Source organism: Lissotriton vulgaris, chromosome 7 (genome assembly GCF_964263255.1).
Source record: "Lissotriton vulgaris chromosome 7, aLisVul1.2, whole genome shotgun sequence".
Lineage (NCBI taxonomy): Eukaryota > Metazoa > Chordata > Amphibia > Caudata > Salamandridae > Lissotriton > Lissotriton vulgaris.
In genome coordinates, this window is record NC_141695.1 from 1,393,064,991 (window position 1) to 1,393,136,915 (window position 71,925).

Genomic DNA, 71,925 nt, shown 5'->3' on the forward strand with positions numbered 1-71,925 from the left:
CTAACTCGTGTATGGTCTCTTGGACCGGACCAATTGCCCAAAGCTGCCCGGTGACAGACCTCCCTCGTGTTCAGCCCCCCAAACCCCCCACTGGACCCTAGGGGAAAACACATACCTTAACACTTATTAGTTGCGGAAAGGCTGCTTTATTAAAGCAGGTGCCCATCACAATCAAAATTATCCCAGGGCAAATGCCAAGAAAACTATGAACCTCACTATAAATCATCCATTGCCTACCACATTATGCTACTCCCCACCCCAAATTGTCCCTCCCTCCAACAATCCCAAACTACCTGACACTGTAACTCTACTTTACCCCAAACTAACTTAATTCCTAAAAACTGTAAACCTTTTAACTTTTGGCTTTCTGCAAACGTCTACTTACTCCCCCTCTCTTTCAAACTCCCTTGGCCACCCCTACAACAATCAAACAAATAGAAACCATGCAAAAACTCTTGCCCAACAGCCACTCAGAAAAACTCCCCCTAGAGGTTTTCTGCCTTCCTCCCTCTACTGGAGCACCTGAACCCCTTCCCTTTTTTCAGCCTAAGCAGCTCCAAGTATATCATCCTTCCATTCTTTTTACCACAGCTTGACTCCCAATGTCCTATTCAAAGCTTCCCTCAACTGCATCAAATACAGATCCATGCCCAAAACTGATAAATGGTCAGCATCTTCTCATAAAAACGGTGCTATTTTAAACCTCAAATCCTGGTGCACCACCAGTCCTGTACCTTCCATTCTGCAGAATATTCAAAATTTCTCTATCCCATTTCCTCTTCGCCTTGTGAATCTCGGCTGGTCTCTCTGCCCCTCTCCACTCTCTCCTATATATCAATTACATCCAGATCAGATGGGTCCCAGCCCATAAACTCTGTATCGCCCTAAAACCTGCCATCATGGTTTTTATTAGAGCCAGGCCCGTCACTCTCACTAGTTGTTTTGCCCCAAATTAATAGCCAAAATGTCAGGACAACCCTCACTCCTTATCATGCTGTTCAATTGAGGTAACAATGTTTGCCGTAGCTTTCCCCCCTTGCCTTGCCACTGCACTTGCACCCCATGTTCCCTTAGGCCCAATTGTGGCCCATGTCTTCTGCCTCTTGCTTGTCTCTCTGCCCACTTCACAAAAGAATGTCCCACAAACCAAAGATCCAACTCCTCGCTCATTGGACCCAAACAGAACCTACAAGAAGAATAGAACATTATGTATGTCAATATGCGTCACTCCCTGCCTGACCTAATGCATGAAACAGTCCGATGACCACCTACCCAATTGCATTATCCTGTGTTTATCCCAGCCCAATCTACCTGCCTCCATTGTTGCCCCGATTCTGAATGAGTGTGTGCCATACTCTTGTGCCGGTATTTTCAAACCAAGTAATGTCTTGCGCAACACTGACAGTGTCTGAAAATCTGTCATCCTGATGCCTAGAAACCTCCTCTTCTCTCTCCTGCCTTCTCCCGGAGCTCCTGATACCAAAACATGGGGCAACATCTACTGTTGGGGAACTTCTCAGTTTCACCTTACACCCTTAGCCTATTTGGTCTGTTTTCAACCATCTTAATTGTATCTCCAAACTTTCCCCTGTCACTTCTATGTTGCTCCAAACAAACTTTGCGTTCTTGCTCCCCCCCCCCCCCCACACCTCCCACCCCATCAGTTCCAACACTCAAAATGTCACTGTAGGAAGCTGGCTCTTAATATGATATAACAAAATGAGGTATATTGTGCAAAGAGTCCAGAGGTTCCCTTATGAGTGGACAGGGGCTTGCTCTAGCAATCCCAAGTTGCTCTTCTATGGGGTAGTGTGGTCGAGCAGTCTTAGCCTTATCAGAGAGGAGTGTTAGACATCTGCAAATGCCCACAATAGTCAATAAATGATGCACACAACTTAATAAGGAGACCCACACCAAATTTAAAAAATATCACAAATCTTTATATATATTTAGGCATTATCAATATGATCAGGTATGTTTTGCAAGACAAAAACTACTGGGGTTTCAAAAGTCAACAGTGCATTTGTCAGCAGCTGCAAGATTATCCAATGGGAGGAAAAACAGGTATGGCATTCAGTTAGAGTACAGCGACCTACGAGACCAATTTCTGGAACTTAAGGTGAGTGTTGGGCAAGGTCAAAGGCAGCACCAGCAAGTCACCTCCAGCGGCCGGGTGCAGAGGTCATTTAGGGCGGCCGGATGCAGTGGTGCAATACAACTTCAGGTGCCCAATGTTAGTCAATGGGGATCGGTCTTCGTGACAAGAGGCTACAGGTTTTGACTGGGAGGCCAGTCGGGTTAAACCACAAAATCAATGCTAGGGGACATGGGGACACTGTTGTCTTCTCCTCTGGCCAGCTCAGCCGCTTTCAGAGGGACTTTGAGATGTCATGTTTCTTCATCCTGGAGCACTCGCGGTTGAGGGGGCCTACAAAAAGAGGATGCAGGTGACATCACGGAGTTCACAAGGGGTCAACCCAAAGCAGACTCAGTCTCTGGAGGGCTTGGGGAGCACGCAGAAACCGGTGGCCCACTTCAACGCAGGCTGGTGGACTCTAGTGCAGTGGCGCTTGGTTGCTCTTCTTCAGTCTTTTGTTGTTGTTGCTCTTCCGTGTTGCTCTTATTCGTATGTCATCGGGATCTAATTTTCTGGAGCCAGGGGCTCCTCTAAATACTGAATTTAGGGACGCTAGGGGAGGATAGTAGTCAATGGGCTACTTACCAGTAGGGTCGCTATGCCCCCAATATGATCACTTCCTGAGGGGAGTGGGCATAACCCTGTTCCTGAGTTCCTACGGTTTCCGTTACCAAAATGGCTAAATCTGAAAAGTTGCCTCCACTTCAGGTAGCCCACCTTAGGGGTGGTACTGGCTTACGGGTGGCTACGCCTATCTGACTAGCTAATGTACCTGCCTGTCCAGGTGCCTAAAAGCCCTAGACAAGGGGGTCAGCTTCTCCTGTAAGAGAAGCCAGATTCTCATACCAAAGGCGGTGGGCTATTTGAAGCTCCCCTGCCTTGTATGTGTTATCTGCAGGTCATCCGGTGAGTACCGTCTGCCCAAGCAGGCTTGATTTCTGGCCTCCTGAGAGCAAAGGTCCCCACCCTTGAGAGTCAGAAACTTTTCTGTGGTGGAGGGTTGGCGAAAACTAGTCAGTCAGGACAACAGTAGCTGGTAGGATTTCAGGAGGCACCTCTAGGTGTGCTCTGTGTACATGTATCAATAAATCCAACACCTGCATCAGTGTGAGTTTAATAATACAAGATGTTTGCTACCAAACGTCCCTATTTTCAGTAAAGCCATATAGCCGGGGAACTCACTTTCACCAGTGTCCAGCACATGTACTTAAAATGGCTTCCCTGTTCACTTGTACTGACAGAAATATAAGTGACCAGCACAACGGCATATCTGCTTGTGCAGATAGGCCCTCACATGTAGCATTGTGCACCCTGCCGTAGGGCTGTAAGGGCTACCGTAGGGGTGACTTACCTATACTTCATGCAGTGTGTGTGGGCATGGCACACTGTGATGTGTGCCATGTCATGTTTTTACTTTTGTCTGTACCAAGATACGCAGTGTGTGGTGGCAGTCCGTTTGTGTTTGGTGAGAGGTCCGTTAGGGTGGCACAATTCGTGCTGCAGTCTTTAAGGTCCCTCTTTAGCCTCCTTGCCCTTGGTATGAGGGGCACCACTTACTAGGGACTGACAGGGAGTGCAAAAGGTTTAGCCAATTGGTGTACCATTGCACAGTTTTGGGGAAAAAGATCTGGCACTGGGGTGCTGGTTAGAAAGAACCCAGTGTATTTCCAGTCCAAATTACATTAAATATCAGGGAAAGAGTGGGGGTGACCATGTCAAAAAGGGCACTTTCCTACAGCCACAAAAATCATGCAACACATCAGGCAAGAAAACAGGGTGCACTCTGCCATGTTGCTGCTCTCTCCAACCTCAGTGGTTTCCTCAGGCACCCCCCACCCCCTTTTTTCCTGGGCCTATCCTTCCAGCAGCCATGTTTCCAGTTTACCCATGATAGACGCGCAGCCACACAGTAGCTTATCTACAAATGCAAAGCCCGAGAGTGAGTTTGTCTGCAATCGACACCTTAGACCAACCTTTTTCGATCATACCCATAATGAAATTTACCATGACCTCTCTTCTCATCAACACTTCCTCTGCACAGTGTGTCCTCCTTGCTCCTGAATACAAAAGCTTTTGCAATGCCTGTTCATATGCCCTCCTCATTGATTGAGCTAAAGACCCAGCCACCAACTGCAGCATCCTCTTGTGCCAACATGTCTCAGCTCGTTTGGCATGTGAGTCGAGTCTCTGTCTCCTCCCAAAGCTAACCCACTGGCCCCTAAACACTGAGAACGAGACACATAGTGCATGTATGAGAATTTTACAGTATTGGGATTTTAATCTGAACTCTTGTTTTCTACAAAAGACAGTTGGGCTGACCACAGTGAAAAATACCTTTTAGGTACAAGTCACTGTAAGGACATGTAGAAATGTAACATTAACGTGTCCTACTTTTACTACATATCATGCACCCAACCTTGTGGACAAGGCCAATATAAATGTGAATTATTAATATTTAAAATGGAGGTTGTAACATGCCAAAAAGATTATTTTGATAGGTAGAACTACCGTTTTCACACTGCTGCAGTTAGGCCACTCTAGTGGAGGGCACAAAAAGTGCTGCAGTCCGCTAGCAGGATTTACCTTTAAGGCTCTGGGTTTATCTTGTACCATAAACTATGGACCTATAGGTAATTTAAATATTCCAGTGAGGAATATGCCAGTTCAACCATGTTTAAGGGGGATGCATGGGCATTTCACTGCAGGTTAGCAGAGTTAAAGTGCACAGAGTTCTAAAGCCAGCTAAATGTAAGGATCCAGAAATAGGCACACAATATGGGGAGACTATGCAGATACAACAGATTTCTTATTCACAATATCACACGTTTCTGAATAATTCAGAAATAGATATTTTCACCAAAGTGGCATTGGTTCTGCTTATATGTATGTAAGATTAGCATGTATACCGCCCTCAAGGTGGCTGAACTAGTTAAGAATGGATCGTGTGTGACCTTGAAATTCATAGTACAAAACCTGGCAGGGCAAACTCAGGCTTTCATCCTTCCCTTCTGAGGTGGATAAATTGACAACTGGAACAAAGAGAATATTAATTATTTACAGAGTTTTGAACTTGTGAAGACTTGTGTTACCTCACTTAGAAGATTAAGAGGCTTAGAACTCATCACACCCATTACTTAACATTGGTTGACTTCATTGTCTCATTTGCTGGCTTTGTGCACTTTACAGTGACTCCCTGAGTGTCCCTCCCTTAGAACATGAATGCTTTCCTGTGTACTGCTAATACTCTTTCCCTGCCCTCATTAATAATAAATACTATTATTTATTATTTTTGTGTTTTATAGAGCGCAAACTTGACCTGTTAGGGTATCAGAGCGCTTTACATAGTCGAGGAGTTGTACAAAAGGCAAGGAATCACAGGAGTACAAGGGATGCAACGAACACAAGGTACAGTTAGCATTACAGTAGAAGTGGACATGGGAGGGAAGGAAGGATACAAAGTATGGTTACCATTATAGTTGCTGAAGATAGGCCCCGGGTTTCATAGTGGGGCGAAGGTCGACGGAAGGAGGCAATGGTCTCTGTTGGGGTTATGGGACAGGTTTAGATGAGGAATTTACTTATGAGAAAGGATTTGGCCTCCTTTTTGAAACGTTCAACAGAGGTGATTCTTCTGATGGTGGGTGGGAGGGAGTTCCATATTCTTGGCGCAGCCCCCGCGAACGCCCAATTATACATTTTTTTTTCAGAAAGCGTGCGGGCTGGAGTAGGAGGTCTCTGGCGGACCATGAGTTTCTGATTCCTCCAGATAACACAAGTTTCTGTGACAGATATGCAGGGGAGTTAGAGTATAAGGCCTTGTGCATGATGAATGCCAGCTTAAGCTGTATTCTGGCCTCGAGAGGAAGTCAGTTCAGCCTTTTCAGGTGTGGAGAAACGTGATCAAATTCCCTCGTGCCGGTGAGTAGTCTGGTGGCCGCATTGAGGCAGGCTTTTAAGGGTGCTAGAGAGAGCTAGAGAGAGCTTGGGTAAGCCAGAGAGGGTGGAGCATCCATATTCCAGTCTAGAATTGACTAGTGCTTGGACTGCCATTTTTAGGTCGGGAGCGTCCAGGAAGGGTTTCAGTTTCCCTAGATAGCTCAGGTGGAATCTGGCAGATTTGGCCATCGAGCTGATGTGGTCTTGCATGTTCAAGTTGCAGTCCAAGGTTATTCCCAGCGATTTGGCCGAGTTCACAATGGTCGGTGGACAGTTTAAGGCTGTGATGGCCTTAATCCAAGTCTGAGTTTTGGGGTCGGTTTTAGGAGGGGAAATGAGAAGAAATTCTGTTTTCTTTGCGTTGAGTTTGAGTTGATTGGAGGCGAGCCATTGGATGGTCTGCTTCAGGGCCTCATTCAGGGAGAGAACCTCCTCGAGAGATGAGATTTTGATGTAGATCGGAGTGTGATGCGTTCATATGGTAGGAGATATTTGCGGTGCGAAGGACTTCGGCAAGTGGTTCTAGATAAAGGTTGAAGAGGGTAGGGGACAGCGTTGAGCCTTGAGGGACTCCAACTGTGACCGAAGAGGGAGCGAACAGGTTGATTAGGAATCTCTGAGATTGGTTTTGGAGGAAGGATCTAAACCATTCAAGGACGGTACATCTAGTCCCACCCTACGTTTTAGACGTTCGAGAAATTTCCCATGGTTGACTGTGTCGAAGGCAGAGGATAGGTCTAGGAGGATTAGGAGACAGGTTTTGCCTTGGTCAAGGGCTTGGGGGGCATCATTGACAACATGGAGCATGGTGGTTTCAGTGCTGTGTCCCGGGCTGAATCCAGATTGGAAGTCATCGAGTAGGTGGAAGTTGTTGATGTGACGACTAAGCTGCAGTTACACACATTTCTCCAGCACTTTGGCTAAGAGAGGGATGTTGGAAATAGGTCTGAAATTGTCAGATGAGGCTGGATCTAGAGACAGCTTTTTCAGAATGGGGAGGACTTGGCCCACTTTCAGGGAGTTAGGAGTTGATCCCTGCCGGAGGGAGGTATTAATTATCGTAGTCCAGCTGGGAATAATGGATTGGGAGACGGTAGCTAGGCATTTAGAGGGGAGCGGGTCGTTGAAGTAGTTGTTCGGCTTTAAGGTAGATAGGATTTTGGAGACAGAGTCTTCGTCGTAGAGTGTGAAGTTGGTCCAGTGTGCTTGGTTCTTGGGTGAAGCCTGTTGGGGCAGCATGGGTGGAGGAGGCAGGTCAGGGGGGTAGAGAGAATGGGGCAGAACTAAGTTTGTTACCTAAGGTTTTAATTTTGTCCGTAAAAAACAAGGAAAATTCCTCGGATGAAATTAGAGACTTGGAGTTTTCTTTTGATGTTTTGGCCAATTTGTTGGCTTAGTGTTTGACCAGTTCGAAGAGTTTGCTGAGCCTGTTCTGAGCGTTCCCCAGTTTCGATCTGAAGAATTCTTTTTTTGAGTTGAGGATGTTCTTGTTGTATGTATTTCTGACCTGGCGGAGAAGTTTTAAGTGAGCGGCAGAGGGGTGCTGTCTACAGATTCTTTCGGCTTGTCGGAGGGATCTTCTCTCAATGTTGAGGGATCCAGTGAACCTGGGGTTTCTATCTTTAATTTGAGTTCTTTCTAGTTTTAGTGGGGCCAGGGCATCCAGAATGTTGGACATAGTAGCAGAATTGTGACCGTTGACGTCACTGACCGTTGTGTTATGCAGGGAGGGGGAGGTCAGATTTGCACGGAGCCTCGAGTTCCTTGTGGTGTAAGTTCTTCGTGTCTCTGACCCATCGTTTAGGAAGCACCGGCTGTGGGGCCCTTGTCTTGAGGAAAGTAGGAAGGCAATAGCGTGGTGGTCGGACCAGTCACAGGGGTCTATTGAGATCAGCTTGATGGTTGTTTCCTTAGCGATGATCCAGTCAAGAGTGGCTCCTTTCGAGTGGGTTGGGAGTAAACAAGATTGTGTCAGGGCTTGCTCGGTCAGGAGGTCTTTAATGGCTTTGACATGAGGATTCTTGAAGTCGTTCCAGTGTAAATTGAACTCGCCGAGGAAGATGTCTTTTGCGCTGGAGGAACTCTTTGCTGTGAGGATTTCCATGAAGAGGTCAGTGAAGAAGTCGTTCATGCCTGAGGGGTGGTAAAAGATGTGGAGGTTGCTTAGTTGGGTATAGTTATTGCAAATTGAGAGGGCAAGGTATTCGCAGGAGTCAGTGGTATCCGCCAGAATTTCCGTGACATGAAGTTTAGAATGATAGATGCAGGCGATGCCCCCTCCTTTCTTGCTATGTTGTCTGTCCAGCCTCGCAATGTTATAGTTGGGAGGGACTAAGAGGTCCAGGCATGGGGATGAGGAATCATTTAGCCATGATTCAGTTAGGATTGCTAAGTCGAACTTACTGTTCATGATGAGAGCAGCAACATCAGCAGCGTGCTTTACTGCTGATCTGCAGTTGATTAAGAGACCAGTCATGGAGCTGTCGTGGGGGGGTCAAGTGGCAGACAGGAATACAGGCGTTAGATTGCTTCTAGTTACACTTCTGTTGCAGAGGGTAGCAGATCTGCAGGGATTGATAGCGATTGTGCAGATGGGATGTTCTTCATTCACATCTGAGGGACAAGGGGTGACTGGGGCTGCATTGTGGTCCTGTAGGATGGTGAGGATTTCTTTTTCAGTGAGGTCTAGCAGATTTGGTGAGGAGAGGGGACGTTTTAAGTCGAAGCATACCATACACCACAGCAGTCTGGTTTGCTAACAGCATATTGGGGACCTTCAGAAAGCTCCCATAGGAATGCATTCTGCCTGTTTACCATTGACTTTGTGGTTTATAACTCACATTTGCTTGCTTTCTGACAGAGGTCAAATGTCAGGCTCTCTCTTCCAGGGAGCTTGGGGTTTACTTTTCTTTCTCTGACTTCAAAGTGAAAGGAGTTATGTGACAATCATGCTGTCTCTGGGGGATGGGGTTAGGGGGGGAGGGAGTGCTCTTAGGGACGGTTGTACGGTGTTATTTTATTTCTAGCACACAACTAAATTTAAATGTCTAAATGAACTGTGCAGATATTTTCGATTTACAAAAGCCCAAATAAAGCACATTTTTGGGAAATTCTGAAATGTGGTGTAAACAAATACGTTAAAACAATCAAAATAAATCAATACACTACAAGATGACATTTCCACACATTATTGTTATATACCTTTATCAGTGAAACTGTATGTAATGGTGATTTTCATTGAAAATGTGTATGTAATGGAAGTGTGCTTCCACATCAAGCATATTGCACCCTACACCACTCCATGCTTCTGCACTTTACTCTGTTCCACTCCACTTTACACCATGCCACTGCACTACTCCACTCTATGTCACTTCTCTCTGCCCCACTCTACTCTACACTTCTGTACTCTTCCCCACTCCAGTCTAGGCCAATCCCTCTCCTCTATGTCAAAAATGTTTCGCCACCCTGAACAGCAGCCACACTGGTGTACAACATGTCTAAACAACATAGGCAAAGACAATAGGTCTTGCACTGGCGAGATCTGTTGACATGGTCAGTGCTCATTTCTTTTTTGTTTAGCACTCGTCGGAAGTGCATGCTTTTCAGCTCTGCACGTTTCTATCTTACTCTTTTGAGTTGCTTTCCCCTGTGCCCCCTGTGTTTCTTAGTGCATGGTTGGTGTTGTTACGGACCCCCCACGCCCTCCATGTCGCTTATGCACCCCAAACACCCCCTTATTGATTTCACCAGGGCCGGCTTTAGAGCTGTTGGCCTTATGACCACCTCCTCGGATTCCCTCATAACCACCAGGCAAAAGTGCCCCTTATTTCTCCATAGCCCCTCTCTCACATACATTTCATTTATTTGAAAGCACTGGTAACAGCTGACTTTATTAATAAGAATGTGTATCTACCCAAACAAACACATTTCAGCAACATTAGGAATAGATTATAAAAGACTTAGGGGAGAGGGTGGGGCGGGGACAGGACGGCCTAACCAATTTTATGCTGTTTGCATATAGCTCCTTGATGATAGTTCGTAACAGTCACTGTTCTATATTGGGGGTATATCTTATGAACTGTGGTAACAAAAGGATCTCTGTGGCAAAAGCAGTAGTCTACTCGTCTATCCATATAAAATCTGCACGGTACACATTCTTTGTAGCAGGCATATTAACCCTATACGCTACTTTAGTGCAAGCCAAAACCAGAAATAGACAACATTCTGATATCTCTCTAGCATGTACACATGAATTATACAACTTTGTTCAAACGGCTCTGCTTCTACATTTCTGTCTCATGCACGCAAACCTCATAAGCCAGATGTGGACACCGGAGCGCTATATCCAGCTCCTGCAGTCCATAGAACGTAGCCACACAGCGCCTAGATGGCCATGCGTACTGTTTGGTCCATCCAGACGAGCGCAATGTTGTGACAGTCTGCTACTCCGTCTGTAATGCACCTCCACCCCCCCTCTTTTTACGTCACCTGCAGTGCTGACATGCGTCCACGTGCACACACCGCACCCTGGCTAAGAACCGTGATCTGGAAGGGAGGAAAGCCCTGTAACCTGAGTGACATTGTTTTGATGTAAATGTGCTTGAAAGCACTATGTTTCACACTGAGAACTGCCCAGTGGGTTCATACAAACGAAGCAGAGCTTTCAAGTGCCATGCCAGAAAAATGTAGCTTGACCGTGCCTGCTTCTACGCACTCATAGCTGCCTGCGGTGTTTTAGCTGATTTGAGTGTTCTAAGGGTTATTTTTAATGAGACTGAAAACCCATTCCCAAAATATAAGGCCAGGTGGACACAGAGCAAGTGTCCTGGGGAGTGGGAAGAGGGAGAGGGGGAGGGGCGGAAACAGGTCTGTGCCTAAAACATGAGATGGCAAGCCCCCCAAAAATGAACGGAAGTGGGATGACCCCCACGGCCACAGCAAGATGTCAGCCGTTCTTTCATGTACTTGCTTCCCCGAGAAATGGATCCAAGAAGCCGCGTGCACCCAGAAACTGTCAAATGCTGTTTTGGAGGCTAAATACGAACTTAGTACAGTTTTTCCGACACCCTGAGCATGTCCTCTTAAACAAGGCCTGTGTATCGAGCTGTGCGCGGAATGCCCCTGCGGGTACCTCCTGTCAAGTAGGGGTAAACCAGGCTCTATGGAAGACCTATCTGGAAGACAAGTCTCTGCTTTTACATTTCTATCTCATGCACACAGCCCTTATAAGCCAGATGTGGACACCGGAGCGCTATAACCAGCTCCTGCAGTCCATAGAACGTAGCCATACAGCGCCTAGATGGCCATGCGTACTGTTTGGTCCGTCCAGACGAGCGTAATGTTGTGACAGAGTCTGCAGCTCAGTCTGTAATGCACCCCTGCCCCCTCCCCCCTCTTTTTACATCACCTGCAGTGCTGACATGTGTCCACGTGCACACGCCGCACCCTGGCTAAGAACCATGACCTGGGATGGAGGAAAGCCCTGTAACCTGAGTGACATTGTTTTGATGTAAATGTGCTTGAAAGTACTATGTTTCACACTGAGAACTGCCCGGTGGGCTCATACACACGAAGCGGAGCTTTCAAGTGCCATGCCAGAAAAAGGTAGATTGACAGTGCCTGCTTCTAGGCACTCACAGCTGCCTGCGGTGTTTTAGCTGATTGAGTGTTCTAAAGGTCATTTTTAATGAGACTGAAAACCCATTCCCAAAATATAAGGCCAGGGGGACGCAGAGCAAGTGTCCTGGGGAGTGCGGGGAGGGAGAGGGGGAGGGGCGGAAACAGGCCTGTGCCTAAACATGAGATGGCAAGCCCCCCAAAAAGGAACGGAAGTGGGATGACCCCCAGGGTCACAGCAAGACGTCAGCCATTCTTTCATGTACTTGCTTACCCGAGAAATGGATCCAAGAAGCTGCGAGCGCCCAGAAACTGTTAAATGCTGTTTGAGGCTAAATACGAACTTAGTACATTTTTACTGACACCCCGAGCATGTCCTCTTAAACAAGGCCTGTGTATCACTGAGGCGCCCGGGGGAGCTCCGCAGCGCCCAGGAAGTGCGAGAGGCGGCGAAGGAGGCAGGAGGATGCTGCAAGCCGTCAGGAGGGCAGACGAACACCACCATGTTTCTCCGAGGCAAAGCAAGAATGCAGCGTCATTTTGGGATTCTGGCGTGTTTTTCTTTCTCTCCTCTTCCTATTGGCTGGAAGGTAAAATTCCAGCCAATGGGAAGAGGAGAAAAAAAACAAGAAAGTGAAAAAACATGCCCCCGAATCTGAAAAAGACGGGGCTTGAACGGAGTGATGTCCCTCTCCTCTAATGGCTGGCCTCCGTTTAAGAAGCCAGCCAATTGAGAAGAGGGGCGGGTTCAAGCCCCACTCTCTAAAACATCAGTTTTCTCCCAGCGACTGCGCAAGCGCAGCCTTCGCTAGGCGAAACCTAAAAATGCAAGTTTTGGAGGTGCATTGGGATGTGGAGAAGAGAAGGAAAAATGCTGACAGAGCAACGATCTGTACATGCAGACCAGGAGGCTTCTTAATCAATCATTTATTATGAGCTATAGATGAAAGCGAAACAGCAACACTCATATTTGATTAAGTCAGTGGAGTTAAGTTTAATTATCATGGAACCAGGGCAATTTGAGCCAGGTGTGAGCTATGATCCGCACTGTCTTCACCTAAAAAGAAATCTTGCGGATGCAATATCGAAGAATCTGCTTTGAGTCATATGATATGCAACTTTGATGGTCCTACACAGACAGAAGAAGAATCAGGACAACACGCCAAATGCAATCATTTATACACCAACCCAATGACTTGCTCGCCTCAATGCAACCCATCTATTGAAGCATAGAGGTGAAGGGCACTTCGGGTGCTTTTGGAACAAAAGGCGATTTGGTTGAAAGTGAATGGAAAAGAGGTTGCTTTACCGCTTCGTACTGGTTTGGGATGCAGAATGGCCACCACATTTGTTACCCAGGGGTCACATACTGGTCACGAAAGTCAAACATTGGCCATTCACTCTAGGTTAATAAATGGCTCCCCCTCCCCCATCAACTAATTATGAAACAGTGCTTCAAAGGATACATCAGAGGAAACCAACACGGTTTATAGGGGAAAACCAAAGAACTGAATTCACACATACGTTCATCTGGCACAGTATACTCACCCTTCCAAATGGCTCGCTCACTGGACCAACTAATATTTGCAACGAGTGGAACCTAATGTTTTCAGTTAATCAAATGGAAGCAATCCATTGCCAAATTTTCGATGTAGGCATTTTTTGAAGACAAGAAGAGCAATTGCATCATAATAAGTGAAACTTTGATATTAGTATAGGAACCATGATAATGCGAGTACATTCTCAAAAATATAGTTAACTTTAATATGGAAGCAATTCCAATAAAACTGAACTATAATATTCCTAGCGTTGGAGTGATCCCTCTGTGACATATTTACAAGAATAAAGTGGAATTGAATTAAAATGGGGGATTTGCTACTAAATGAACGCAAGTATGCTCTGGTAATTATTTATCACAAACCTAGTAAAGGGATAAACACAGCACTGCCGGTATATCACAATAATCAACTGGCACAGAGTAAATAATGTAGCTACCCGATAGTGGTAGGTAATACATTGAAATGAGTTGTGTTGGACTGGTTCAGCTCTGGCTACATCACAATAAAAATTACACTCAAATTATTATTAGAGCTATCATACTATGGAAACAATACAATCATATAAATATAATAATAGGGCTATTCTATTACAATAACTCATCGGCTAGCTTTAATATTGGACCTACCCTAGTTAGAACCAATTTAGAATTATAGGACTAATTCTGGTGAGGATCAGTTTAAATTCATTACATTTCATAATGGACCTATTCTATTAAGGATCAATTCGAATTAGTATTAATTACATTTACTATTTGATCAATCAATGCGCAGGTAAATTATCATTATAATCGATATATCGAATAGCATGTAAGTTGTGGTACATTGGTCAGTTCCGTGTTGGAAGTTAGATTATAAAATAAACTGGCTTCTTCCAATATTTGACAAGCAGTTTAGAAATTACAATACCTGATAGTTTAACTATTGTAGCAATGTCACTGTGAGCAAACTACAATATAAAATGCGGTTGAATTTAATATTAAAGCTATCCCACTGCAAGCATCTCTAAAAGTATATGAGATAATGTGTAAAAATCGAAATAAGTCAGAAATCCACAAGCATGAACAACATAGTATTTATTCCAAATGACTCTTACATATGTTAAATATAAAATGACAAACAGGTACTTTCATAAGATACACCTACCACATGCACTACACTCTAATAAGTGCCGGGTGTTCAGGTTATCAAATACAAACAGTCTGCCGTAACAGAACATAATCACAAAGAAATATGTACAAACACATGTGCTGCTAAATAATACGCATGCACCTCCGGGCGTGACCAGCACACATTCCGGCAGTGTCCCACACAATGTGGGACTCTCCTCCTATTAACTGCTCTCCTGGAAGAGGACTCCTCATACCACTCACATCCAACGCAGAAGCACAGACAGGCTTGATACAGAAGGCAACACCTGTTTGTAACAGCAGATTGAACTCAAACAGTGTCTCCAGTTGATCTGCCTCACAACAATCCATATAAACATCTCCTTAAAGACTGCGGTCTCCTTCCAGCCATTGTGTGCAGAATGCATGAGAGATGGGAGCACAACACATTTTCATTCGCTGCACTAGGCAGGGCACCGTCCCTTTGAACAGAGTCTCAGACGTCTTCCATCGAGGGCTCTCTCCACTATATCTAAAGCTGTGTGTTGGGCAACACAAATCCATATTTTCACCAGTGTGGTTAGATCTTTGATCAAAAGTAGTACGGTAAGGCAAGGACATTCAGCCACTTTTTGAAACAGAGGACATCTTTGGTTGTGAGGGGGCAGGTGCAATAAAATAAAGGGTGAATAATTACCCAAAACCTTTTTTCCTATTTCTGTACTTTGAAGACAAGGTCTCAAGGTTGGAAATCATGAAGGCCTCTGAAAATAAAAATCCAATCTTGTGATGAAATTCTGCTCTGCGCTCAGCTTCCATTTAAGCATTACATCTCCATCTCCCATTAAGGTCCTAATCTTGGCCTTACAAAAAAGCTCTCCAGCAAGCAAGCTTGAGCCGCAAGGCCTATATGACGTGGAAATGTGGAGTAAGAACACCACAGTCAAAGAAGCACACAACACTTGTATCCACCAACTCCAAGAACTGCTGCATAGCACAAAGGGAAGACACCCATCGCTTGTATTCCACTGCATTTCAGGATTGCTCTGGCAAGCCCTGTCGCGAAAGATGAGGACAGACAACACGGGGAGGGGAGAAAAGAGAATGCTTTTTCTCGCCATGACTCAACATGTAAACAGTTACCCCACTCCCCCACCCTCAACAACCCCCAGTCCATAATCACTATTTTTTCACACACAAAAAATCTTGTAGGAAAACAGTCCATGATGGAAGGTTCTGGAAGGTCTGCCAGCCGGCAGTGATGGTGTTGGGCATCTGGCTCCAGGGCGCAGATGGAACATCAGGGATGGAATTGAGGCATTGGTTCTCTCATTCGCATACCACGCTGGCGCCTAGTCCCAGCCATTGTCTTTGATCATGTGGTTGAGCTCAATGATGTACTTGCCCTCTTTGTACTTCTGGCTGCTCTCATATGCCTGCTCCTGCAAGAGGGAGGACACGAAAACCACATCAGGGGGAGAATGGCTCCTAGAGTGGTGGCCAAACAGCCTAGGCTGGGGAAAGTAAGAAAGAATTCACCTGTTCAGGCTATTCTTAACTGCTTGGCTAAGAACAGTATTAGGAAGCGAACAGACCAAAAGGCTCATTAACACTGAAAACAGAGACTAGGAAGGAATGGACATGGAAGTTAACCCCACTGTCGCTCACTCCAGTTGCACAGGCACATTCTGATGAGATCAGTGGAGTTAAGAACTGGCCATGGCTACAGGACCTACACCTCTCTCTCATGAGGGAGCTCCTTTTAGAACATTTTTGTCGATGCACTAGCAAGAAAGGGTAGAGACCAAGATGACACACCACAATCGACCCTGGATGCCAAAATCTGTTTGTGACCTCAGGAATACTCAATAGTTAAAGATTACACTAATAAAGAAATTAGTTGATTAGCTTTTGGGGGAAAGTGCCTCTGTTCTGGGAAAGATGGCTTTGTTTAGAAAGGATCAAGAGGTTCACAAGTTGAGGCAAACAAGGGCTTGCATTTCTCCATGTTGGAGAAATTTCCAAGACAGGTCAGATGAAACACACTAGTATAAGGACTTGAAGCAGGTATGAAACCTCTAGCGTGAGAGAGAGGAACTCGGGAACATGTTATGCTCCGTTTGTAGGGAGGGAGAAGCCACACCTGAATAAATAGAGAATGAGTTAAGGACAGAGTAGCTCTCCAAGATACATCTGGGCCTCATGAGTGGATGGGGCTCAACTTTAATGAGACAATGATCGATTCCATACAGTCTGAAGACTACCCCTACCATACTGCATTGAAGCCGGATCTACCAATTCAAAATAGCACTTACTGCTCTCGTCCCGTGTACCACAAATGTTGGTGATATTGGGGATGCTTTTAAGCGATAAAGGGATTCTGCATTCTAGGATACTTACATATTTCCAGCCCAGGGTGGTCTTGCAGTTTTCACAGTAAATATCGGCCACAGCATGAAGACCGGTCAGCAGCACTCTCTCCTCGGCAGGTCCACAACCTACATTCACCCTGCATGGGAGAGTAACGAAGGCACTTGTCGGTCAATGCAGCACAGTAGGCACCAGAATTTCTAGGGCATGTTATTGTATGCAAAATAAAAATCATGTTCCACTTTCCTCACACAAAGCTTTTTCCAAGGGAACAAGACCCAGGTGCTTCAACACCGAAGGTGTAAGTTATCCAGAACTCAAACAACAGAAGGAAGATAACAGCAAGCCTACTACTCACTAGAACTAAACAAATCCATTCAAGTGGGAACATCCAACAGTCCTGCTTTTACAATATTATTTTGTTTTAATACTACGGGACGGTACAAATGGGGGTGGTGATGGACGGAGCATCTGAATCAAACACTCACACCCAGTCAAAACATCTGGGTTTAATCCATCACCGTTCTTTAGCCCACTCTGCCACCCCAGTTCAGACATGGCTATATGCAAATCAGTCTGACCCTGTGCCTCATGGGAACAGTCCAGCCCGAACTGCCAGCCATGTCTTCCCTGTACCGGAAACAAGCTTCCGAGGACCGGTTTCTGGCATTCCAGCCGTCTTCAGCCCGGCTTGCTTGAATCCAGTTGCTCAGACGTGAGTCCCTTGCTCACTTTGCCACTGGATTCAAGCAAGCCCGGCTGAAGACGGCTGTAATGCCAGAAACCGGTCCTGGGAAACTTGATTCCGGTCCAGGGAAGACATGGCTTGGCAGTTCGGGCTGGACTGTTCCCACGAGGCACAGGGTCAGACTGATTTGCATATGGCCATGTCTGAACTGGGGTGGCGGAGTGAGCTAAAGAACGGTGATGGATTAAACCCAGATCAGTTGACTGGGGGTGAGTGTTTGTATTGTCAACGCTCCGTCCATCATCCCCTTTGGTTTTTCTTTGTTTGCCCTAAGATGGCAGGGTATGCTCAGACGTGAGTCCCTTGCTCACTTTGCCACTGGATTCAAGAAAGCCCGGCAGAAGATGGCTGTAATGCCAGAAACCGGTCCTGGGAAGCTTGATTCCGGTCCAGGGAAGACAAGGCTTGGCAGTTCGGGCTAGACTGTTCCCATGAGGCACAGGGTCAGACTGACTTGCATATGGCCATGTCTGAACTGGGGTGGCGGAGTGAGCTAAAGAACGGTGATGGATTAAACCCACATCAGTTGACTGGGGGTGAGTGTTTGTATTGTCAACGCTCCGTCCATCATCCCCTTTGGTTTTTCTTTAATACTACGGGACTTCAATACGCAATGCTGTAGAAGCCTTATTTTTCATGGTTAGCCCCTGCAATCCCATAATTGTCCGAATTTTGATTTAAACATCTATCCTTGATTTTTCTTTGCCTATTTCAAAATGATAGTCTTTGTAGCTTGTACACTCGTTTCGCTCAGACTCAGAGTTCATTACACGGGTAAACCACTGCCTGTTGGAGGCCCCCACCAGTATATACTTTGTTCAAGAAGCCTACAGAAGCGTTCATACTGAAGGCTTATCACACACGAACAAGCATTTGCAATGCAATAGGTCTCGCATTAGGAAAGTTTGAGCTATTGGTATTGTAAATGACAAATTTGGTATTAAAGTGTTGGTTTTGAAAATAGCTAAATTAATAGCTTTGTCATTTACAATGCCAATAGTTTTAACTTTCGCAAATGTGACACCTATAGCATTTGTAATGCAATATGTGTTGTATTTACATTACTTAGACGTATTGATATTACAAATAACAATGGCTTTTATTTTTTTTTTAAAATACTTAAATAAAAGTTATTGTAATTTATAATGGCAATAGCTTAAACTTTTGTGAAGATTATGTTCAGTGTATTTTATTGTGACGAAAATCCAAGAACAGAAGTGAAATGTTAACATCTTTTTGTGACATTTGTAATAAAGCTTGAAACATTGAGAGAACATATTTGAACCAGTTGTTGTTGAATGGTTGCACAGATTGATGCTGTGGTGGCGCTGAGTGATGTGGTGGCGATGAGCGTTGCTGTGGCGTTCAGTGATGCTGTTGTAGCACATAGTGATGTTGTTGTGCCCCTGAGTGATGCTGTGGTAGTGCGATAGAGTGAGTGCGATAGATAGATAGAGGGAGGGCAATAGATAGATTGATAGAGGGAAGACGATAGAGGGAGGGCAATAGATAGATAGAGGGAGGGTGATAGAGGGATGGTTATAGAGGGAGGGACGGTGATAGAAAGAGGGAGGGACGGTGATTGATAAAGGGAGGGCGGGTGATAGAGGGAGGGCGATAGATAGAGTGAGGGAGGGCGATAGATAGAGGGAAGGAGGGCGATAGATAGAGGGAAGGAGGGCGGGCGATAGAGGGAGGCCGATAGATAGAGTGAGGGAGGGCAATAGATAGAGTGAGGGAGGGTGATAGATGGAGGGAGGGCGATAGATAGAGGGAGTGAGGGCGATAGATAGAGTGAGGGCGATAGAGTGAGTGAGGGCGATAGATAGAGGGAGGGAGGGCGATTGATAGAGGGAGGGAGGGCGATTGATAGAGTGAGGGAGGGCGATTGATAGAGTGAGGGAGGGCGATAGAGGGAGGGCGATAGATAGAGTGAGGGAGGGTGATTAGAGTGAGGGAGGGCGATAGAGGGAGGGCGATAGATAGAGTGAGGGAGGGCGATAGATAGAGTGAGGGAGGGCGATAGATAGAGGGTGATAGAGTGAGTGAGGGCGATAGATAGAGGGAGGGAGGGCGATAGAGGGAGGGAGGGCGATAGAGTGAGGAAGGGCGATAGAGGGAGGGCAATAGAGTGAGGGCGATTGATAGAGTGAGTGAGGGCGATAGATAGAGGGAGGGAGGGCGATAGATAGAGTGAGGGTGATAGAGTGAGTGAGGGCGATAGATAGAGGGAGGGAGGGCGATAGAGGGAGGGAGGGCGATAGAGTGAGGAAGGGCGATAGAGGGAGGGCAATAGAGTGAGGGCGATTGATAGAGTGAGTGAGGGCGATAGATAGAGGGAGGGAGGGCGATAGAGGGAGGGAAGGCGATAGAGGGAGGGAGGGCGATAGATAGAGGGAGGGAGGGCGATAGATAGAGGGAGGGAGGGCGATAGAGGGAGGGCGATAGATGGAGGGAGGGCGATAGAGGAAGGGCGATAGAGGAAGGGTGATAGAGTGAGGGAGGGCGATAGATAGAGGGAGGGCAAAAGATAGAGGGAGGGAGGGCGATAGAGTGAGGGAGGGCGATAGAGTGAGGGAGGGCGATAGAGTGAGGGAGTGGGCGGGTGAGGGAGTGCGATAGATAAAGTGAGGGCGATAGATAGAGGGAGGGCGATAGATAGAGGGAGGGAGGGCGATAGATATAGGGAGGGCGATAGATAGAGGGAGGGAGGGCGATAGATAGAGTGAGGGAGGGCGATAGAGTGAGGGAGGGCGATAGAGTGAGGGCGATAGAGGGAGGGCGATAGAGGGAGGGAGGGCGATAGAGGAAGGGTGATAGAGTGAGGGAGGGCGATAGAGGGAGGGCAAAAGATAGAGTGAGGGAGGGCGATAGAGTGAGGGAGGGCGATAGAGTGAGGGAGTGGGCGGGTGAGGGAGTGCGATAGATAAAGTGAGGGCGATAGATAGAGGGAGGGCGATAGATAGAGGGAGGGAGGGCGATAGATAGAGGGAGGGAGGGCGATAGATAGAGGGAGGGCGATAGATAGAGGGAGGGAGGGCGATAGATAGAGTGAGGGAGGGCGATAGAGTGAGGGAGGGCGATAGAGTGAGGGCGATAGAGGGAGGGCGATAGATAGAGGGAGGGAGGCCGATAGATAGAGGGAGGGAGGGCAATAGATAGAGGGAGGGAGGGCGATAGAGTGAGTGAGGGCGATAGTGAGTGAGGGCGGTAGAGTGAGGGCGGTAGAGTGGTAGAGTGAGGGCGGTAAAGTGAAGGCGGTAGAGTGGTAGAGTGAGGGCAGTAGAGTGAGGGCATGAGGGCAGTAGAGTGAGAGCATGAGGGCGGTAGAGTGGTAGAGTGAAGGCGGTAGAGTTGTAGAGTGAGGGCGGTAGAGTGGTAGAGTGAGGGCGGTAGAGTCAGGGTTGTAGAGTTGAGGTTCCGTGACAATTGTAAGTGGTGTTTTCGACTCGCACGAATATGGTCGAGTCTGGTATCTAAGAACCGCAAATGACGAGTTTAGTAAGTGTGCGCAGTTTCGCTGTGCTAACTTAAACCGTTTGTTTGTTATGTGGGTTTTTCATCTGTACCCACGGGTTCCATCTTAGATACGGCATCCATTTTGTCTCTTGCCCTCAAAGTAGCCAGCGGACGGACGATGTCCGTTTCGCGACCCTGGGACTCCCAAGAGATTTGCGGAAGACACATGTTCTTTGTAAGTGTCAGATGGCGCCGCTCGAGGCTCATCTTGCTGCACGGACTTATTGTCTCAGCCGTGCATCTCATTAGGCACGTCCCTTTGATGCCTGTATCTCGTGTTTCCTCGATACCTCCCCTTTTACACCCTTTCCGATCTCCCCACTGTTTCCGTCTTCCTCTGCACCTGTCTTTGTTCCTATTTCGATCTGTTTTACTGCCGATTGGAATGTACTAATGTTGGGAAGATGGGTTTTTACAGTTGGGAACCGCCAAATGTTTCCGCACTTATGATCCGGACCTTGTGTGTTTCAAAGTGACCAAAGCGACCCCTCTGGGGGATGATGGTGGGAACCGGGTTGTAAACTTTTGTGTGCCATGTTGTCTTATGGGTAAAAACTGTATAAAAGGAGCGATCCACAGAACCAATTTGAAGCAGTCTCCCCGAACTACACTCGATGTACTTCCTGTGATATCTGTGTTCCCTGCAGCAAATAAACCTTGAATCTTTGACGCCGAAGGAAGTGTCCCGTGTCTCTGTCATTCGTACGCCGGAGCAGGTTACCCACGAAGGTTTCAGGTGTTGTGCCCTGGCACCGCTGGGTCCTACAGAACCCAGTCCTTCAGTTGGCGCCCAACATGGGGCCTCATCAGTGGTACCGGTCCAAGCCCGACGATCGTGAGGAACTTCGTGTGAAATCTCCGAGGGAAGGTGCACCCCGCTTCATCGATCCTGTTGTCGAAATAAGTGGCCCGAAGACTTTTCCCGCGAAGATTCCCGCCTCCTGACGGCTGCGACGGACTGCTGCCCTGACTGTAGACCTGTTTTGGCGCCTGGCGTAGACCTTGGTAGAGCGAGACGATAGACGGGCCTTCCTGGTGACGCCATTGATCTTTGAGTTAAGTATTTGTGGGTCGCTCCCAGAGTCCTTGGTTGTTGACACTTTAGCGAGTGTTTTTGTTGTTAACGCTGTGAGAGTGTTTTTGTCGGTGACATTTTTCTAGCGTTTTTTTGTTGTTGTGTTGTTTGACGACTGCAGCCGCCAAAAACCGAGGGTTTTGTTCTTTGCTGGGACTTGGTAAATCCCGTAACCCTTGAAGTTTGTGAAACTCGGCTAGTGTGCAAGATGCCTGGTCGCAGTACTTTGTTTAGTTGTTTCAGGCCTTGTGGTACGGATTCCCGACTGGAGGACTCGTGTCCGATACCTCCGGTTGGAACTCCCACGTATGAACTGTATAGTAAACATGGTCTAGGTCCGATTACTTTTAATGATTATTGGATTAAATACACGAAGAAGGACGGTGACCTTCGTTGGCCGCCTCATGGTAGCTTCGAGGCCCCGATCTTAGATAATTTAGAAATTAAATTGTTCGACAGAAAATCAAGGCCGGCCATGTTTGATGCTTTTCGGTTGTGGCGTAAAGAAGCCCGACAGAAAGAAATCAGACAGACTAAACGTAGTCAGCGAGATAATGTTGCTACTATAGTGAAGAAAGCAGAGCAATTTCAGCGTGATAAGGAGGTTAAGGATAAGGAAGTGTTTGATAGACTACAGCGTATGACCGTTGATAAATGTTATCCCGCTTTGCCTACGGAGTCGGAAAAGAAGGAAGAGCCAGTTGAGGATCCTTTAATGTCTTATCTCATGAAGTCGCCACCTCCGTACGTACAGGGTACCGCAGCTCCTGTGGTTCCCGCCGTCCCTATTCTTCCGTCTATTCTTCCCCCGCCTGTTCCTCAGCCTGCACCCGCTCTTCCGACTGTTCCTGCTCCTTTGCCTGTTTCTATCCCTACTGCTCCTCCGCTTCCACATACTCCTGCTCCCGCTGCTGCTCCTGTTTTGTTAACTCCTGCTGTTGCTACTGTTTCTACTCCTCCACTTGTTAGTCCTGTGTCCTATACTTCTCCCTCGACCCGTTCTCGTACTACTCCTCTTGCGGCTAGCTTCTTTCATTCGCTTGGACCTGTTCATGGGTCCGCTAGCTCCGATGGTCCTCAGAGACGTAGTCAGCTTCCTGGAAACAGAGAACGTGTTGCGCTATATAATATGGCGATGGGTTGGATGGTAAACCCTCTCAGAAATCCGCCCCGTGTTGTACTCGAAACGTTTTGTCAATTCAATATACCAACCCAAAGATACGTGTTTGATGAAATGTGTAAGTTCCTTCGCGATCAGATATCGGCTGATGCACCTGACGAGGTGCTGGCCGCTTTGTCTGATCTTCAGCTTCAGTTCTCAAATGGACTGATAGTGGATACTAATGTTCGACGTGCTGTTGAGCGGTTGCTATCTTTTCGCCCCGCTCCGATCCCTCATGCATTGTTTATCGAGGATATTGAAAGACTACCAGATGAGTCTGGTCAGTTTCCTATGCGTGAAGTTCCACCAGTGTGGATGCCAGGTGATGCTACAGCTAATCCTGTTATTCCGCCGCATTTCCAGAGAGTATGGATACATCTCCCATGGAAACGCTCAGAAGTGTTGCAGGTGAAGCAATCTTTGCCTGATCCTCGCAAAAATCCTACAGGGTATTACAAAGAATTATCGCAGCTTGTAGACGCTACGATAATGAATCTTGCCGATATTGATATGTTGTTTGGCAATGTCGTACCGCAACCTGTTTGGGCTAAGATTCGGCAGGAAAATCATCCGAATGAATTAGGTGGTGATTGGGCTGCCATTGTGGCGGCGGATGGGTTACAAACTGGTGGGGCTAAACCTGAGCAGATGATTACTGCTCTTCCTCAGCGAATAATAACGTTAATGAAAACTCTTATGCCAGCCATGAGGGTAAATTGGGACAAATTGTCAGCTTGTAAGCAAAAGAAGGACGAGAGTGTTTCCGACTTTTTTACGAGGTTCGAGGAAGCATTCATTGACCATAGTGGACAGGATATGGGTACCGAGGGTGGTCAGCGATTGTTTGTGGATAAATTTGTTTCAAACTTATTGCCCGATTTGAGCAATAAATTAAAGAATTCGGAAAGTGCATGGGCCGTTTCTACCTCAGCTCAGATATTGGCTACAGCACAATATTATGAGAATAGAGAGAAAGAGGAGAACAACCGTGCTGATAAGAAGACGAAAGAACTAAAAACTAAAGTGTTGCTTCAACAAGCATATCCTCCGCGTTCAAATCAGAATGCATCCCAACAGAATAGGTCGCAGTCGCAATCGAATCGATCACAGCCACGTAATGATTCCTCCTCCCAAAGATCATCGTTAGGGTACAATCAATGTGCTTATTGCAGACAGGAGGGACACATTAAATTCAATTGCCCTGTTTTGAATGAACGTAATAGTGGTAACTCATCTAGAGGAGGTCGTGGTGGTTCGCAGCAGGCATCACGTGGTAGAGGTCGTGGTGCTCAGAATGATCGTTCCGATAACTCCTCTAATTCTAATAATTGTTTCGATCAAGGTGGATCATCGCAAGGATGATCTGCGCAGTACAATGTAGACGATTATTACGTCGATCAGGGAACTGACGACAGTAATTACTAGGACAGCCAAAGACAAGGAGAGGGAGTGGTATCAGTTCCGGTTGATCAGAGAGGGCCTTACGTCGCAGTTGCTACATCGGGCGTCGTTGAGCCTTTTCTGTTGGACACTGGTGCAGCGAAAAGTTCCATCAAGTATTCGAAACTCCCTGGCGCACCTTTGTCTGGCTTAACAAATGTTTCCGTTGGATTCTCTGGCGCCCCCGTTAGCAATCCAGTTTCGTGCCCTTTGCCCCTTACAATTGGGCCACGTGAGCTTCAAGCTCCGTTAATTTTGACTACTGGCTGTGGTGAAAACCTTTTGGGCCTGGATTTGCTTAAACGTTTGTATGCAACTCTGTATTGTTCTCCTGCTGGTGTAAAGCTTACGTTAGGAGAAAGGGTTGTCTCTCCTATGTATCTGTCTCTTGATAAGCTTCCACCGGAATTGAGTTCTCTTCCTGCGTCTTTATGGGCAACGGGTCCGAATGACGTGGGCCTACTTGATATCTCCCCTTATGTTGTCCAGTTGAAGTCTAATGTGCGATTGCCGCGTATTCCCCAGTATCGTATCTCTCTTGATGGTGAACGAGCGTTGTTAGCGATCATTTATGATTTGATCGAGAAAGATGTTATTGAAGAGACTCGGGGAAACGTGTGCAACAGCCCTGTGCTGCCCATTCTTAAACGTACGGATCCTTCCAAACCGCCTGTTTATCGTTTTGTTATCGATTTACGGGAGGTGAATAAAATAGTGGTTCCTCAATTTCCTGTTGTGCCTGACATCACGGCATTATTGACTCTGATTCCAGCCTCTGCATCGTGGTTTTCGGTAATTGACTTAAAGAATGCGTTCTTTAGTATCCCGATTGCCGAAGAGAGCAGAGACCTTTTCGGTTTCTCTCTCGGTGGACGCAGCTTCCGGTTCAAACGCGCTCCTCAGGGCTACTGTGAAAGTCCATCGATTTACAGTCAAGCCTTGAAGGGTCAACTGGATGCGTTTAGGTTGCCGGTCGGTGCGGCCTTAATCCAATACGTCGACGACTTATTGGTGGCTGCCGATACTCAGGACATTTGCAAAATTGCTACGGTGTCGTTGCTGCAACATCTCTGTGAGTTGAATCATAAGGTGTCCCCTTCTAAACTCCAATATTGTTGTCAAGAAGTAACCTATCTAGGTCACTTGTTGTCAAAGGAGGGAAGGAGGTTGACCCCAGAGAGAATTGCAGCAATTGCGCGAATGGCTGTGCCAGAAACATAAAGAGATGTGCGTGCCTTTCTAGGTATCACGTCGTACTGCAGACAATGGATACCTAATTTTTCATTGCTAGCGAAACCATTGGTGGCTCTTACGTGCAAGGATGTTTCAACTCCTTTACCATGGACGGAAGAATGTCAGAAAAGTTTTTCTGAATTGCGTGATTCATTGTGTTCGGCTCCTGTGTTGGGTACTCCCGACTACAGTAAGCCGTTTACATTATATGTTCACGAGAGGGAAGGTTGTGCTTTGAGTGTCTTAACGCAACCTTTTGGTGGTAAACAGCGTCCATGTGCATATTTTTCCTCGACCTTGGACCCAGTAGCTAGAGCATTGCCGAGTTGTTTACGAGCAACAGCGGCAGCTGCGGTCTCCATCCGACAATCAGCAGGACTGGTCATGGATAATATGCTTACGGTGATGGTTCCGCATGCAGTCGATACTCTTTTGAATCGTACGAAAACTCAGCACTTGACGAGTGCGAGGTTGTCTGGGTACGAGTTGACGTTGCTGGCAAGTCATATTCAGATAAAACGTTGTAATGTTCTGAACCCGGCAACTTTGTTACCAATTAGCACAGAGTCAGATGAAGTAGCAGAACATGATTGCTACTTGAGGACTGAAGAAGAAACAAAAGGTCGAGTGGACCTTAAAAACACCCCATTGGAAGATCCGGATGGTACACTATATGTGGATGGGTCCTGTTTTAAGTTGTCGAATGGCGATGTGACTACCGCTTATGCTGTTGTAACGTTGAATACTGTTGTTGAGACTGCAAGGTTGAATCAGAATTCTGCCCAAGCGGCAGAATTGATCGCTCTCACTAGAGCGTGCGTGTTAGCCAAAGGGAAACGTGTGAATGTGTTTACCGACAGCCAATACGCATTTGGTGTCGCACATAGTTTTGGACGATTGTGGAGAGAGAGAGGTTTCTTGACGTCGCACGGTACGAAGATTCAGCATGGCCAACTTGTGAACGATCTTTTGGATGCACTGACGTTGCCTAAGCAAGTAGCGATTGTTAAATGTAGTGCGCATCGTAAGGTGACGGATGATGTTGGTCGTGGTAATGCGTTTGCAGACGAGATCGCCAAGGAGACTGCCCGGAACCTTAACACTCGGATGTATGTGACGAGTTCGGTTAGGTGGCCTACAGAATCGAGCATGTGTGAGGACACTATCGAAAGTGTGAAAGAAATTCAGAATGAGGCCACCGAGACTGAAAAGATGAAGTGGAAAGAAAGCACGGGAAAGTTGGATGCGAATGGTTGTTGGATTGATTTGTCGGATCAGAAAAGATGGTTGTTGCCCGATGCGTATGTGCTGGCCGTTGTGACAATGGCGCATGGGTTAGCACATATTAGCGCGAAAGGTATTTGTAAGTTGCTGTCCCCTGTGTGGAAGAATGATGGTATCACGAAATGTGCTGAACGTCTGGTGAAGAATTGTATGGTGTGTATGATGTACAATCCTGGCAAAGGAACCCCAACTCCTCCTGGCAGTTTTGCTCCCCCTTCATGTCCCTTTGAGGTGATCCAATTGGACTTCATCCATATGGAGCGATGCAATAACCTGAAATACGTTTTAGTTGTGGTTTGCGCATTCTCCCGATGGATCGAGGCCTATCCTCTCAAAGACAATACTGCTTTGTCTACTGCGAAAATCCTACTGAAGGAATATTTTCCTCGGTACGGAATGCCTAGAGTCGTGTGGTCAGATAACGGAAGTGAGTTCGTGGGTAGTGTGATGAAGAGTGTGTGTAAGGGCCTTGGAATTAATCAGAAATTCCATAGCGCCAATCATCCCCAGTCAGCTGGTTTGGTTGAAGGGTACAACGGCACCCTTAAACTAAAGCTAGCGAAGATTCAGGCTACGACTGGTCTTTCGTGGCCTGACGCTTTACCTTTAGCACTGCTGTCAACTAGGGCGACTGTACACTCCCGAGTAGGGCTTAGCCCCTATGAAATAGTGTTCGGCCGTCCTGCGAATGTGTGGGGGGTTCCTAGGCCAGGAATGTTCTCTGATTTTGAGTATCCAATGTTGATCGATTATCTATATGACTTGACTGCTAAACTGAGGTTAATTCACCAACAGGTTTACGACGCATTGCCAACGCAGACGGAGGGTTCCGGCCACCAGCTCCAGGCGACTGTACACTCCCGAGTAGGGCTTAGCACGGAGACTGGGTGGTGTCGAGAAATTTTTCACGCAAGAATAACCTGGACCCGAGGTTTACTGGACCCTACCAGGTGCTCCTGGCCACGAGGACTGCCGTTCGTCTTGAGGGACGCAAGAATTGGGTGCATGCCACCCATACCAAGCGAGTCCCTATCCCTTTGCCGGCAGACCCGTGGGTAAGGAAAGGCATTGCATCAACTGAAACCGAAGCATTGCCAGCGTTTGTGCCTTTTAGCGACGCACAGCCTGTTGGAGAAACCTCAGCGCAGCAGAAAGACTCTGTTGAACAATTATCATCGAAAGACTCAAGACCAGAACACTCGACTGATCAGCAGGACGCTGCCTCTTCAACGGATCCTTTGTTCGACGAGCAGACACGTCCTGGGAAAACTCGATACTTTTTCCGATCTCGCACTAAAGACTAATAAAGATCCTGCTTTGTTATATTGACAACTGCATTATCCCGTTTTCCGTGATCAGTTTTGAACATTCGTATTACTGTAATTATTCCCGTATATATATATATTAAGCTTCATTCCTTATACTTTTTGCTTCCACAGCTGAGAGACTTTGTTTTTGTATATATATATATATATACACATTGTGCATTGAAGGCCGTAGGGCCGCGCGCGTACTTCCTTCTGGATAGTAGGTCTTGACGCTAGGTTAAAGGCCGTCGGTTCCTGGGAACTCCTAGGGATTGACTATTGCTACACAGAACGAAGTGCGTCAAGAAACGTTGCGGACGGTCGTAGGGAATGGCATTCTCGAAGCTGAACGATTTGGAAGGAGCACAAGCTCATAGATTCAAGCTGCAGCAACTCAGTCGTACCAAATGTTTTATATTCCAATTGTTTGTATTGTTTTTGACTGCTTCTGCACTTTTGGCGGGGGGGGGTGTATTACATGATGTCTTACTTCTTACCTTCCGTTACACCTACTCCTACTTCTGACCCTAACCTTATCTCTACCGTTTCTCCTCATTCCTTTCATATGTTACCGGAACACGAACAGGCTAGACGTGTAGAATTCCGCAATAATTCCTTTATTCAGCTCCTTCATCAACATCAGTTAGTGGTTAACACTACTAATTGTTGGGTGTGTGGGTTGATGCCACACACTACGGATAAGGGAATTCCATATCTGGTGTTACCGTATAGTTCCCAAGGGTCTGCTCGAGCATTTCAAACAATGTTTCGAAGCGCACTGGGTTTCCACCCCATTCGAGAACCACGTTCCCCCTACTCTGGTCCTACTTCGTATCAGAAACCTTTGTCAATAGCAATAGAGGATTTAGATAGCGATATCTATGATCCCTCGCTTATTCCCGAAGAAGAGGTACAAGCCTATAGGGTCCTAAGTAGAGGTGAATATAGTGCGTTCACTAACGAAAAGCAGCTTAAAAGCTCGCCTCCAATATGGGTCGTACCCCACACTGGTAATTTTTGTCTCATGGGTCGTGGTCGAAGATCGCAAGCCCGACTTGGAGCAAGTGCTTGCATTGAAAATTACATACTGCCGATGGTCTCGTCCCCTGTGTTTCTGGCTGCCAAGGGTACATACTTTATCTGCTATGATCGTGCATATGCATGGTTGCCCGCTGACTTCATGGGCTCATGCTTCATTGCAAATCTGTTGCCTCCGACGTACACTGTAGATGCCGATTATCACAAGACTAGAGTTGTGAGAGGCGTAATTAGCGAAGAGGATACTGCCGGTCAAGAGGCAGGAGACTTTTTCAAGGGTTTCCTCCCGTTCTGGGGACCTATGGTTAATAGTAGGAACCTGAGACAGTTGACTCGAGTGGTAGAATCGACAGCTAATATTACTGCCAGTGCCCTTGGTAATATCACCACTGAACTCCAGGCGGAGAGACTTATGACGTTACAAAACCGTATGGTTTTAGATGTCATCTTAGCAGATCGAGGTGGGGTATGTAAGGTGATCCATTCGAGCTGCTGCATTTTCATTCCGGATAACGCTCCGACTGTCTATCAAGCCATCTCGAGGTTACATAAGATCTCCGAATCCATACACGTGGATGTAGGGGATTGGACGTTACTTGGATGGTTTTGGGGCCTGATGTCGACTTGGGGTTGGAAGATTCTGATGATCATCGGGGTCGTTGTGGTGTTCCTGTTCACGTGTTGCCTTTGTGTACAGTGCGGTCCTGCCTTATGTGGCCTCTGTGCTACAACGTGTATGAGACAGCCACCTGTTACCAAGGGGACTCGATTGGACAGAGCTATGCTACAGCAACATCTCGATGGTCTGATGAATATCGAATATGATTCCGACTAGTGCTTGCCTACATGAGGGCAAAAGGAGCGTCTGAGGTTCCGTGACAATTGTAAGTGGTGTTTTCGACTCGCACGAATATGGTCGAGTCTGGTATCTAAGAACCGCAAATGACGAGTTTAGTAAGTGTGCGCAGTTTCGCTGTGCTAACTTAAACCGTTCGTTTGTTATGTGGGTTTTTCATCTGTACCCACGGGTTCCATCTTAGATACGGCATCCATTTTGTCTCTTGCCCTCAAAGTAGCCAGCGGACGGACGATGTCCGTTTCGCGACCCTGGGACTCCCAAGAGATTTGCGGAAGACACATGTTCTTTGTAAGTGTCAGATGGCGCCGCTCGAGGCTCATCTTGCTGCACAGACTTATTGTCTCAGCCGTGCATCTCATTAGGCACGTCCCTTTGATGCCTGTATCTCGTGTTTCCTCGATACCTCCCCTTTTACACCCTTTCCGATCTCCCCACTGTTTCCGTCTTCCTCTGCACCTGTCTTTGTTCCTATTTCGATCTGTTTTACTGCCGATTGGAATGTACTAATGTTGGGAAGATGGGTTTTTACAGTTGGGAACCGCCAAATGTTTCCGCACTTATGATCCGGACCTTGTGTGTTTCAAAGTGACCAAAGCGACCCCTCTGGGGGATGATGGTGGGAACCGGGTTGTAAACTTTTGTGTGCCATGTTGTCTTATGGGTAAAAACTGTATAAAAGGAGCGATCCACAGAACCAATTTGAAGCAGTGTTCCCGAACTACACTCGATGTACTTCCTGTGATATCTGTGTTCCCTGCAGCAAATAAACCTTGAATCTTTGACGCCGAAGGAAGTGTCCCGTGTCTCTGTCATTCGTACGCCGGAGCAGGTTACCCACGAAGGTTTCAGGTGTTGTGCCCTGGCACCGCTGGGTCCTACAGAACCCAGTCCTTCAGAGTGGTAGAGTGAGGGCGGTAGAGTGAGGGCAGTAGGGCGGTAGAGTGGTAGAGTGAGGGCGGTAGAGTGAGGGTGATAGGGTTGTAGAGTGAGGGCGGTAGAGTGGTAGAGTGAGGCCGGTAGAGTGAGGGCAGTAGAGTGGTAGAGTGAGGACGGTAGAGCGGTAGAGTGAGGGCAGTAGCGTGAGGGCGGTAGATTCAACGATGCTGCTTATCCAGGTACATAGAGAAGACGTGTTCTTCTCAAGTCTCAGTGGGGCCAACTCACTCAACTGACGCATTGCCTGCTTGCCAAGGTACCTGCATTTTAATGCACACCACCTTCTTAGATTGAAACGAACTCCCGCACCTCCATTGTTCAATCATATTTGATGTATGGAAATCACACCCGTGCATTTTCAATATACACGTATTCAACCACGGGGCAAAAATTTAATTTTATAGAAATTGTTAATAGAGAAGCATGTTGTGAAATTGCATTTTAAGAAAAATAATCGACCCTCCTCATCTTCTTAATACCCGCGCCTGCTGGAACCTGAGACATGGGTCCTTAAAAGGGTTTGGTTGAAATGCAAAGCACATCCTCCATATAAATTCAACAAACAGGGCACTCTGATCAGTAAGAAGGTAAACAACTAAACGAACTAACTGCAGGTCATCAGAAAACTACATCTGGAACAGATATTGCTACCGCCAGGCTCTTAACTGATACATAGAATGTGTTTTCGATAAAATAGTATTTTATTTATTTTGAAATTTACAAGGGTAATTCACCGTTGGTGCTTGAAAAAAAAGAGCAGTGCAGAGCGGGTGGGGGAGAAGGACGCTGGCGACAGAGCAACATGGAAAGTAGATTGGGAGAGAGGTGCACATGAGCGATGGCTGAAAAGCAAACACTTATGAATATAAAAATAAATGAATTAATGTACGAGGCACAGAAAGTGGTATTGAAATGTGCACAGAAACGTGGGGACAATGGACTATGTAAAGACTTTCATTAGGTGAGTAGCATTGCTGTGGCGGAGCGCATTCCTTTGAAGTCTGATGGGGGGGCGGGGAAGCGTCTTCCTTTGAAGTCTGATGCCGATGCTCATAAAAATAGTGTATAGAGTGGGATGTGCGATGTGGCTGGTGATGTGCACGCGCCTGGCTCACATGAACTGTGCCTAATCCGCAGTTTGGGGAGACTTTTCGAAAGCCTTAATATAATCTCGCCGAACAATGCTTACTCATTGGTTCAGCGAGACCTAAAAATATATATCACTGCTGATGAATAGGACAGCAACAGGTGTCTTCCCTTTGGAAACATACCTACAGGGGCAGGCTGCACACATGCTGGGTTCAGACACCTGTTGAGGACAGGCTGGGTTAAATTTAGCAATATAAAACGAACCCAGATGGAAAGGTGGACACACAATTCTAGTAGGTCCACGTATGGAGCATGCCTGGGAGGGACTGAATGGAGACACAGTCACTATCTGCACAAAGCATGCCGGGAGGAATAGGCCGGATACACCAGGGTGGGTCACTACGGACTACGCCTGGAGGAGACAGGCTGTGCTTACGCTGATGCGGGTACATTTACTTTATCTGCACAGAACTTCCCAGGGAAGGACAGTCTCAATGAAACAAGTGGTTAGTCCTAGTACTGATTCTCCATCCAACCCCATACAAGCCAAGAGAGGCAAGTGGCTTATGAAGGAAAAGCGGATACCGACAGAAAGGCAATTTGATTACACTTAAAAGATGGAAGAAGAGACATTCTAGTTGCCCTTGTGTTGCTCATACTTACACAGAGTTGAAGAGATAGGCACGGCCTTGGCTACCTTGAAATGACTGTAAAGACAAACACAAGAAGCAACGCGGTCATCAGTCGGAACAAATAGAAACGTGGAATACAATGGGAAAAGATCACTGTGAACATGCATAAAAGTAATCATTCTCTTTGAGCGGGTATCCTACTGATCACCCAAAAACTCCCCAACTTACAGCAGTAATGTTAACAGACATCTGTAAATGTTACTTATTCTAACAGTCTTCCACCACTTTAGATTCCTGGGGTACTGCTGATGTATTCATTTTAAAAATACACCCACAGAAATAATGGCTTAACCATGAATCCAAGCTCTCCAGATAGAAGATTCAAATGAGTGTGTCTCAATCATTGTCACACAACACACACAGAGTAGTTCCATTTCTTCTCGATTTTAGCAAAGTGATTCGGAGTGTGACTGTCCTGTTCACAACACAAACTGATGGACCCTACTTTAGACCTTCTTGCCGCTACCAAGTCATGGCTTTCAAGAAGCCAGTAGCTGGCTCCATTCCATCTCCAACAGGTACAAAAATAAGAAAAACACAATCATATGCATAAAAATGCAAATCTAAGCCTTTTTTAAGCTTTTTCTTTTTAACGAAAGATTTTGCTGACAGCAAGTGCGCTGACTTAGGTGAAACCTAAAAATCAACTACAAACAAGAATATCTTGGTGTTTCAAACAGCATGCCTAGCCATAGGAGTCTCTGGCACTGAAAGGAACTATTTTTTGTGTGTAAATGTGCTCCTTTTGATGGCTAATTATGTTGGCATTCACAGTGAAGCTAGCCAAAGGCTAAAGTGCGGTGACCCACTGCTCCATTCTGTCTAATGGAGCATGTGGAAGACAAAGGCGAATGACAAAACAAACACCAATGGCTGAAGTGGACCAGACAAAGTTAGGACCATGTTTCCGTAGGAAAAAGCGTTTTTGACTTACCTATATTTTTCGCGTCGTTTGACGAATCTCAATTAAATCTTCCTAAAAATGTACGCCAGTGATTTTAAATGTGCATAAGTTCTGGGGCGATCCGTCAAGTGGGGGGGGGGGGTCGGGGGGGGGCAAGAAAAGGGGCGGGGTTAAAAGAACAATTGGTAATTCCCAATGGGATTTTGATTAAGACTACAGCCAGAACTGCTGGATGGAATTACACCAAATTTGACAGAAAGCTAGCTCTTGGGCTAGAAAGAGTGCTTTTTAGGTTTCGCTGGGGAACGGAGCCTTTAGGCTCCGCCTCCAGAGAAATCTCTTGATTGCAGTAGTGACTCTGGAATACGCCCCCCTGTCCCATTGGCTAGCTCCATAAATGGAGGCTAGCCATTGGAACAGAGAGGCGTCCGTCATGGCCGGACCAGACTCGGGGGCGTTCCCGAGATTCTTTGGCTTTTGCCGACGTCACGCGACGCCGGGAACGCCCCCGAATCTGGTCCGGCATTGCCGGCACCTCCCTTGCTGCTCGGGACGGGTCTCCTTATTTGTTCCTAGCTGCCCAGGTCTGGAGGTGAGTGACCTTCCCCCTCCCTCCCTTCCTCCTCCCCCCTCCCCCCTCCCTCCCTTCCTCCTCGATCCCCGCCCGGGGGTTTCTTCGGGCCTTGAGGGTGACCCGGAAGTGACTAGCCGGCCGGCCAATCCTAGCGCGGCCGGCCGGAAGTGCCCGCCCCCCGCCGCCCGGGGGAAGAAGGAAGACGGCGGCCCAGAAGAAGGATGGCGGGCCACGCGGGGCTCCCGTGGCCTGCCTGGAGGGAGCCCCGGAAGAAGCGGAGGACGTTGCCGGTCTCCCATGCTGAAGAGGGAGACCGGAGAAGTGCTCAACAGATTGCCACAGTACATGAAGAAGGTAACGGAGGAATTTGCATCCCGCTCGTTTTCACTCTTCATGCGAATCCATATTGTGAATAGTACTCTCAACTCCTGTACAAGTATCTTTAAATTATTTCCGTTCTGTTCAATGGTAATGTCCACATGTGCTTTAAAAATCAGTGTTTGTCCTGGTTATTCCCAAACGTGCGATACTCAGCCCTCCCTTAAAAAATTAATAAACTAAAAAGTTTTGAATTGTGATTTGTGAATCTCAACCTTTACCATAACCTTTGACCCTTGCCCAAGTCCTAACCATAATCTCTTAGTTTACTAAAACTTTGACCCACATTTCTAACCTTGCCCTTACCTTTAACCCTTACACAACCCTTTCTCGTGTCCCAAACCCGATCCTTCCATGACCCTAATCTATTCTTAGTAATGCTCTTAATTGCATCAGAGACACACTTCCAGCCGCGCACTACACATAACTTCCCCGAACTGCTAAAGACTTCCGATTACCCACGCCAAACACTGCAAATCACTAAAGCACACTAACAATCAAACAAACACGAAGAAAGCTTATTTAACACACTACTAATGACCCAACCCAGCAATCAGAAAACAGACAGTGACAGTCTGATGGAATGTCTGGATTTCATGGCCACACTACTGGCACGTCATGTCTGGTGGCCTTTCTGCTGGTGATTGCAGATTAAAAAAAATAGTGAAATACTGCCACAAAAAAGTTCGACATGGCACTGGACTTTTCTTGCTACAAAAATTAGCCACCTCTACCACATATTTTGAACCTCTACTGCTGCATAATTCCAGTGGGTTGCATGTATGCCAGTCTGTCTCTGGCACAAGCAGACCAGGCGGCTGAGCCCATATCCGAGCTCCTTCCGTGAACACCTGCTCCTGCCCGGCTACAGGCAAGGTGGAGGCTAGACAGGCAGGCACCAGCAACACAAGTCAAAATAACAAGTCCACCACTGACCCGGGGGCTGCAGAACAGGAATGCGGAAAGGAAGCTAATGGAAACAGAGAGCAGGAGAACACAGCCTGAAAATACACAAAAAAAAAGACTTCATGCCCCAAGCCTGCGTCTGCTGCATGTAAACATGTAGTTATTACACAGGGCTTCCGATTCGCTTGATTGTATGTGCAAGAGATATAGTGATTAGTCCAGGATCACACAATGTGGTCAATAGGGGAAGATGGGATTAAAAGTCCCTCCCGTCGATTGCACAAAAAGAAATGGAGTCTTTGCACAAATCTCTTCATGGAGTCACTCGTATCACTTTGTCCTATTTACTGTTTTTCATATCCCCATATCCCTTTTTTCTATATTAACCTTTCCACAAGCTTTCTATTTCTACTGCTCACTTTTACTTGCAATAGAGAAATATTACTGAACTAAATATGTATTTTCTGTTAATATCTCATATCAGCATAAAGGAGGGGTTAGAGAGCCTGACAGCATTTTCATTTAATGGTTTATGAGTTTACATCATCGTCTACGTAGCCTTTCAGGAGCTAATATTCACATCTATAACAATCATCTGGATTTTTTGCGCCTTAGAAGGAATCCGCAGCATCTCTGTCACACAGCTCATTTAAGAGTATAGGGTCTGGACCAGCCTTATGTCCTCAAGCAGTTTCCCATTTTCTGTTCTTCGTGCCTCACCCAAAAGCGTTTATCTACTTGGAAGGTGGTCTGGTTTGGTTGATCAGTGTTGCCAGACCAGTTGTTCATTTGCAGGCAGGTCCTTGATTTCCAAAGAGTCGAGTATGCTTCATAAGGCTTGAGGAAATATCTCTGGCTAGCTGACAGTTTTATGTATACAATATATTATTGGTCAGATGCCAGTATATTTGCTCCAGATTTCTCCAGACCCTTCTTGCATCGCTCTTTTTTCTACTTCTTGCATCGCTCTTTTTTCTACTTTGTAAAAGAAAGCATGGATAATAAATTCACTTTTTTTTTTACAAATGAAAGGAAAAAAACAAGCGGTGTCTTTGGACAAGACTCGGTGCGGTGCTTAATCTCTGTTTACCACTTTTTCTGTCTGCTTTCTCTCCATGGTGACCACTTTTCAGAGTATTAGCGCTGTAGTTGTTATCTCTTTCAACAAGAACAACTATTTTCCGAGTCGCTCCTGGGAAGAGTCCAGTTAATATTGCAGGCCTTTAGTCCTGAGGGGCCATATTTCCCGGGACAGTCTTCTATCACAGCTTGGCCTCACTACACTGGCTGATGTGCTTGGAACGTTAAAATGGCATTTGCGAGAGATTAAGCTATTGCCATTGTAAATGACAATGCCATTTATTTATCTGTTTTCAAAACCAACACATAAATAAAAAGTTTGTCATTCACAATGCCAATAGCTCAAACTTTTCCAAGGGCGAAACCGTTGCATTGTAAATGCTTGTTGTTATTTGCAGTAAATCTGTCCAGTAGTTTTAGAGTTATTAAAAAAAACCACATTTGTCTATCTAGGGATGCAAAGGTTCAGCTAACCCTCCCGACCTCGTGCTGAGATCTGATTGGCTGACAACACTTCAAGCAGGAAGTGTTGGCAGTCATCTTGGGACTCTGACTCAGCTGAGTCCCAAAAAATCATGTAAAAAAAAAAAAGAAAAGAGGACAGGATACGAATACAGTGACCAGAGCCGGACTAGGAATCAAAACTGGCCCTGGAAAACTGCTTGAGCCCCCAGGTAGGGGACGGGGGGGGGATGGGGGAGGGTGGTAGGGGGGATAACAGTGTGGCCGAAATCTTTGTTCGGGCCGGTTTCGGACGATTGCGTTACAAGGGGCCCAAATTGCTTGCTCCCAGTTACAAAGAGTGCCCGCTACAGTCAGTCCAGCCCTGACCAGGCTTGGTGCTGGGGTCCCCCAGAAACCCGGCCACGGCAAAAACACTTTTTTTTTTTAAAGAGCATTATTCTGCACTTGTTTGTATTAGAGCCCCTGACCTTCCCCTGGGCCAAATACTTATTAAACAATAGGAGTAGGGCCACAGATAGCTCCGGGGACCACCACCTCCCCTGGGCCAGCACTGAAACGTAAAGGAGGGGGCCTCCTGGAGCCTTTAATGGCCCTGGGAACCGCCACCCCATTAGGGCCAGCTCCTGATATGTCCCAGGGTGCCTACCCCCTGGGAGTTTCTTCGCTTTTGCTTGCCGGGAGCTGACAACCCCTGCCAAACAAAAGAAAACACTCTAGTTCCATGGGGCAGGAGCTGTAAAGTGCTCTTGCCCACTGAAAGCATAGGTTTCATCTCTTTTCCTCGCCGCAGACATGAGGTCAGGGAAAGAGATGAAAAAGAATATTATCTTACTGGTCGGTGTAGTTTTGCAGCTTGAAGATCTTTCAGGATTCACTATGCTGTGCATTATTCCGCGGTCTAGTGGTTGGGTCCGGAATCGTGGTCTTTTCTTTGTTTTTCTTTTTTTCTCGTAGCTCAGGTGGGCATCGACGTCCCACCTTTTGGTGTCCTTCCTGTGACGTCGGCATGCTTCCTGCGGAAGCTCCCACCCTTGGGCGCCATCTTCAGATTCTTTTTTCCGCCGTTGGGTCTGGATCGTTCCCGAGAGGGCTCCAGAGATTTGGAGAAAAGAAGAAGCAAGACTCGAGTTTTGGGAGAAAAAATATTGGAAAAGACGAAGGAAGTGCAAAACTATTGTTCTGCACACAGGGAGCTGTGTTGCCATCAGCTCCCTGTGTACAATAGCAATGCCGATTTCCGCAGAACACGGGGAGTCGACTGGGAACATAAGGGCCTTGAGGATCCCTCCGTGGTTTCCATACTGCTCACTAGGTGAGCACCAGGGCACCCAGAAGACATGGCAGGGCCCTGGGTGGGGGATGCACGGCCGCCCTCCCCTGTGCATAGAAGGGAATAACAGAGGCAGAAAAAAAAGCACAAAGGGCAAAAGGGAGGGCAGAAAATCCAGGAGAAAGAGCAAAACAGATGGCAGAAAAAAAGAGCCGAAAATGCCAAACAGAGTGCAGAAAACTAGAAGAAAAGTCAAAACAGATGGGCAGAAAAACGCGCAGGAAAGGCAAAACAGAGGACAGAAAAAGGAGTAGGAAAGAATTCTAAACCAAAAGGAAGCAACCACATGCTGCTTCCTACTCGCCTCCAATTGCCACAATCCAGGGAAAAGCCAGAAAGGTGAGTAAGGGAGAAAGAAGCAGCATTTGACTGCTTTTTTTGGTTTGGAATCTAAGTGTTTTATAAAAGACTAGCAGCCCGTCCCGACCTTGTCCGGGAGCAATCAGGCTTCTCCGACCCCTGCCCGCCCCGACATTGTGCAGCAGCCCGGCCCGCAGCCCGGCCCGCAGCCCGGCCCCCCGCCCGCCCCGACATTGTCAAGCAGCCCGGGTCCCCGCCCGCCCCGTCCCCCGCCTGCCCCGACCCCCACCGCCTTACCTCAGCCGCTGCTCCTCCCCTGCGCTCCTCATTTCACTGCTCTGCCGCTCATCGCCGCTTACCGCTCCTCCCGCCTGTCCGCCGGTCCTTACCGCCATTCCGCCGTTCGTCACCGCTCCTCCCCCACGCCATGTCAGCCGCTCCTCCTTGCGTTCCTGGACGCCGCTCCTCCCCACGCTCCTGACGTCAGTACGCAGGTCGCGGCCGGCGCTACTTCGAAGGGACTACTTTTTTTTATGTTAATTTTTTTAATAAAGCATATTTTTATACTTTATATAGCCTATGTCCATTTGCACACCCTGACGATTACAATGATGTATCGGGTGTGTGGATTGGCGCTGTGGTTCCCGAGTTTACCCGCCTCAAAGGTGCAAAGTTCTTCCTTTATAATAGTAGTATAGTAGTATAGACTATTTCTATGGGGCAGTGCGCACGTACTGAATTTTAATAAATGCATGCAGTCACTTTATTTTATATGACCAGTATCAAAAAGGAAGCATTATATATACACTTGTTGTGTCATGAAGGGAATTTAACCTGCAATTTGAAAATACTGCAAGTTAATTTCGATATTCTTCAGAGGCATGCTGGTTATTCTAGTGACACACTGCAGCTTGTATTTAAATCATGTGGTTACCCAACAACTGTAATCTGCCTCACCTGTGATCAAGGCTCATGATTGAGATGAAACGCGTAAGTACTACAGCTTGATATGGACACTGCCACCTTTGAATTTTATAATAAAAGCATTGGCTTTTAAGATTTGACTTTGACACCTTTCTTTCGCTGAATATACACATAAAAAATAAAATGTACTCACTGAAAAATTCAAAGATTAAAGTGATGCTATAGTTAGGTATGTAATAATATCTTACTTCACATTAAAAACAAAACTTAGAAATTTTAAACTAAAAAAAAAAAAAACACACACAGATTCAACAGTTGTAGTTAACCGAAGAAACAATAACTCGCGCCGCCACTATGCACAGTGTTGTTATCAACGATGCAATTGCAGACGTCATCAGTTATGTATCAATTATGTCAGTATATTTCATGAGTGAAAGAATATGTAAGGTCATAAGTAGTTCATGGCAAGGGAGAAAATTATAGTTTCTTTAGTTAAGTGTATTTGGTGAATTTCTGTGTTTTTGAGTTTCAAATGTCTCTGGATTCTTTTTGATGTAAAAGTAAGACATACATTTTTAGCATACCTAAGCATAATGTCACCTTTACCTTTTTTCAGAAAATTAAATTGTATTTTTTTAATATAAAGTATTAATAACATACATAACTATGTCAACCTCCAAGGCACACAGTCTTGGCCGAGTATGGAATTGGGTTGGCCAGAGGGCCTGGCTTGGGTCCAGGCCTTGCGCTCAACCCCCAACCCCCCCCCCCCCCCCCCCCCCCACACGGCCCCCGCATATGCACAACCATTTTTTCCATTAATGTCTCGATCCCATGGGACTCTCGGAACGCTTCCACAAGACTCTCTCTTGGGAGCAGAGTGGGAGGCACTGGCTTCTGAGAGACTCCCGCAGGATTGCAGTGCCCTAAATTTTATTTTCCAAATTTGAACCCTTCTCTCATGGACCTCCCCGCACAAGGGCTAAGGGGTCAGAGTATACCTACCATGCTTCCTTATAAATTAGTTATTACAGGTTAGTGGGACTTATTCCCCAAGTCCTGTAATGGTGGTTGCAACATTTCTCTTCGTATTATGGCCAGCCAATCAGAAAGAGCACTCTAGCGAGACTCACAGGAGCCGGTCTCTCCTGCAAGTGTGAGACGGCTGATGGGGAAAAAAGCCCCTTGCGGGCAATTAGATCGCTCCATTATTTGAAGTTGCATGGCTGCCGGAATCCTGTGAGACTCTTATATGCCCATCTGTGCTGATATCTAAAAATGTTGAACCTTGATTTCTCCCAATCATAAAAGCATGCTTTCTGGGTATAGATAAAGCTTTCGGCCAAATTTAGTGCAATTCCCTTTGACCATTTTGATTATAGCATGGTCTAAAATTCCCTAGGGAAATTGCATTTTGGGACTGCAACACCTGTCTCTTTTTCTGGGCCCTTACTTGATGGATCACCCTAAATATTCCAGGAAGTAGCCGATATAGAGGACACTTTTTGGGGAGTGTTTTGGGAAGATTCAGATGGCACCAAAATTATTAGCAAAACAAGTTGCTCCCTGTCAACTATATCGCTTTGCCTAGCCAACACTTATGGGGACCGACAGCTGGGCGCACTTTTGTTGCACTCGGATGGACACCAGAGGCAGAGCCCCCCAACGGGTGGTTTATTGGCGGCCATCTGGGCCAGGGTGGTTAAGCGAATTATCAAAGTGAAACCGTTCGCCCCGGAGGCGCATTTTCGGCTGATGCCACCTTTCGCGCGTATTGAGCGCGTCATGTCCAATCACAAGTGGAAGGCAGAAGGCTGTCTTATGCTGTCGGATCTCTACCCAGAACAGCGGTTCATTACGTACCAGGAAGCAGTGGAAGCCTTTGAGTTAGGCCCAGGGCAATTCCTACAATACGATAAAATAGCAGCAACGGCACGACAGCTATGGCCTACGTTCCCGGACGCCCCAGAGCACACACACACCCTGGTCACGATGGTAGCCATGGCGGGCGGGCGGACGGAAGCTTGTCACACACCTGTATAGGACTCTTAGGGAGGACAGGAAAGGTGCACCTCTTAGGATGGAAGGTAGATGGCAGGAAGTAAGCCAGCAGGAGAGAACGCTACGGGAATAGGACAAGATTCATGAGGGAGTCCGCAAAGTGGCGGTCTCAAATAGATTCAAACAGATTCAATACAATATGATCCACATGAAATATCCCTCGCCCAAACGCCTACACACCATTGACAGTTCGAGGGACCCAAGCTGCCCCAGATGCCACTATGGCCTGGCAGATTTCGCACACATGGTTTGGTCCTGTCCAAAGATCCAGGGATTTTGGGTAACAATCCTAGAGGACCTGCACTGGATAACGGGGTGGAGGGTGGCTCTGGAGGTATGCACTTGTATCCTGGGATTAATTCCCTGAGACCCTAAACGCAAAACCAGTAGGAAGTTCCAAATATTAGGACTGGTGACGGCCAGGGGACGAATAGCAATCCACTGGTTGACACAAAAGGGGCCATTACCAGCATGCTGGAAAGCGGACCTAAAAGAATGGGCATTGGCAGAGGAGGGGCACATGTGTAGAACTAGGAGGGATGCCAAACCCTGAACCCTGACAGTTTCCAGGTAACAGCTGAAGTGGAGGAGGCTTTTTTTAAATGCTGTGAAGATTTGTCAAAGATTTGTCAAACGGAGCCAAATTTATAAGCAAACCAAACAACATAACCCTAACTACAACTACCCAGTGTCGACTGACACTAGGTAAAATATAGATTACAAATCAACATTGACAGACTCGAGCCAGGTGTGCAGCAACATGTGGAAGGCTTCTCTGTTCCAACATTTCGTCATCAAACACTGTATGCAAAAAAACATTAGGGCCTTTGATAATATCTACAAAGCAGATCGAGAGAGAGGGATTACAGCTGGCCAAAGGGTACAGGTCTATTAGTACAGACATTGATTCATTTCAGTCTATTTGTGAACAGTTTTTTGCAGCACAACAACCTCATAACCAAGATCAGAATGCAGTGAATTAGCCCAGAGGAGTCGGAAAAATGTGAGTTAGCTAGAATCACAAGGTTGTCAGAGGAAAGTTGGGACTTTCCAATCCCCCAGTGCATTGACGAGCAATGTATTTTTCAAGAGCTCTTATGCATTCCTTGAAGCAAGTACGCCTTCTCGGTTTGTAAAATCATCAGTTCGTAGCCTTCCCATAGCGGACATATCTTTTGTTGACAGTTTCTGCAAATATGTATGCAGGGGAACTACGTTAAGTGAGTTTAGTGAACACACCTAAAAGAGTGATAGCACAGGGCTTCTCAGCACGGAGGGCTACAGTCTTCGAGCATGTGGCATTTTCCTGCTAAACTCACTGTAAAGGTTGAAACTGTCCTATTTTTAGCCGCCAGGACTGTTGTGCCAAGCCGCTCTGGACATGTTTGCTGTCAAACTGGCTTCACAGCCTGGACAATCACGCCCTTTCCACTGCCACACTAACCGAAGAGCCAGGTTTATTTATAATCCTCTCTCCTATCAGGCTGGCGCATAACTTGGCCACCACCAGTCTCCTGCACGACAGAGTGACACTATTCCTTCCCCATTTTTGTCAAATTACCAGCAGTACCCGGCCTTTTTTGCTGATCCAACCCTAAGTATTTGCAGTACCTGCATTCTTTGGTCTTAATCTTTTGTTGGTGTTAACAAGTTTCAGTCGCTCATTTATGGCGAGTCTGCATCTGGTGAATGTCTTCACTGTTAATTGCTATTTTAAAGGAGGTGCTATGGTTTGTTTCGTATACACTGGATTCTATATGCGAGACTAGCAGAGTCCTAAACCCAAACTATCCCTCTGTGACAGAGGCACGTACACAAACTCCCCAACGCCTAATCTAGCTTTTCAAGTCCCACATTCCCCTGATATTCATGACTGATGTAATGGTCCTGACTGTGAACAGCACTGTTCAGCATAACTTTGTAACGAAAAATCAAAAGTGAAGGGTATGACTAGAGATGGATGGTCACAGATTACGGATAGGTGCAAATTATGGACAAGAGAGAAATTTGAAAGCGGCTAGTTGCCACAGGCGAGCAGCTGCTGCGAGTGTGGGCTACCTAGGTGGTGAGATTCACCGAGCGGCTAGCTTCTGGGATTGCAGGTTCTTTATGGATACAGAGTTTCCACCAGCATGCAGTTGTTCCAGCTACCACAATCATATGTGGACGGATCCTGTCAAGGCTAAGTTTGGGTTACTGGCATCCATATGGCTAGTGGGTTTCTATGGGTGGGCTATATTTATGGGTAAATGATTTCTACTGTCATAGGGAATCAATACGATATAGATGCCAAGCGTCAAGGTTTAGCAGGGTGAACGGGTTCTATAATGGTATGGTTTCTGTGGGTGAAATTCAACAATTTCTAGATGGAGTTTTTTTATACAAACTTTCTACATGTGCAGTGTCTTCTATGTAGGGAGCTTTTTATGGCTTCGGGAAGTCTACAAGGTAGGAAAACAATGGACGGTTGGTTTAGCATTGCTTTGGGTGCAGACTGTCCCTTTGTGATGCAAAAGTACCTATGGTTTCTAGAAGTACTGAGTTTCCTTAGTTTCGCCATCCCAGTCTTTTAGTTTTAGGCATTCTTTTGGCCCAGATCTCGCTCCCTTAGGAAGAGCTCTACATGGTTGTTTACACCATCAGCACATTTTTGCTGAACAGGTGAATTATTCACAACAATTCTTTATTCTTTTCTCTTTCATACACCATTGTAGCGCTCAGTTTCTATCGCCCTGCAGCACGCTTGACCCGCTCTCCACCCAGTCTTCCCCTCCCTCTTCTTGCCACTTCCACCCCTTGCTCTGTCGCTTCCTCGTCCTCCACTGCTGGGATAGTTAATAAGTTACCTGCCGAAGTAGGTGTGCAGACAGCAGGCTCTGTTGACATACAAGACAGATCTGACCCCTCCCCCCTCCATCAGCCTCACCACTCTCATCATAAAGACCCCTCGTGCCCAAACAAAGTCATCTCCTCGGGGGGGGGGGGGGGGGGGGGGTGGGGCACAGCTCCGGGCCTCTCACAGCAATGCCAACCCAGGGCTAGGGTACTCCGGGAACGCAGGCTTTCTCTATTGGTGGCCTCAATAGGAGTTTATGTAGCAGTGACCCCAGAACTTCCTGTCAGTGCTAAGGGATTTCAGCAGTGTAGCCTTCCTCAGCAGCACCTCACATTAACGTCCTCCCACAGCATCCTAGGTGCGAGCTCTACAGCTGTCCCATCAACAGGAGCTCACCCCTTAAGCTCACAGGTGGAGCAATGAGACCCCAGCCACTAGAAAGTTCCTCAGCAGTACAGGCTTTTACACCAGGGTTAACACCCTCCTGCACCGCTCTCAACTTCCTCAGCAGTGTAAAAACCTTCTGCAGAGTAGCTGCTGAGCCTGAGCCTGGTACGCACTTCACATTCACTGTTCGCTATATGACTCCATCAAGATGAACTTTCATGGTATGTGAGCTCACTACAGCAGGGCCTGCTAGGAGATCCCTCAAGAAATGCCAGTCTTAACAGTTCTAGCCAGGGCTATGGACCTCGAGCAATGCTTTCTGCTGGGCAATGGAAATGTTCCTCCAGCAGTGTAAACTTGCACGAGCAGCGGGTTCAGGCATTAACAGGCTTCCAAGTGTGGTGGTAGTGATATAAGGACACTGGCCAGGGCCTCTCCCTTTCACCAATTGAACCAGCTTCCCCTCAGGGATGCATCTAGCCTTTCTGCTCACGCACAAGGCTCTGAAGTACCTGCAAGGCAAGGTGTAGCACCATCTAAAAATGTAATAAATACCTTGGAGATGAGGTCGTCGTGGTTGGCCAGGTGGGCCCTGCAGTGCACACAGCTGTATCTGCGGTGGCAGTTGTCTAGATAGGCCTGGAATGTCTTGGGCTTGGTGAGTCGGACCATCTTGCTAGAAGCAGACAGAGGTTGCAGAACTTACAGTGGGGTGAAAAATACCTGAAAAATAAAAGGATGGGTGATAACTACAAGCCTGGTGTTCCGCTATGCGTTTTTAGCAAACGGATCGGAGTTCACCGCCCAGGCCTAAGCACAGTTCGTTTTTGTTGTGTGCTAGAAAAATAACAACCCCTCAGCCTGTCCTCTCTCCATGGGTACTCAGCAGGATGGAGCAAAAGCAAAAGTCAGCAAAAGAAAAGTAAACACCAAGTTCCCTGGAATACAAAGCCTGACATTTGAACTAGGGCTATGAATGCATAGCAAATGAGACATGATAAGAACAAGATTTAAAGGCTTGTTTACAGACAGCGAGTACTCAGAAACATACAGTAAACAAATTTTGCTCATGAGAAACAAACTCAAGCTGGACAGCCTTAAACAGATAAAGCCAGCAAATAGGAAGCAAGCAACTGTGAGCTGCAAACCACAAATCCAATAGTAAGCAATGGGTGAAATGTATTCCCTGGTGAGCTTTCCGGATGCCCACAAGAAGTTGTAAGCAAAATAGACAGCTGTGCTGTCTGGTAGGCTTAGACCTAAAAAAAAAAGGGTCGCCTCACAGTCTGGGGAGGGGTCACTCCTGTGAAGTCTAAAAATACCTGAACCTGGTGACACGGGAAGGAGGGGGAGAGGGGCACAGGCGAGATGTGAGAAATTTAGCAGCAGTTAAATCTAGATGTGTTCAAGATGAGCTGGTGCGCCTCAAGGGCAAAGAGGGCACATTACCCCCAAAGGCTGGAGACTTCAGACAAAATACGCAGACACTCTTATTAGTGTTTGGTTATAGCGCAATCTACCACTGGTCTAGTGTCGCAGCGCTTTTGAATTGGAGGACCGAGGATTCCTGAGATTAAAAAAAGGGGGAGGGGGCTGTGATACCACCCAGGGGCGGCTTTAGGCTCATGGCGGCCCTGGGCAGGGAGCGTAGGTTGGGGGCCCCGGAAGAGGGGGTCCGGGCGGGGAGGAGCGCGGAGGCCAGTGAAGAGGGGTGGGGGTCAGGGTGTTTGGGAGTGGAACAGAGCCGGAGGCCGCCAAATCCCTGCCAGGGGCCGCCAAGCAAATATGTTTCCATCCTCAGAGGATTATTATATTAAGGATATTTACTGGCGTGGTGGCCCCTGGGGTTTGGTGGCCCTGTGCAGGTGCACAGCTTGCACATGCCTAAGGCCGCCCCTGTACCACCAGAAGCAGCATTAAAATGTATGGGTGCAAAACACTGCGTGGTCACAACTCTAATGTGGAGGTGCAGCGCGTAGGTTTCGTTGCGATACATGCTAAAATCAGGAGATCTGTGATAACATTTTGAGCTGACAAAGCCTACGAGGACTTCCAGGCGCTATGTCTTGCATGACAAAACCGTGACACACATTGGATCCTTGACCTGAGGCGTCGTAACTATTACCCAACCGTTGCCGCAAGGGGTTAAGTGAGGATCAAAGTGGGGGAAGCAAGAAGTCGGTTTTTCGGAAGGTGGTTGGGCTAGGACGTGAGAGCGAGGCAACAAACCCTCAAGAGGAAGCGAGAACAGACGCTCGCACTGCAGGAACCAGTTGTGAAAGCAGAGAGGCCGATGGAGGTAGAAAAGAAGGACACAGGGTGGAGGAAAACGGGGTGCAAGGACATGGGCGGTTTGTTGTGGTAAGAAAGGGACGTGGTTTAAAGACAACTGAGGGACAGAGGTAGACGGGGCAGGTTAGCCATGGTATGGGGCAGAAACCAGGCACCCATACAGTAGTGTATCCAGTAGGTGCCAGGACAGCAGACTGCCTAGGAGGTGGAGGGGACTACACGTGAACGTAGTGAACGGCCTGTGTTTAGTAACCAACAAAATGCCGCATTACAGTGCATTATTGTAGGTAAGTAGGTACTGTAGGAACTGCTTCCCGGCAGAACCATGTTGGCGTAAAGTGCCGCTGGGCGGTGCTTTTCAGTGAGTGCAGGGCAGTGCTTAGTTGTACGGTAAAGTGCTAGAGAGCATTGTTCTCTTGAGTGCAGTGTGCAAGAGGGCAGTGCTTTGTTATTGAAGTGCTTCTTCACTTTGGTGGGTGGTGCTGTACTGAACTATTCTGCTCCAGGCAGGACATTGCTTGTTATGGGTACGGTGTTGCGTGGTGTTTTAAAAAAAAATGTATTATAGGGGCTGCAGTTAAAGCATGGGTAATTTGAGTATATGTTTTTTTGCACGACAGAGCTTGGTTATTGGTAAAACCCTACAGGGCTGTATTTTGTTTCTAGCAAGGAAAAGTGCATTGTTATTTTCTCAAGGGGCGGTGCTACAGAGCAGCACCTTTCATTTTGTCGGTGCTGAAGGTCGCTCATAACATGGTGCAGGGCAGTGTCTTGTTGTGGGTTGAGTGATGCGCACTGCATATTGTGTCATTGCTGCTCACCCCAGTGGCCTCGAGAGGAGAGTGTTGACAGACCAGACAAACCCTTTCCTGCAAACAATAACTGCAGCCTCAAAACTTCCTCCTGCAATAAAGGAAGTGTCAATATTTTTAAAGAACAATTGATGGACAGAATGCAGAGCAATGTCATACATTCACCCCAGTACAGAGATCTGGGCCTATATCCATTTTTTTTTTGCTCACCATGCCATTCCAGTTTGGACCCAATGGGGGCCGGTTTAGGGGCCGTTTTTGCAGCATAGCTGGAAAATCGGCCGAAAATCGGCCCTCGGGGGCCGGCCGAGCACTCTGCCAGGGCCAGTTTTGGCTCCCAGTCCAGCCCTGGTCTTGACCCTACACCCAATAGGAACAGACCAGCCCGAACTGCCAAACCAGGTCCTCCATGGACTAGAAACAACCATCCCTGGACTGGAAACAAGCATCCGAGGACCGGTTTCAGGTTTTCAGCCCACATCAGCCACAATAGCTTGACTCCAGTGGCATGGAGAGCACAGGGCCCACGTCTGGGCATATCAGTCCCACTCGGGGTGACCATTGCAAAACAAGCATTTGCAATGCAATAGGTCTCGCATTAGGAAAATTTGAGCTATTGGTATTGTAAATGACACATTTTTTATTTATGTGTTCGTTTTGAAAATAGCGAAATTAATAGCTTTGTAATTTACAATGCCAATAGTTTTAACTTTCGCAAATGTGACACCTATAGCACTTGTAATGCAATATGTTGTATTTACGTGACTTGGATGTATTGATATTACAAAGCAATGGCTTTTTAAAAATAATTAATACTTAAATAAAAGTTATTGTAATTTATAATGGCAATAGCTTAAACGTTTGTAAGCAACTTTTGTGCAGATTATGTTCAGTGTATTTTATTGTGACGAAAATCCAAGAACAGAAGTGAAATATTAACATCTTTTTGTGACATTTGTAATAAAGCTTGAAACATTGAGAGAAAATATTTGAAACAGTTGTAGTTGAATGTTTGCACAGATTGATGCTGTGGTGGTGACGAGTGATACTGTGGTGAGGCCGATAGAGTGAGTGAGGGCGAGTCAGGGCGATAGATAGATAGTGGGGACACGGCCAGTCAGAGGATGAAGTGTGAAGGGGTTGTGAGGAAAAGGGGGACACGTCAGGGGAGGGGAGAGGCGGGGGGATGGAGGGATGAGGTGCATAAGTTTAATAGAGGCTAGAGGACAACGTAGAAACTATAAAACGCAGAAGGGAGAGGGGGCAGAAATATGAAGGAAAATAGCAAAGGGGAATGGAAAAATAGGAATGACCAGCAGGATAGAGGAGGGATAGTGAAGAGGCAAAAATGGATGAGACAGCCTGAAAGGAGAAGGAAACCAGCCTGACCTAGAAAGGGCCAGATTAAAAAAAAATGTTCAACAGCGTTCCATATTCTACAGATCCCTTCAGTATTTTGAGCCCCAGTTTAGCATCATATGAAGACTGCAACACATTTCACAGATGTACCCGTTTCCAGAAGAAACCTGACCACTAGGGGTGAGTTCTCTGTACCATGCATGCTGCAGATCAGGGCTAAACACCCAGCGCATGTGTACAAATTGACGGTTACATACTCACTATCAACATATTTATTCTTGTATTTTATTCATGACTATCAAAAAACACCCTGTCGCCTCGAACGGTAGAAGGGGTTCTGGGCACTAAAACTCCAGCAGTTGTACGAAAAAGCGTTACATTTGACCACAAATTAAAGTGCAATAAAATTATAATCAAAAGATTAGAAGCAAAATGCAATACAAAAGCCCTAAAAATATCGCTTCGAAAATGTTTGACAAATAGTTGTTACTGGTTAACAAAATTTGAGATGTTCTAGGCCGGAGATTAACAGAATAGGAGAAATACACTGCTAGAAGCCTAGGTCTGGGGATTTCTAATTTAGGCAGCGTCTGACTGCGAGCCAACCTAGACGGATCCTTTGGACAGGTAGTTTTGGGGATAAACAAGCAGGTGGTTTTTGTGGGTAAGCACCTTTATGTTATCCATGTACATTTAAACTGGGAAAGGAAGTGCAAAGGCAATGGCGAACAATAATTAAAAAAGAGTGCTGAGATTAAATCTGTGGAGAGCAACAGGGTGAAAAACGGTTTCTGAGGCTAGAGAGGGGGCACAAAAGGGCCTACAAAAATTGCATTGGCATTCTTCCAGCTAAGAAATAACTGCAGCTGAGACAGCATAAAGTTATTTGTGAAAAGAAAAGGCGCGATACTTGCAGTGTTCTGCAGTTCCCAAGTTCAGATCCCGCCAAGGGGGCCGCAGGGCTCCATCCTTCCAGGGTCGGTAAATTGAATACCATTGAAGTGAGTAAAAGTAGCACCTGTCTTAAACAGCGCATCGAAACGACCGAAGAGTCTAACAAAGCACTATCTAACAAAACAAGGATGGGATTGTTTTTACTACAGAAAAATGTGCAAGTGAAGAGGCAGGAATGTGAGAGTAGAAGCATGGGAAGAGGGTCGAGAACAGAGGCAGCAGTAAAACGGGTTGCAGCAAAAAAGAACTAGCCATGTCTTCATCTTCTTGTTCTGCATGAAATTAAAACTACAATCTCAGTACAAGTCGGGAAGGGGGGGGAGAGGGAGGGCGGGGGCAGGGGCATGGCCAGGATGGCTAAAATGGCAGACGCCATTTGAAGGAGCTCCGACTGAGCCTCATAACGCCATAAATATCCTGCTGTGAACTCAAGCCTAAAATTACTGCCTCCCCATACTGTGTTTGAGGCAAAGCTGTGGCGGGTCCCTGGGGTCCGAGGGTGGATATGAGTACGATAAGTGGCAAAAGACGGAGACTATGAAATGTGGGCCTACCTGTGTTCCTGTGCTCGAACGGCTGCCTTTCCTGAGGCGACATGGCCGGGGAAGCGACAACGGCGACTGCTGGCGGACATGCTAGGGTCCTGTTGGCGTATTTCAAAAAGTTATTGGCCAAAACATACTATGATTGCAAACTAACGGCATTGTACCGCCACCAAAACAATGGGACATTAACCGATTCATTTCTTTGGACTAAGGACACTTATATTTTTGAGCCAGTATTAGACAATCTTTATCCCTCCCCGCTCAGGAAGCTGTATTTACAATGAGAGATATGGGTCTCTCCCAGTACGAGTATTCACAAATAAGTGGAATGAACATGCAAACAGTATATGTCCTGCTTGTAAATTGGCCGATGAGACTGAGCTCCATATCATTTTATTTTGCCCTGTTTATCAGGCGTCACGTAGGAAATGGATTATTCCTCTGTGCAGAAACTTGAGATTTACTGAATGCTCAGCCGCTTTTAGAGTTCTTAAAACTGACTTGTCCAACCACATTGTATTCACAGTAGCCAAGTACCTTGGTGCTGTTTGGTCTCTTAGGAGTAAATGTATCAAGGCTGCTTAGCAAACAATTATATTGCAATGTGATGAAACTCTATGCAAAGGACTTGCCGTATCTGCTAAATTATTATATTTTAAAATGTTTTATAATGTACAAATGTCTTTTATGGTAAAACATTTTTGCAGAAATAAAGAATAATAAAGTAAAGTTGGCGTATTTCAATGGGGTTGCTGTGCTCGCCTCTTGGAGTTGCTGACGCAGGGGTATGTGGGCCCCGCCCGAGAATCCTGAAGGTGAGACATGGCGTTCCCTCATGACCCAAGGCAAGACGACGGATGACTGAGGTGGCGCTGACCGGAGACTGTGCGGAGGATCCCCTGGCGGGGGTTGTGCCTCTGATAGAACCCCCCCCACCCACTGGCGGGTGCACGACAGAGAGCTGCGGACGCCGGCTCTGCAACGCTGCTGGCCTGCAGAAAGACTCAGCGGCTGCCCTCTGGCGATAGAAGGTGGTGCACCTGGCCCAGGAGACATGAGGTGAGCGGGGAAGACCGAAAGTGCTAGACTTTACACTGGGCCCGACCGGTGTGGGTGCAGCTGGGTCACCACACTCGGGGGCACGCCGGAGAGCTGGAAAAAAAAATTGCTTTACAAAGAAGGACTGACTTTCAGGGATTTTAATCATTGATATCAATTATGAAGCTATCTTGCAATTGAGTTACAGATGGTCCGTGCCGACTCCATCCTTCTTTAAACGAGCCAGCGCTGAAGGGCGCTCAGCCAATGGCGTGCTAGCAAGGCGGAGCCCTGGAGGCGGCCGAAGGGCAGGGGCTACGAATTCTGCGCAGCCGCGTCCTGCCCTGCCCGTGCACCGCAGCTGCCGTTCCCTCAGAAAGTTACCAGGCTGCAAGTTGTCAGCCTGTCACTGGTCTGGAGCACCTGGCCGCGTCGCCCCCACCCGCCCATCCATCGGGAGCCGAGGACCCGGAGCTCCATGAATCATTGTCCCCAACAGCAGCGGTGAGGAGTGTGTGTGTGCCTGCACGCGTGAGTGTGTGTGCATGCGTGAGTGTGCCTGTTGCGCCCGTACGTGTGTGTGTGTGTGCATGCGTGAGTGTGGCTGTGTGTGTGCCCATTTACTTGCCGATAAGTACAAAAAGACAAGGGTAAGCATTTAATTTCTAATTCAGCGCGTTGAGAGAAAGCGAAAGCACGCCCACACAGCAACCAGCCAGCGCGCTTCTGAGGACAAATCTGATTCGGAAAAAGCACGCGTCTGACTCGTGTCCACATTCCCAAAACAGGGCGACTATAGTTGTCGAGCTAGACAGCAGTGCTTTGCACAGCTTTTGTCTAGGCTCGCCCTAAAGAACACTTTATGGACAGAATGCAGAAAAATGTCATATATTCACCCCAGTACAGAGATCGGGGCCTAAATCCATCGTTTTTTTGCTCACCATGCCATTCCAGTTTGGACCCAGCCATATGCAAATTAGTCTTGACCCTGCGCCCAATGGGAACAGTCCAGCCGAACTGCCAGACCAGGTCCTCCCTGGACTGGAAACAAGCATCCTAGGACCGGTTTCGGGCTTTCAGCTGTTAATTGTGTGTCTTTTACTTTCTCGCCCAAATATTTTTAAAGATGTACTCATAATTTAGGGAGGGTTCAGGACATACTAAGAGCTGCAACAGAACCGCGGGCGCCTACCAATACGGAACAACGAACCTGTTAGTAGCAGAAACAGACTTACAGGGCCCTGGAATGAATGAATAGAGCCCACCTACACTGGTGACGTAACCGCAAAAACCAAGGAGAGACCTAAAGGACTGCCTGGCTCTATGGACTCACTGAGACCACAGGAGCAACACAAAGCAGGGCGCCCTGAGGTCAGAGGTGGAACCGCACAACCCAAGGGGGCCACGACAGAACAACAGGACTCACTCTCAAAAGACAGAGCCGTAGTGCTTTGCACGCTGGCACCGTGGCACGTTGGGGCAGGTGGCAGTGAGATGCACAGGAACCAATAGGAGCAGAGGCAGAACCATAGGGCCCAACAACAACCTCAACTGGGAACAAAGGCAACCTGGTGGGCCAATAAAAAACGCAGAACCAGCTAGGACCAATGACAGACCAGCAAGGTCTACCAGAACCAATGCCAACCGTTAGCACTTTTTGGGACTGATGATACAACCACCGAACCATTGGTGGGTGGGAGCATTAGTCCAGATTAGGGGTGAAGTCAGAATTCTTAAATTTAGGTAGCTGTTAGTTTACCATTGCAATTTGGGATCGCAGCCCTATTAATCTAGATCCAGTACTACAAGTACTAGAGTTCAAAGAAAGGCTGACGTTGTGGTAAGAGACTGCCGCAAGGGGATCTAGGAAACGTGAGCATTTTAGTCGGCTGCATCGAAAGTAAATCTGATTTTATTCCTAACCCCCCTACCCAGCCCGTGGAAGAACCCTTTTAAATTGTGGTGGGGTCACCTCAACCACAGCTGCCAAATGACTCCACGTCATACGTGACACGTTTCGGAAGGTTTAGATTTTTAGCCAAAAAACAATGGAATTCTGAGATCGATTATTTTAACCTTGACTCAAAGAACAGACCACGAGCTTCAGAATGCTATGTGCCCCCCCCCCCCTTCAAAACCTGGGTGGTTTAAGGTATCAACGCTTGCACCTTTGTAAAATACGGGGCCACACGTTCATCTGCATTTAGGGGCTTGTTTTATGGATGATGGCAGTCTTAACTGGAGACCCGGGCTAAGGGCACGCACCTCCATGCCTGTAACCAGAGGGGTAGGGGTAATCGGGAGGAGGGTGTTTACTCAAATAATAAACTGCCGTCAAAATTCTTAGAAGCTCTAGAGCAGGTCTGATCTCCCACAAACCATCCAGCGCCTGACTCGTAAACAAAGAAACCGGAACCAGAGCCCGGGCCCAGAAGTGAGGGGGAGGGCACAGAGAAGCACCAGGAAGCGAGGAGGATTCGAACATAACAAAGGGGAGGCATATGTGGCAGCCTCAGAACGTGGGTTCTTTTGGTGGGGGGCGGCTTCAGAGCACTGCGGGTTTCAGAGAAGGGGAGTCAGAGATTGGGGGAGGGGGCGAACATGGACAGCTGACAGAAAACGAAGTGGAGCCCTCGTGGTAGGAGGAAAGGGACAATGGGGAGTGGGGGTATGTAATGGGGAGCAGCGAGGAGTGCAGAAGCAAGAAAAATTGAAACAGGACAAAGGCAGGTGGAGTTTGCTGTTTCGGGTTGGTGCTGAGCCTCGCTTCTATGATCCACCCTGTAGTTGAAACGAAGCTAGACCGAATACACTCGGAGTATCACGGTAAAGTTTCGCCCCCTCTAAAAACTCCGAAAGGTTTGAGCCCCCACATTTGCTAAATTGGGCCTCCCTCACCCAAGGAATAGGGGGTGGAGCTGGGGTTCTCAGCTGTCTGGCGTTTGCTTGAACGGCCCCTTTTCTGCAGACAGGGATTTTCATGATGGACAGCAAATGTTGGGGTGCAGTCACATGCTCGCGGGTGCAACGCGCACTGCCACAACAGAGAGGGAAGATACGGCTACAAGGCACGGGATGGAGCAGGAAACGGGTGGCACCCACGACAGAGGCGTGTGAGTTGGAAGGGGCGGAGGTACTCACTTGAACGGGGCTCCCCTCAATTCCACACTGTTTTGGGGGTGTTGCTCGCTCCTTTGGCCCGAACAGGACTCCCTGCCGACGGGGTGCTCCCGTTGCGTGCTGACGCGCTCCCTGCAGAATGTCTTGGCTCGGGAGCGCACCTTGTATCGTCTTCTGGGTCCCTGACTAATTTCTGGGGTGCTCGGTTCTACAAGCTACACACTAGCTCTCACTTCCCCCAGCAGCTGATTGCTCACTTGTTTACAAAAGCACCAGACGTGAGGGAGCGATGCAGGGGCGGGACGACAACGCTATCCCCCGGCTCTAGCCAATCAGCATCAGCTTTTGCAAATTCAGACGCCTGGTGGTATCCGCCCCCATCCTTCACCCCACTCGAGAGGGGAGGCTGGCACTGAGATAATCGTGGCCGACCAGGTGTGGGGCTTGGAGTTCCCGCTCGCCTTTCTCATGTTTCACTGGAAAAGAAATCACGTCACATCCCGTCCACTAAAGTACGTATAATGAATGGGTACAACACTCCTGCAGACAAGTTCAACGTGGACTGGGTCAAGAGCGCAACACACATAGGGCTGAAAGAGCTTCAGCCCCCCTCCGTCAGTGGCCGAAAGAGGGGGGCAGGTTGGGCTGCAGCAGGTGGGCCAAGGATCACTCATCCTGCTTGAAGTCTGAGAGACATTTAAACATTTTCTGGCTTCCGTTTAGTTTATTTTGTTGTTACTTCTCGTGGATTCGCTTTCATCATAATAAACAGTCACCTGGTCTACATAAGGTGTCCTGGCGTAGGTTTGAAATAGCAGTGGCCCCAAATGTGATATAAACAGCAGGTGTAGCCATCCAGGGCTCCCATTGCAACAAAAGCAGACAAGCATTAGGAATGCATTAGGGCTCGGGTTTGTTTGAGTTAGAGATAATGGCATTGTAAATGGCAATGGGTTTTAGGCATGTGTTTTGGAGTGGAAACATGTGGTGTGTGTTGGAGATATGTGTGTTGGATTGGAATGTTATCAATGGTGGCATGCTGCACTTTAACGTAATATCTTTAAAAGGTAAAGTGCAGCATAGTGCGATAGGTACAATATTAATTGGTGGATGCATTATCAATTGGTGTATGCATTGATGTGTGGTGGATGTGTGTGCCTGTAGGAATTGTGCAGTGATGGCTGTTGGTGTGTGTGTTTGGTGGAAGCGTGTAGTGGTGGCTTGAGGTGTGTATGACTGGTGGTAGCGTGCACTAAGAGCTGTTAGTGAGTGTGGCTGTCAAGAAACAGAGCTGGATGGTAATGCATGTGGTTGGTGAAAGGGTGCACTGACAGCTGTTGATGGTTGTGCCAATTGAAAGAGTGGCTGGTGCACTGTCAGCTGTTGGTGTGTGTGTTTAGTGAAAGTTGCACTGACATTGTTGTGTGCGTGAGTGTTTAGCGGCACTGATGCATGGTCATGTTTGTTTTTGGTGAAAGTGTACATTGATGGTTGTTGGTGTTTGTGCCTGGTGAAAGCATTCATTGACGGCTGGGGGTGTGTTGTTGTGTGTGTTGTTTTCTGTGTAGTGGTGTGTTGGAAGGCGGTGACCCCAGGGGTCAAGATTACTCTCCTAACCACCCGAGACCTCCTCTCCCACAATTCCTGCTGAGTCTTATCGAGGGGAAGTCCCCGCCAGGGAGGACTGATCGTACACACTGTCGACACACCACACTTACGAACGGACACCACACCGTGAATCTTTATCAAGTATGAATTTTATCAAAGGAAAAGTAAGGAGCAATACACAGCAATCGAGGGATCGCGAAACTCTCGTAACAAGGGAACGGGGAAGCAGGACAGTCTTAGAGGGCCAGTTGGCACGCCACGCACCCTGCGCACAGTTCTCAATCCTCGAACTGGGGGGTACGGGGGCTGGCGATGGTACTTGATGTCCTACTCACTTCTGTTCACGAGGGTAGCGTCGATGGTCCAGCCGGACCAGAGGGTTCTTCAAGCTGCGACGAGGTCAGCAGGGCTTGGTCAGGAGTACTCCATAGTAAACGTAGGCAGGTAGAGCCGTGACAGCGTCCGTAGGGCTCAGGATGGTAGCAAGAGCCTCTCGTTCTCAAGAGTGGGCCGCGACGAGGTTAGCAGGGCTCCGATGGTTCAGGGTTTTACTCTTTGAGAGGGAGCCGCGTCAGCAGGGCTCGGTGGTTCAGTTCCGTAGCTTCGAGGATGAGCCGCGACGACGTCAGCAGGGCTCGGTGGGTCAGAGTCGGTTCTCCTCAAGGTCAGCCGCGATCAGATCAGCAGGGCTTTCTTGTCCAAGATACAACTGCCGGCTAGATGGGAGGCAGGCTGTCTTATAGTCCAGGAGCCCTTTGATGTCCGGACTCTCAGAGGCAGGCGGCCGGAGGTCCGAGGGCCAGGCGCCCGATTGTCTGGGCGGCAAGGTCTTTGATGCTTTTGGGCCATGTGTCCAGGGGATTCCAGACGCTCATCAAGGTCTGGAGCCAGCTCGCTAGGAGGCCAAGGGTGCTATCGAAACCAGCCCCTGAGGGATGGTTCAGAGGTGTGAGGGAAACCAGTTCCTCGGGAGGGGGCCGGAGGTGTGATGGAAGCCTTGGTGTCGGGTGCTTGGTGAGTCGTTCACCCCCCGGGCGGGTCTGGGCGAGCCGGACGCGCACGCCTAGCTGCAGCCAGGAGCGGCCAGAGGCTGCCGAAAGGGAAGAAGGCAACCGGCTGGCCGGGGTGGCCAAACATGGAGTCTAATGGTCACGTGCACAGGTGCAGGCACGCGGACTGGAGGTTGTCTTAGGTCCGGTGTAGGAGTCTCATGTATAGTTCTGGGGGGACGGGAATCATTTCCATCCGTCGTTCTGGGGTTATGGGGATCAGCGAGGGCCACGCCACGAGGCCGGGTCCAACATGCGTCCCCTCCAGCTGAAAGACGAGGAGAACTACCCATCCTCTTGGGGGTTCTCTTCGCTGAGGCGGAAGAAGCGGGACAGGCCGTCGGCGTTGGCGTGGTCGGCACCCGGCCTGTGTTCCACAGTAAAATCCATCCCTTGGAGAGAGATGGACCAGCGTAACAGTTTAGGGTTCTCTCCTCTTATCTGCATGAGCCACCGGAGAGGACGGTGATCGGTCTGGAGCCGGAAGTGGGTACCGAACAGGTAGGGCCGCAGCTTCTTCAAGGCCCAGACTACTGCGAAGGCCTCTCGCTCGATGGTGCTCCATCTCTGCTCCCGGGGTAGTAGCCTCCGGCTGATAAAGGCTACTGGGTGATCAATTCCCTGGTCGTCCACCTGGGAGAGCACGGCTCCAATGCCATGTTCGGAGGCGTCGGTCTGGACCACAAACTCTCTGGAGTAATCAGGGGCCTGTAGTACTGGAGCAGTGCACATGGGCTCTTTCAGTTCCTCGAACGCCTTCTGACAGGTGGGGGTCCAGCTAACCTTCTTGGGGTTTGCCTTGGCTGTTAACTCTGTGAGGGGGCCTACATTACTCCCGTAGTCCCTGATGAATCTACGGTAGTACCCTGTGAGCCCTAGGAAGGCCCGCACCTCGGTCTGGGTCGTGGGGGTCTCCCAGGCATTGATAGCGTCTATCTTGGGTTGGAGGGGGGCTACGAGGCCGCTTCCGACCTGGTGCCCGAGGTATACCACGGAGCTTTGTCCTATCTGGCACTTGCTAGCTTTAATGGTGAGCCCGGCGCGGCGCAGGGCGTCCAACACCTCCCAGAGGTGGTGCAGGTGCTCGGGCCAGTGGCCACTGAACACGGCAATGTCGTTGAGATACGCCGCGCTGAAACTTTCCAACCCGGCCAGGACCTGGTTGACCAGTCGCTGGAAGGTGGTGGCGGCGTTTTTCATGCCGAAGGGCATTACTCTGAAGTGGAAGTGGCCATCCGGAGTGGAGAAAGCAGACCTTTCTCGGGCCCTCTTTGGGAGGCCGATCTGCCAGTAGCCACTGGTGAGATCGAAGGTACTGAGGTACTGAGCCGACCCTAGGCGGTCAATGAGTTCGTCGGCTCAGGGGATGGGGTGTGCGTCGGTTCGGGTGACTGCTTTGAGTCCGCGGTAGTCTACATAGAACCTCAGCTCAGGAACCGTGCCGGGGGCGGCCGCCTTCGGAACCAGGACCACGGGGCTAGCCCATGGGCTGTCGGAGGCTTCTACTACTCCCAGGGCCAACATCTTGTCAACTTCGGCCTTGATGCAGGCTCGAACTCTGTCAGGGACTCGGTAGGCTCTGTGCCGTACCGGAGGACTGTCCCCGATGTCCACGTCGTGGACGCACCAACTGGTGATGCCGGGGGTGAGGGAGAAGAGGTCTGAGAATTGTCCCAACAACTGGTGACATTCTTCACGCTGCACGGGGGTGAGGGAGGAGGAGAGACTCACTCCCTCTACGGAGCCATCTTGGTCCTTCGCACACAGGAGATCCGGTAGAGGGTCCGTTTCCTCTTCCTCTCCGTCGTCGGTGGCAAGGAGTAATCCCAACTCAGAACGCACAAAGTGGGGTTTGAGCCGGTTCACGTGTAGAACCTTCAGGGCATTCCGGGCCGATTTCGTATCGACGAGGTATGTGACCTGGCTCTTGCGCTCCATCACCTTAAAGGGTCCAGTCCACTTGTCCTGAAGGGCGCAAGGTTCTACTGGGGACATGACCCAAACCTGTTGGCCGGGCTGAAACTCGACCAGAGTGGCATTCTGGTCGTACCAGCGTTTCATCTCCTCTTGGCTGGCCTCCAGGTTGGCCTCGGCCAGGTCGCGAAACTTCCGCGTCTGGTTCCGGAGGGCCAGGACGTATGAGAACACATCAGGGGTGTGCTCGGGGGGGCCGTCTCCCAGCCTTCCTTGACCAGGCTGAGGGGACCCCAGACGGGGTGCCCATAGAGCAGCTCGAAAGGGCTGAACCCAAGGATTTCTGGGGAACTTCTCGGTATGCGAACAGGAGGCAGGGCAAGAGGACGTGCCACTTGCGTCGCAAGTGCTCCTCGAGACCCATGATCATTCCTTTCAGGGTGCGGTTGAACCGCTCAACCAGGCCGTTACCCTGGGGATGATATGGGGTGGTGAACCTGTACGATACCCCGCACTGTTGCCAAAGGGACTTCATGTACCGGGAAATAAAGTTTGTGCCTCGGTCGCTCACCACTTCCCGCGGGAATCCCACCCGGGAGAAGATCCCCATGAGGGCCCGGCCCACGACCGGGGCCGTCACTGTCCGGAGGGGGATGGCTTCGGGGTATCGGGTGGCGTGATCGACCAGGACAAGAATGAACCTGTGACCTAAGGAAGTCCGGGGGTCCAGCGGTCCGACAATGTCGATCCCCACCCTCTCAAAGGGGGTACTGAGAACTGGAAAGGGCTGGAGGGGAGCCTTGCGCTTACCTTAGCTTTTGCCGCTAGCCTGGCACGTGGGGCAGGACTTACAGTGGTGTTCCACATCGGCCCGCATGCGGGGCCAGTAGAAATGGGTCACTAACCGTTGGTAGGTTTTATCTTGGCCCAAGTGTCCCGCCAGGGGCACATCGTGGGCCAGGTTAAGGAGGAGGCCGCGGAAACGTAGGGGTACCACCAGCACGTGGGCTGACCCTAGTTCGGCGGTCTTCTGTTCGCTGTAAAGTAGGTCGTTTTCCCAGTAAAGGTAGTGAGAGCCGGACTGGTCTCCGGCGGCCTGGGCTGCGGCCTGTTGCCGGAGCCCCTCAAGGGCAGGGCAGGAGGTCTGCTCCTGGCAGAACTCTTCTCGGGACGGTCCTCCCTCTTGGCGCCACTGGGCCAACTCAGGGATATCTGTCAGGGTGGGCACCGGCTCGACGGTGGGTCCGAGGGGACCTTCGTCGCATTCTCTTCCTTCGTTGGAGGGCTGGTCGAGGAACGTGGGGCGCTCGCCTCCCTCAGGGGCATTAAGGGCTGTACTGGGGAACTCGGACTCTTTGTTCCCGGGGTTGGACATTCTGGCGGTCATGGCTCGGGGTGCTCACACAGGCCCAGTGGGGCAGACCCAACATCTCTAGATGGGTCCTCCTTTCTACCTCTTTCCACTTCGAACTCTCTAGGTCATTCCCCAGGAGGCAGTCTACAGGCATGTCCGTGCGGACCGCTACCCGTAGATTGCCCGAAACTCCCTCCCACTCAAACGGGACCTGTGCTATCCTGCAGGTGCGGACGGAATTGTCAGCTGCTATCACTCTACAAGAGGTGTGGGGGATGATCATGGACTCAGGGACAAGCGTGTATCTAACGGACGTGATGCTGGCTCCTGTGTCCCTAAGGGCTCCTATACTGTGCCCGTTAACCTTGACTGTCTGACGATACTTTTCTGTGTTGTCGGGTAGGTAATCTCCTGGGATCATCTCGCTATTCCCCAGGGAGGCTAAGACCATGGCGGCGGGCTCCCACTCCCCCTGCTCTTCTATTTCTTCCTCTTCTAGGGCTACTGAGGATATCTGTCTGGTAAAGGGGCCAGTGGGAGTGGATTTCTGGGACAGGGGGCATCGGGGATCACCGGCATAGTGCCCAGGCTGCTGACACTTGAAGCACGCTGTGCTGGGGCGGAGCCCCGGGGGACCTACGCTCGGGGCGGCTCTCGTCGAGGGAGGAGAGCGGGGGGCCTGGTTTCTGGGGGGGCTACGCTGGGGCCCTGACTGAGATCCTTGCTGTTTACCTCGACCTCCCCCACCCCGCTGGTGGGAAGATCCTTGGTCGTTCCGTGGGTGGTCTCCCCCGGGCCCCTTCTGGACTCAGGTGGCCACCCAGCGACAGGCTTCAACAGCCAGTTTTCGTGGATTGGCGAGCTTGCTGTCCAGGAGATGCTGTCTCAGTTCCACAAAGCAATTCGCGAACAGGTGCTCGTAAGCGACTAGGTCGACTAGGCCTTCGAAGGTGGTCACATTGCTGCCCTTGATCCACCCATCTAAGGCCCGGGTGTAGTAGTTCACGTAGTCCACCCATGTGGTGCCAGGAATCTTCTTGCACTCCCTAAATCGCTGGCGATACATTTCGGGTGTTAGGCCATAGCGGAACAGGAGAGCGTCTTTCATGTGGGGGTAGGCGTTCATGTGTGCGGTCGGTAGTTCCAGCAGGGTGTCTCTTCCCTCGCTGAGGAAGCGGCTCCGCAAGCCGCCCCCCCAGTCCTCGGGGACCCGGTGGGCCGACATGGCGACCTCGTAGGCCTTGAACCACTGCTGGATGTCGTCTCCTTTGTAAAACTCCTTCACGACGTCTTTGGGGATGTGCACCTTCGTTTCTCGGGGGACCACCTGCTCTCCGAGTCCCGGTGGTCCGTTTGCCTCTGCTCTGGCTTTCAACTCTAGTTCTTTGAGGCTGCGCTCGTGCTCGAGCTGGAGTTTCCGGCCTTCATGCTCCCTCTGGAGCTTCTTCTCTTCCAGCTCCCCCTGGAGCCGTAACTGCTCGACTGCCAACTTTTTCTCAGCCAGTTTGAGTTCGCCCTCCAATTTGAGACACGCCAGTTCTAGTTCATGGCTTCGGTCACGTTCTCGGTCGGCCATCTCTTCAGACGACCGATCCCTCCCGGTTGCTGGGCTCTGGGTTGGTTGCTGGTTTCTTTCACTGGCCGGTGTACTGGGTTCGGTCTGTGGTCTCCCTCCCTCGTTGTCTTCGGTCGGGGGAAGGGATGCTCCGTACTCTACCCAAGCGGTTAGCGCTTTCTGGAAGTCCTCCTTAGTACCTAGTCCGGTACTCGTGATACTTAGTTCTCTGCAGAACTGCTTTAGCTCTCTATGGGTGTAGTCTTCCAATAGGTCTTTATCGAATGTCGCCTTCTCACCGGATTCTGTGGACGTCATTATTGCTCTTCCTTTCTCGTGCGTTTGCTGCATGTGGGTTCAGGTAGTGTGTCAGTGGTACAATCTTCAGACGTAGGTTCGTATCGCGTCGCTGCCACCAATGTTGGAAGGCGGTGACCCCAGGGGTCAAGATTACTCTCCTAACCACCCGAGACCTCCTTTCCCACAATTCCTGCCGAGTCTTATCGAGGGGAAGTCCCAGCCGGGGAGGACTGATCGTACACACTGTCGACACACCACACTTAAGAACGGACACCACACCGTGAATCTTTATCAAGTATGAATTTTATCAAAGGAAAAGTAAGGAGCAATACACAGCGATCGAGGGATCGCGAAAGTCTCGTAACAAGGGAACGGGGAAGCGGGACAGTCTTAGAGGGCCAGTTGGCACGCCACGCACCCTGCGCACAGTTCTCAATCCTCGAACTGGGGGTATGGGGGCTGGCGATGGTACTTGCTGACCTACTCACTTCTGTTCCCGATGGTCGTGAGGGTAGCGTCGATGGTCCAGCCGGACCAGAGGGTTCTTCAAGCCGCGACGAGGTCAGCAGGGCTTGGTCAGGAGTACTCCGTAGTACTGGTAGGCAGGTAGAGCCGCGACAACGTCCGCAGGGCTCAGGATGGTAGCAAGAGTCTCTCGTTCTCAAGAGTGGGCCGCGACGAGGTCAGCAGGGCTCCGATGGTTCAGGTCTTTACTCTTCGAGAGGGAGCCGCGACAGCGTCAGCAGAGCTCGGTGGTTCAGTTCCGTAGCTTCGAGGATGAGCCGCGACGACGTCAGCAGGGCTCGGTGGGTCAGAGTCGGTTCTCCTCAAGGTCAGCCGCGATCAGATCAGTAGGGCTTTCTTGTCCAAGATACAACTGCCGGCTAGATGGGAGGCAGGCTGTCTTATAGTCCAGGAGCCCTTTGATGTCTGGACTCTCAGAGGCAGGCGGCCGGAGGTCCGAGGGCCAGGCGCCGGATACACTGGGCGGCAGGGCTTTTGATGCTTGTGGACCATGTGTCCAGGGGATCCCAGACGCTCATCAAGGTCTGGAGCCAGCTCGCTAGGAGGCCAAGGGTGCGATCGGAACCAGCCCCCAGGGATGGTTCAGAGGTGTGAGGGAAACCAGTTCCTCGGGAGGGGGCCGGAGGTGTGATGGAAGCCTTGGTTTCGGGTGCTTGGTGAGTCGTTCACCCCCCCGGGCGGGTCTGGGCGCGCCGGACGCGCACGCCTAGCTGCAGCCAGGAGCGGCCAGAGGCTGCCAAAAGGGAAGAAGGCGGCCGGCTGGCCGGGGTGGCCAAACATGGAGTCTGATGGTCACGTGCACGGGTGCAGGCACGCGGACTGGAGGTTGTCTCAGGTCCGGTGTAGGAGTCTCATGTATAGTTCTGGGGGGACGGGAATCAGTTCCATCCGTCGTTCTGGGGATCAGCGAGGGCCACACCACGAGGCCGGGTCCAACATGGTGAGTGTGTGGTGGTGAGTCTGTGGGGGTGAGCCTGGGGGGGTGAGTGTGTGGTGGTGAGTGTGTTGTGGTGAGTAGTGACGAGTGTGTGGTGTTGAGAGAGTGAGGTGTGTGGTTTGTGTGTGTGTTATGTGTGTGTGGTGTATGTGTGTGGTGTGTGTGTGGTGTGTGTGTGTGTGTGGTGTATGTGGTGTTTTCTGCACACTCACATACTGCCCCTACACATTCACACACTGCTCACCCGCACACTCCCAATGTCATCCTGCATAGTCACACACTGTTTATCCTGCACACTAATTCTGCACACTAACACAATGTGCACCCTGCACCCTTACACACTGTCTCTGCAGTCACTCTGCACTCACCGTCACTTTACACTCACTCTGCACTCAGTCACTCTGAATCTGCACCCTGCACTCTGAACTCTGCACTCACAATCTGCACTCACAAATGCACTCTTCACTCACACTCTGCACTCTGAATCTGCACTCTGCACTCACAAATGCACTCTGCACTCTGAATCTGCACTCTGCACTCTCAATCTGGACTCTGCACTCTCAGCACTCTGCACTCACAATCTGCACTCTGCACTCACAATCTGCACTCTGCACTACCAATCTGCACTCACAATCTGCACTCTGCACTACCAATCTGCACTCACAATCTGCACTCTGAATCTGCACTCTGAATCTGCACTCTGAATCTGCACTCTGAATCTGCACTCTGCACTCTCAATCTGCACTCTGCACTCTCAATCTGCACTCTGCACTCTCAATCTGCACTCTGCACTACCAATCTGCACTCACAATCTGCACTCTGCACTACCAATCTGCAATCTGCACTCTGAATCTGCACTCTGAATCTGCACTCTGAATGTGCACTCTGAATGTGCACTCTGAATCTGCACTCTAAAACTGCACTCTGAATCTGCACTCTGAATCTGCACTCTGAATCTGCACTCTGAATCTGCACTCTGCATTCTCAATCTGCACTCTGCACTCTCAATCTGCACTCTCAATCTGCACTCTGCACTCACAATCTGCACTCTGCACTCACAATCTGAACTCACAATCTGCACTCTGCCCTACCAATGTGCATTCACAATCTGCAGTCTGCACTACCAATCTGCACTCTGAATCTGCACTCTGAATCTGCACTCTGAATCTGCACTCTGAATCTGCACTCTGAATCTGCACTCTGAATCTGCACTCTGCATTCTCAATCTGCACTCTGCACTCTCAATCTGCACTCTGCATTCTCAATCTGCACTCTGCTTTTGTATTTTGTGCACTTGTAATGTTCTCATGTATTAGTTCTGTTCCTATTGTGAAGCGCTCTGACACCTTCGGGTAAAGTCTGCGCTATATAAAAACGCATAAATAAATAAATAAATAAATAAGTCCTCGGTAAGTAACCAAGCTGGGTCGGTTCGTGCTCCTCCTACAGAGGGCTCCATGCACAGGCTCCAGTCCTACATATAGTTTGTGGTGTTAACGCGCCTGCTGCTCTGATGGCGCTCTCTGTCTGCGTCTGGTTGAAGTCTACAGTTACCTTGAGTGCGAGTGAGCGAGATAGCTCAGCGGTTGATGCCCCTGCTGCTGAGATCTCTCTGTACCCTGCAGAGCACTGTGTGCACGTCCTCGAAGGCCAGCGACAAGTTAACATTTATGTATGATGAAAGCAAACTCATCATGTTTGGTAAAGTATATTGTAAGGGCTTTTACATGCTGAACAAAATAGGTCTTTCTCCAACAAACTATTATCACTACTTCGGACTATTGTTCAACAACAAGCTGTCATGGAATCCAGAAAAGTTAACAGCTTCTCGTTGCACAACATGGCGAACGCTTTATTGAGATTCCCTAATCATTACAACCATTACTGCTGATTCCGGGAACAAATGTGTACATGGCTGAAGTGATTCCGGTTGCATCTTCTGTCCTGAGGCCTAATTTGGACCCGCTTTCTGGAATGAAGGCAATTTATTCTTCTGTAGTGATTAGGCTAGTGTTGAAATAACATTGAGCTGGGATCCATCTTTACAGGCAGGTTTACTCAAAATTTCACTACAGACACTTTTTAACATTGGCTCCAAACAGATGGCAATAAACCTGGGAATTCTATTTATTCAGCTTCATGCCCTTCTGCACTACATCAAAACATTAGGAATGGAACAAACTGTTGAAATACCTTCAATCTGAACTACGTTGTTTAAGCAATGACTACGATATTCAATCAAGGGGCAATCTATTAGGCCGATTACCGTGCCTTAAAACAAAATTCTCATGAGTGACCTATTGTGCATATTCTGACAGCAAATTATTTTTGACTGTCTCTTCATTTAAGGAGTACCTAAAACCTAGCCTTCACGCAGCAAAGAAAAACAAAATCGCGATAAGCCTGGCATCTGCCTTCAATTACCGGCACCTCTGACAGCTGCTAATTGAAAATTTATGGCATTCTCCTGGACGGGGAGACAGCATGCACGCACTTACAGCTCAAGAAAACTACAGAGTCGTGAATGCGCGAACGGACCCTGACATCTGGTAATTGGGAACTTATGGCATCTCATGCGCGTTCTGGCACAGAATAAGCAGGAAGTCGATAGAGAAAAATTCCTAGGGCCTATTGCGTGAACACTTACAAAAACACAGCCGTGAAAGGACCAATGACCATGCAGATAGCACACAACACCACGAAAAATTCTCGCGCACTGAGGAATTTTTACTGCACGATTCAGAGCCCCTTAACAATACGGCTCGGAGCTCCGCCCCACTTCTGACGAAGTGGTGACGTAGGCCGAGCCCTAAAAAGGGAATCTACTATCGGTGTGAAAATATTCCGAAATGCGGTTTGCTTTCCAAAGACAAAGAAAAGTGTATGTCACATTAGTAAATACATCTTAATGGTAGTCTGTATGTTTTCTTCTTTTTTAATGTAAGGATAATAATAATAATACGTGGCACTATTTGACTTGAAATGTATAAAATATATTTTACATTCTGGCATTGGGTAGTATTTAGTACACACAGTATAGTGTTACATTTTGGCTAGGAGTGGCCACAATAGCATATTTTTTTCAAAATGCAAGTAATGTTCGCAAATAGTTGGCCCCGTATCTTGATTAAAAATTGGACGTGAGGGCATGCTTTTTGTACAAGAAGCACATACGAATTCAGTAGGAGACTCATTTGAGGAAAAATGTACCTCTCTATGGTTTTGCTTTCCCTGTAAGACATTTAGGGCCAGATGTAGGAAGGCTATTACCGGTCGGTAACGACCGAGACCGGAAATAGACTTTTCCTATGTAGGGGGCATATTTTCCAATTCGGTAAATAACAAATCGGTATTTACAGAATCATCATTTACCGATTCGGTATTTACCAAATCGGTAAATGAAATGTAGGAAGCACTTCAAACAGTGCTTCTGGGCTTAAAGGATTCGTTATTTACCACCAACTATTAGTTGGTGGTAAAGAACGAATTCCTATGTAAATGCAAATATGTGCATATACACCTGTGCCATGTGACAGACATACATGCCCTTAGGGCATGTATGTGTGCCACATGTGCACACAAGCACTAATCAGGGGTGCAACAGGGTGTCAAAGTGACACACTGCCACCCTTGACTTTTTCCAAATTTTACAGAATCGGTATTTACCGATTCGGTAATTGACATTCCTTCCTATGGTCCTCCAGGCCTCCGTTACTGCCACTGATCCGGTCCGTGTTTTGCGAGCAGCTGAGGCACACGTGGAAGAGGAGCAGAGAGTGTGAGGAGCGGGGAGCTCACAGAGGCGCTTGCCGTCCAGCGTAGTTTACCAAAGACCAAAGGACCAATATAGACAAATAAAGAACATCAGCGTGGCACGCGCCCATGACCCTCGATCCCTGGACCTCTGAGCCTTAAGCCCCCTGCTCACGGAATTCGTGCCCTTCAAGCCCGCAGCCCGCGGGGCTTAGCATTCTGCCGCTGGCCTGTCACGTTCTGCCTGGCGCTGAGGAGGTGCTGTGAAGTTGCGGAGAAGAGGATTCTTCCAAGCTGTAGTCTGCCGTCCCCTGTCCCCCAGTTGCTGCCTCCACCACAGTCTACCACAGTCCGGTGAGTGTGCCGAGGGAGCAGGAAGCAGACAGTGGTGTGCGGGGAGCAGGAAGCAGGGAGCCCTTTGAAGCCGCTCAGCTTATCAGCCTCTTAGCCTCTTTCCAGCTCTGTTTGGGTGCTTTGTTTACCGCATTCGTATGGCAGCCAGAGCAGTGACTGGGGCAAGGGGGAGCGGTCAGTGGAAGTGGAGGAGGAAGAGAGGGTCACCGAAAGCGGCTTCAGAGGAAGGTATTGCGCGATAGGGTACCCAAAAGTAAAGGAGGCAACAGAACTGCATCTGGGAAATCTAATTTACTCCACTTCCTCTCCTTCTGCTTAATTCCTCCTTGCCACGGAGTCACCGGCCACTTTTTTTTTTCCGTGTTCCACCTGTTCCATCCTGCTCACTTGAAATCAGACCAGGCAAGTTGAGGTCTACAGCTCCACTAAAGAAAAGGAAACGGAGAGGGAACACAGAGATGCCAACTGCAGCCCCTGACAAAATTGTAAACCTGTCGTTGAATGACCCTATAATTACTACGGACTGTATGTCCCAACTTCCTCTGCAGGGATCTGACGGGACGGCCCGAAAATCCTCCAGTAACCAACCAAAAACTACATCAATATTCTCTTTTCTGAAAGATCCAGGGTCGGCTGTCTTTTCAAGCAACACGAACATTGCAGGCTTACCAATTCCCTTGAGCCCTATAGTGAATATCATCAACAAAAGCGCTGGGGGAAACAAGGTTCCTGACAATTTCCAACATAGCCATACGTCAGCCACCAGTAAGCTCGAAGAGATAACACAAACAGCAGTTACATCCTTGGGAAGTCCATCAATCAAGCCCACCTCAATCCACCTAGAACAAGGACGCGATTCCATCTCCACTTTTGCCATCTATTCAAACCATATTCTCACCAAAAAGGTCCATCCACTTGACTCAGATGGAGGGATAATTAGCATTCCAGTACCAACTATCCCTGCCTCTCAGGTTGTCAGTTACACTACATTGAGCAGTCAAAATGTCCAATCTGTAACGCCTCCAAAAAAGGTCAGTGCAATGCCTACGAAGGAAAAAGAAGCCAGTTTCAGCATATTGAGTAGTCAAAATGTTCAACCTGCACTCCCTCCTAAAAAAGACAGTGAAACGAAAACGGAGGAGGACAGAGTTGACATCTCTCCTCCCCTTGAAGCCGACGCAGTCGTGACAGACCTCTCCTACTTGGAGTCAAAGGAATGGGAAAAATGCTGTTTTCATGCGGTAACACCAACCCTGGATACTCTAGGCCACGGGTACTCATAGTACGGCCCGCGGGCCAATAGCGGCCCGGCAAACCTTCCGTGGACCATGAGACATCGTACCGGTGTTTTAAAAAAAAAAACTTTTTTAAAGAGTGTCTGCGAACACTGCCGGTTGCAGAGACACTCTGCTGCTCTGTGGGGCCGAGCGATTCATTCCAGGAGGCCAGAGTGGAGCTGCAGGGGCGCTAAGAGGAGGTGAAATACAGCAAAGCCCCATTCACATGCAAATGGCTTTGAAGTGCTCGGGTGAGGCTGTGTGTCTGTGCGCGCTGGGGAAGCTGTCTCAGCCCGGTGACAGACAGGTGTGCAAGGCGGCCCTTGAGCAGGGCGTCCAGTCTATATGTATAGCATTGTTGTAGGTATATTGGGGAGGAGGGGGGTCTTTTCTTTTAATAATGGGGCTCAGCTCTTTTTTTGCCCAGGGTGTACACGGCTTTGAGGTTACAAAAGGATGCTAGCGCCTTGAAGCACCCCTTCTTCTAGTCCAGCGCACTTTTTCTCAAACTTGTTGTTTTCAGGTGTGACACTCCAGTTGGTTGCGTTGAAGTTCAGAAAGCATCTGTTTGATGATTGAGATCCCGTGTTCATCCTCGTGTTCATGATGTCAAGGAGAGGTTATTCGTACACATGACTCAGCCCGGCATTATAGTGAATGTCACACCGTTTATGCTCGCGCCAGGACTGTTGTTAGCTGGATGGATACAACCTTTGTTAGCGGAATATTGTATGGGTGTTCTTGTTTGTGATGTTTTATGCTCCGACCTCGTTTTGATGATACTTTTAGCGTTTTACTATAGCGCTTACATACCCCTCCCAGGTCCTCGGATCGCTTTATTGGTGCTCAAATAGTTTGCGTGTTTTACAGCCTATTGTATGTGAGAATTATTTTGAGTATTTATGAAGTATTTTTGTGTCGTGTGGGGTTTGTACGCTATCAGGGGAGTGGGAGATGCTTTATATCTAAAGGGTGGTGGGGGGCACAGACTGCCTTGGAGATAACTGTGCCAGGGCTCTGGTTTGATTCTAAGAACCAAAGCTGAGTCGTCAAACGATGTAAAGTAAGTCTTGTAACAAATCTCATGAAAAAATATGATAAAAACTTAAAAATGGAGTAGACGTACTGTCAACATTTCTGTGTCGTCATTTAAAAAAAATCAGAATTCCCCCCAAGGACTATTGCCACTAGTTATCCAAAATGTGTCACATTGTCATGCTTTCTGTTTAAATAGCTTATATTGTCATTAAATGCAAAACTCGACTATTTAATATTAACTGTGTAATAGTGAGATCTTGTTCTGAATTACTTCATTGACCTCTCAGGCTGGTTAGTTAAAGAACATGATGTATGCTGTACCTTACTATGCTCTTGTAACTGATGTAACTTCTAACGCAATGATCCTAAATGTAAAGCGCTTTGATACCCTCTCGGGTCAAGTTTGCGCTAGGGAGACGGAGTGAGGGAAGGGGAGTGAGGGAAGGGGAGTGAGGGAAGGGAGGGAGGGAGTGAGGGAAGGGGTGTGAGGGAGGGAAGGGGAGTGAGGGAAGGGGTGAGTAAAGGGGAGTGAGTGAGGGAGGGAGGGAAGGGGAGTGAGGGAAGGGGTGAGTAAAGGGGAGTGAGTGAGGGAGGGAGGGAAGGGGAGGGAGGGAAGGGGAGTGAGGGAAGGAGAGAGGGAAGGGGAGTGAGGGAGGGGAAGTGAGGGAGGAAGTGAGGGAGGGAGAGAGGGGAGGGAGGGAGAGAGGGGAGGGAGGGAGAGAGGGAAGGGGAGGGAGGGAGAGAGGGAAGGGGAGTGGGGAAGGGGATTGAGGGAAGGGAGTGAGGGAAGGGGGTGAGGGAAGGGGAGGGAGGAGGTGAGGGAAGGAGGGAGAGAGGGAAGGGGAGTGAGGGAAGGGGAGTGAGGGAAGGGAGGGGAGTGAGGGAAGGGA

At 48.4% G+C, this 71,925-nt stretch overlaps 1 protein-coding gene across 1 annotated transcript; it reads right to left on the reverse strand.

The window, feature by feature from the left end:
* Positions 1–14,304: 14,304 nt before the first annotated feature.
* YPEL3 (yippee like 3) lies at positions 14,305–55,636 on the reverse strand. The gene is made up of 5 exons (XM_086932125.1): positions 55,393–55,636; positions 45,807–45,974; positions 33,078–33,121; positions 16,755–16,863; positions 14,305–15,796 (listed from the first exon to the last, which is right to left on the reverse strand). The coding sequence occupies exons 2-5, from the start codon at positions 45,921–45,923 to the stop codon at positions 15,707–15,709; spliced, it is 360 nt and encodes a 119-aa protein (XP_086788251.1). The 5' UTR covers positions 45,924–45,974; positions 55,393–55,636; the 3' UTR covers positions 14,305–15,706.
* Positions 55,637–71,925: the final 16,289 nt, after the last annotated feature.

Bases quoted from the DNA above. Each gene is read 5' to 3' on its own strand.
- YPEL3 (XM_086932125.1), bottom strand. From the start codon at position 45,923: ATGGTCCGACTCACCAAGCCCAAGACATTCCAGGCCTATCTAGACAAC. The intron at 33,122-45,806 runs GTATTTATTACA...TTGTCTTTACAG, and splicing joins ACGACGACCTCATCTCCAAG to TCATTTCAAGGTAGCCAAGG. The intron at 16,864-33,077 runs GTAAGTATGAGC...TCTCCCATGCAG, and splicing joins GCCTATCTCTTCAACTCTGT to GGTGAATGTAGGTTGTGGAC.